Below are 72,089 nucleotides of genomic sequence, written 5' to 3' on the forward strand. Positions count from 1 at the left end.
CTAGTAACTAATGGCTGCAGTTAGAAGCTAGCTTGACTCTGCTTGACTATGTCGTTTTCATTAGAGGCCAGCAGCATTTTCTGGTTGCTTGTGCGTGCTCTTGTGGATAAACCTCTTGTCGGTTTAGCAAAAGAGCAGCTTGTCCTGATTCTGCTTTCACTGTTCTGAGATCAGCTACAGTTTGCATGTGAGAGACTGCACATTGCATGTGTGTGAAAACAGAGCAGCTAAAAAGTAACCAAGCAAACTTATTCTGTGATTAATCATCTAAATAAATACGTTTTCTGTAATGACCTTGCCCGAAATGTAGAGAGGAATTTTATTACGTTTAGCACAGTTGTTTTGCAAATACACCACCATCAGTTTTCTTTAATATTTTTAATCCCACTGCAGATATTGACAGTTAATGTGTCATTCTGTAGATTTAAAATGTTATTGATATGTTTTAATAATCAATTTGTAGGTTTGTTTATCTGAATTCATTAATTCACCACTTTTATACATAATACAGGTCACCCATACCACAAAAATAACATTTTATAGAATTGAATTCATACTGTAGATAAAACAAATTATATAAAACATTTAAAATAAGACCATCCTTACACATTTGCAACAGTAATATTAACCCGTGTAAGACTAATGGGAAACATTTTTCTGCAGAATAAGTACTTTTACCTTTAATGCTTTAAGTTACATGTGCTGGGGTACATGCTGAGGACTTTACATAGACTTGCAACGCTACTTTTACTAAAGGAAAAAAATTAAATCCACCAACACTCTTCATTGACTAATGAAATAATAATAGTGAAGATTTTAATAACAACTATAGAAATAAGAATATTTTACAATTCTTCAGGCGAAGGAGTCTATGCAGAGTGCATAAAATATTGAGAGATAGCGCAAAGTCATTAAATATTGTGTTTTAATAAGGTATTTAAACAGTAGCAAACATGCATTTTTCTTCTTTTAAAGGAGGTGGTGATCGTTACCTCTGCTTCTTGCCTTTCTGTAAAATCACAACACACCAACAACACATACCAAGTTCACTTTTAGCAGCGCTAAACACATGTGCTGTGTGCATAAACTGTATACATACAGTTTCCCCTAAAGACGTTCAGCAACATTATCTTGGATCAATCAATAAAAACTTTTCCTGCAGACAAAAAAATCTTCAGAATTCATCATCTCTTATTTAAATGAGCTAACCTCCTTAATAGTGTTGTCTCTTATATATGTTATGCAGCATCTGCTACACATGAACACATAACCTCACAACCACGCATGCCATAATCATCTGCTGTGAACTGCTCCCAACTGCTTTGTTTATTGATTAGTGATTGAAAAATGATTGGCTGTGGAAAGTAAACACAGGAGCACTCAGACAGTCACCATGGAAACACACATCTCATTAAATTTACAGCCAGCATAATACACACACACACAAAGTCAGAGCTGTAAGTGACTCTTCGGAGTTGGAGCAGTTTATTATATAGCTGATAGTCTTCAGTAAGTGAGGGCATTAATATAACAAAGGCTGCTTTGATGTATAGTGAAAACACTGAAGTTTTTATTGAAAGTAAACAGTGACCTCTACAGGTTACAGTGTGTCAGAACAGGTATCAGACTTAAAGCAGTTCATCTTTCGCCACTGCTGTTTGATACATTTGGAGATACATAACGAGAATAATCCTCCAGCTTTTAAGGGAATGGCTGTAACATAAGGATGGAAATTGCAGGCGTCCACTTATCTCTGAGATCATCTGCCTAGAGATACAAGCATTGTAAAAATGTACACAAACCCGCATGGATTGCCTTCATCTTATCTTATCTTCCCAATTGTTATACCTATATATATTTGAAGATGAATTTTAAAGGATTACGTGTTGTGAACTATTAATTTTTCATTTAATTTTACTTAGTTTTACTTTATTTACACATTTTATGAACACGAAGTTGTAATTTTCTCTCTCTCCCTCTCTCTGTGTAAAAAGTCATATTTTGCTACTAAAAAACATGACTTTGTTATTGTGGTGTAAATGGGTAGTCCAAGTACAAACATGTTAAAACAAGTCGATACTTTATTTGCGATAACTGTTTGTTGTTTTTTTGTTTTGTTTTTTTTAGCGGAACCAATATGTAAACCGTTCTCTCCGCCGGAGTATTATAGATGTGGGACGGGAACGATGGAAAGATGGCGGCCGCAATGGTGCAAATGTCATGTTTGTACCGGGGGATGTTAGCGGTCAGGGCCACTGGCATCAGGACGCTGATCCCCGGGCTGGTCCCGGTCCAGTTCCGAGCCTTCTCGGTGCGGAAGGAGCCCGAGCTAGAGGAGAATCCGTACTACAGCAAGTACCAGGACAAGATCCAGAAACTGCGCAGGTCAGCCACCAGCCACACACCACCACAACCCCCTTACAAACGATAGGTTTCCCGTCGTTTACAGTTTCACATTAACGCTGAGGTATACGGAGTATCTCTTCAAAGATTTCACCCACAGTGAAGTTGTCTAATATTATTTATTGATATGTTTTTAATATGAATATCTATTGTTAAACTATAATGGGTCGGCGTGTGAAAATGCAGGAGAAATCCAGCATGTAGTATGTATGAAATATATATAAATATTAAAAATATCCATTGAATTCATTTCATAAATGTAATGTGAATCTTTTATCATTTGTTTACTTTGAGAGTTGTTGGAATAGTACCCAGTGGAAGATAGTGAATGAATTTCTGCTTTTAACAGTTTACTTGTTTCATTATGTTATCATTATAAAGCCACGAAAATGGATTATAGTATAACTACAACCACTCTCCACTGTTACCGTTGACTTATTGGTTGTTTTAATGTTTTCATCAAAAGTTCCTGAAGATAATAATAACTGTGATCAGATGATAATGATGTGTACAGTTGCAGTCATGATAGAATAGTGATATTAAACACAGATAGTTAGTTAGTTAATTTGTTTTTACACTGACTTTGTCTGAATCCTCTGTAGTGCCAAACCGCAGGAGTACAAGACCCGACTGGAGAAAAGGCATGAAGCCAATAAGGAAGTGCTGGGACACTCGAAGCAGGCAGAGTTTGTCCGATTTATGGAGCAGGAGGTGGAGTATCAGCGGGGCTCACAACTGAACAACATGATGAGACAATGGACTAGTTAGAAACTGTTTCGTTTCTAACAACCACTTGTTAACAATTGTGTTGTTGCGTAGACAATTTTATTCAGATGTGTGTAACTGGTTTGCATTAGGATGGTCTGGTTGTAGTCAGTGAATTTCCTTTTTGCTGTGGAAATCTTTGCAGCTGGAAAAAAGGGACAAGATGGCAGCTGGTGACGCAACATCAGGAGGTTTTACAAAGAATAAGGTGAGCTAAAGATAGAAGAGGTTTAGGCCTCAGTTGGCAGCAGTGGATCTTGAATAGGACACAAATGGAATACTGAGACAGTTCGCCTTCAATTTAAGAGTTATGTCTAACTGCTACAAGCAAAGCATTTTAAAAGCTGCAGCTTTTATTTTGAAGGTGAATTGTCTCTGTTTCTGGTTTACATCGCACTTTCCACTGTTTTACATCACTTGGCATGTAGCGCACAAGTGTCTGCAGGCACATTAGCATCTTCCTTGCAAGCTGTGAGTGACTGCAGTAGCTGGTTAGCAACTTAAGTGATTACAGTGAGGTTCTCAAGTCACTTTCCCCTTCTGCTGTTGTCTCAGACTGTGATGTGTTTTCTTTAGACTTTGGGCTCCATCCTCAACTTGGAGATGATCAAGGACAAGACAGGCGAGGAGATTGCAGAGGTGATTGTGTGGGATTGGCCTGTGCACATCAGCCTCAGACTCTCTGTACAGAAACCTTTTGAAACTGTTTTCACCTTTCCTGTTTTTCTCTCAGCTTTGGATGACGTATTATTCTACCAAGGATACAGTCAGCGCCATCATCCCAGTGAGCTTTATGTTTTTATCTCCTTTATTTTTTGCTTGGATTTAAATGTGAAAATAATATTCATATTTGGTGGCTTTCTGATTGTTTGTTTTTGTCTATTAGTCTTTAGAGTAAATCTGATGGTTCAATGAGCTTTGATGAAAAGATGTGCTTTTAAACACCGGATGTGACAGAGAAATCAAGTGACACAACATGCTCATTGGCTAAACAGTTGTGATTAACTAATTGGCCAATGAACGTAGCGTAATTTTTCTGTCTTTCTGATTCTAATAATGAGCTCAATTTCCAAAATGAACTTTGTGCTTTATTTAGCATAACTTGTAAATAGGAGCTGAGACCACAGACTGACCAAAAAAGTGTTTACTTACAGTGGGGCAAAAAAGTATTTAGTCAGCCACCGATTGTGCAAGTTCCCCCACCTAAAATGATGACAGAGGTCAGTAATTTGCACCAGAGGTACACTTCAACTGTGAGAGACAGAATGTGAAAAAAAAATCCATGAATCCACATGGTAGGATTTGTAAAGAATTTATTCGTAAATTAGGGTGGAAAATAAGTATTTGGTCAATAACAAAAATACAACTCAATACTTTGTAACATAACCTTTGTTGGCAATAACAGAGGTCAAACGTTTACTATAGGTCTTTACCAGGTTTGCACACACAGTAGCTGGTATTTTGGCTCATTCCTCCATGCAGATCTTCTCGAGAGCAGTGATGTTTTGGGGCTGTCGCCGAGCAACACGGACTTTCAACTCCCGCCACAGATTTTCTATGGGGTTGAGGTCTGGAGACTGGCTAGGCCACTCCAGGACTTTCAAATGCTTCTTACGGAGCCACTCCTTTGTTGCCCGGGCAGTGTGTTTTGGATCATTGTCATGTTGGAAGACCCAGCCTCATTTCATCTTCAAAGTTCTCACTGATGGAAGGAGGTTTTGGCTCAAAATCTCACGATACATGGCCCCATTCATTCTGTCCTTAACACGGATCAGTCGTCCTGTCCCCTTGGCAGAAAAACAGCCCCATAGCATGATGTTTCCACCCCCATGCTTCACAGTAGGTATGGTGTTCTTGGGATGCAACTCAGTATTCTTCTTCCTCCAAACACGACGAGTTGAGTTTATACCAAAAAGTTCTACTTTGGTTTCATCTGACCACATGACATTCTCCCAATCCTCTGCTGTATCATCCATGTGCTCTCTGGCAAACTTCAGACGGGCCTGGACATGCACTGGCTTCAGCAGCGGAACACGTCTGGCACTGTGGGATTTGATTCCCTGCCGTTGTAGTGTGTTACTGATGGTGACCTTTGTTACTTTGGTCCCAGCTCTCTGCAGGTCATTCACCAGGTCCCCCCGTGTGGTTCTGGGATCTTTGCTCACCGTTCTCATGATCATTTTGACCCCACGGGATGAGATCTTGCGTGGAGCCCCAGATCGAGGGAGATTATCAGTGGTCTTGTATGTCTTCCATTTTCTGATGATTGCTCCCACAGTTGATTTTTTCACACCAAGCTGCTTGCCTATTGTAGATTCACTCTTCCCAGTCTGGTGCAGGTCTACAATACTTTTCCTGGTGTCCTTCGAAAGCTCTTTGGTCTTGGCCATGGCGGAGTTTGGAGTCTGACTGTTTGAGGCTGTGGACAGGTGTCTTTTATACAGATGATGAGTTCAAACAGGTGCCATTCATACAGGTAACGAGTGGGGGACAGAAAAGCTTCTTACAGAAGACGTTACAGGTCTGTGAGAGCCAGAGATTTTCCTTGTTTGAGGTGACCAAATACTTATTTTCCACCCTAATTTACGAATAAATTCTTTACAAATCCTACCATGTGGATTCATGGATTTTTTTTTCACATTCTGTCTCTCACAGTTGAAGTGTACCTCTGGTGCAAATTACTGACCTCTGTCATCATTTTAAGTGGGGGAACTTGCACAATCGGTGGCTGACTAAATACTTTTTTGCCCCACTGTAGGTCACAGAGTGACAAAGCTGAGGGCCATGTTCTTCCTCACAACCAAACCAAGTAGGAGGAATCACCCCCTGCTGTCCATGCAAGAGAATGCAGGTTTTTGTAAATTTAGCATCGGGTTTAATTTTTATGATGTGATATTTTATACAAATACTTAAAAAAAATAATAATAATTCGATGGTACTGCATGAGGTGGTCAGCAGTGATAGAGAAGTATGTGAGTTGTGGTGCAGGACTGGGTGGAGACGAGCGCCAGGGGTGATTTGTGACAGAAGGACATGAGCAAGGGAAGGTTTACAAGATGGGAGTGAGACCAGCTGTGATGGTCGAACTAAAGACAGGAGGCAGAGATTCACTTGGAGTGACCAGGATGGACAAGATTGGAAACAAGTGCATAAGAGGCACAGATCATGTTTGGAAACAAAGCTGAGATGGTTTGGACGTGTGCAGAGCAGGAAGAAAAGAGAGAAGAGTCATGGATGTAATGAAGGATGTTTGGTGAGATGGAGGAAGATGATCTGCTGTCTGACAGGGCAAGATGATATTTTATATACAGTCTGTGGTCTCATTGCTATTTAGGTAATGCTAACTCATATATGATGTACAAGCAAAAGGACAAGCTGTGCAGTGATGCAGAGAGTTCCTTTGACATGGTGTCAGTAATAACACAGGAAAAAAATAAAGTGCTTGCTTTCATAGAATGTTTGTTTTTGACTCATCTACACATTTAAATTGCAGATTTTTTTTTTCTTTGGGGCTTTTCTGTGCAGTTTGGTATTGACTGATAATAACACCCTAACACTGCAACGATGCCATTAAGATAATATTTATAGTTGCAGATTAAATTGTGATAAGCACTGTTCATAATGATCTAATATTCTCTCCTCTCTTGTATTTGCAGACACAGATCTATGAGATGATTTTCAGCAGATCACAGTCCTGCCCAATGGTAAGATCAATGCAGCAAGCTATGGAAGCTAAGCCAACGTTATTTCTGAACACTTTAATAACAGCAACACTGACCAAAGTTCGGAGCGAAGGAATAAAAATACTGAAGATAAGAAAAAAAAAAAGCTGCAGAAAGTGATTGATGGGTATTTCAAAAGCAGCAACAAAGTTTGGCTGAATAGCTGCAAAGTACTAAACTTTAAATTGTCATACCTGTGATTATTCATTAACCATCTGATCATCAAGACTTTCATGATGCTGTTATTGTTTTCAGGCAGCCCAATTTTTTTCCCTCTTTTTCTAAGTCGTCACCTCGGTGACTTTTCTCTGTTTCTCCTTCATCTCAGTTCCTTTACGCTTTGCCTCAGAAAGAGGGTTACGAGTTCTTTGTGGGTCAGTGGTCCCGACACGAGCTCCACTTCACCTCCCTCATCAACGTCCAGGTAAAGTGCTTCAGACTTACAACACCTTGACATGCTTCTGGGAAAGGTCATTACTCTCTGGATTCCGGAGCTTGTGAAACTAGGCTTTACAGAGTCATTCCTTCTGGCACCTTTCCTTTGGTATTTTTAACCATAAAAGATGGAAAGAGAGTCTTTATTTTGTTTTTTTACATTTTTGAAATTAGCAATTACGTTTTTTGGAAATGAGTTGATCTGTTCATGCTTGGCTATTTACAGTAACAGCAACTTTGCCCAAACTCTCGTAATTCCACTTTGAGTTTATCACGGTAAATTACCTGATGGTGTCTGTGTGCAGACGCTGGGTGAGAATGCTCCCAGTCAGCTGATCCTATACCACTACCCAGACCTGAAGGAGGAGAAGGGCATCGTGCTCATGACAGCAGAGATGGATCCCAAGTTCATAGTAAGTCCACATACGAGCCTATATGAATAGACTTCAGAGGTTTTATGTTCTTGAGAGATTCACAAATACAGCGATGCAGCGGATGTAGTGTGTCACACCTGATGTGTATTTAAGGCCTCAACATCTGTCCCTCATCTCCACAGACCGTCCAGCAGGCTCAGTGTTTGGCTAACCAGGTTCAGCTCTTCTACGGCACCCAGAGACAGGAGACTTACCGATTGGTGGAGATGTTTAACCACCACCCTGCAGAATTCAAGCACATGTCAGTCATAGCAGAGCTGGAGCAGAGCGGTTTGGGGCCTGCAAACCCTTCCACGGGTTCCTGAGATGGACTGAAGTTGCCACCAGACAGCCTGCTGAGGAACTGTTGGTCTCCGTGTACAGTCGCAAAGATATCCAAGCTTCTTTGCTCAGCACGCTCCAGTGGGATATAGCTGCTTCTTGCTCTGTGTGTGCAGTCTCCAGCAGCAGCTGTGAATTACAGAAAAAAGAACTTAAAGAAGCACAAACAGCTTCTCTCAATATTTACTACACATCTTGTGTGTTGTCAGTTTGCCTCAATGGGAAAATAATGTTGAAGTGAGCACTTCTATAATAAATAGTTCTCACTTTGTCTTGTTTTTCATATCAGACTGTGATGTAAGCAGAAGAACATTGTTCATAGGAATCCAATTAAGTAATAAATCATCTTCAAAACTGTAACCTGTTTATATAGTCAGCGTTCTAACCAGAAGAAAAACTTTAAACACAATACTGAGGCAAACAGGAAAGTCTTCACAGCCTGGATTGTGACTGACCACTTATTAATGATCAGTGTGGTATCATTCCATACAACTGTTACTGTACGTTAGAGTTCACATTAACCAAATATTTATGACAGATTTTATTTATTTTTTTAACAGTGATGGAAACATTTCACGTGTGTCCTTCCTTTTGACACATAACACTGATGGATTTATCAGAAACTTCCATAATAACACCCTTAACAACAGTGCAGCAGAGGTGGGCAGTCTCTGCATAAAATGACATAAACATATATTCTGGGCCTAAAGTGGAACTTTGCAAGTGAGGCACCAAAGGCTCTTATGCAGAATTTAGAAATAACTGAAAGTAGAAACGAGTCATGTACAAAATTGTTTTAGCTTTACTAGATTTACTTTCTTTACATGTAAGCTGTGGGCAGGTAACCTGTGCTGCTGCTTCTGAGGTTTGGTATGCTTTGTGGATGTACCCAACTTTACCCTGTAGTATAAGAGCAGATATTACATAAGCCTTTGTGGCTGGTTTCAAACCCTCCAGCCAGAATACAGCTGTGTAAAGGTGGAGTTTGATAAGTGATACTAAAGAGAATACTCAGCAGACTGCGCTACACTGCATAGGAGCACTTTGTATTTGCTGATATTTATTGAGTTGTATGAAACAATGCAATTGAATGTACAGATTAATTTTAATCGATACAGCTTCAATTCACAACAGTAACTTTAAGGTGCTTTATATTTTAAGGGAAAGACCACCAATCACATGACCCCCTATGAGACTGAAAACAGCTGAATTCAAAGATTAAAAGCTGTGGCTCAATGCATCATGGTTCTATGATGCGTGCTACTGCATGTGTTACAGTAAATGCAACAGTAAGAATGGCAGCAGGTCATTATTCACTTTTATTGTATTTATTTAAGGAAAAAAGTACTGTGCAAATCCCCAAATGCAGTATTAGGGATGGTCACATATTCAGGCAAAAACACAAATTCATTTCTCTTAAAAACAGTCAATTCCAAGCATTTACTCAAATGTACACACACACACACACACGGAAAGCCAGAGAGGACATAACAAAAAAAAGTATTTGGGTCTAATCACAATAAAAAGATTTAAAAAGTATTTTCAAAGAGTTCAAATCTATTTTTCTAATGCCATAAACAAAGTTTTTGTAGTGATAGAAACACATAGTCAACAGACATAAATCTATGTCATTGCAAAATAATGCAGTGCATCTGCAGGTTGCAACACCTTAAATTTAAGCTGGGAGCTGTAAATACAATTATAAAGCCAATTTAAGACTTACTTAATAATCACACAAAAAAGTACAGACAAGGAAAAAAATGAATTTCTATTAACTTAATCTCAACTTTTACTAACTCCAAACGAAACAAGTTAGGCCAGCGTCTCTTCAACAGTCAGCAGTGGCTTCTGGCCCTGGCAGATCCCCAAAGAAAGCAGAATGGATTTGCACGGGGTGGCTGTGATTGTATACCGACTAAATGCTAATGACGTGTTAGGATCGGGGATCGGAAGTTAAATGTAGACAGTGAGAGAAATGAATCTAATGTTGAAGGCTTGTAATGAGTAGTGACACTTTGATGGTACACATTTTAATTCACATAATAGGGAGTGACTGAAAATTCAGAAAAGCAGGTTTGGGATGAAATGAACCAAATTTCTAAATCTAGTCATGTTAAGTCAAAGACAGCAGTTGCTTCTGTCTAAGATGGTTATGTCAAACAAGGTTGGGTTGTCTACGTGAATGAAAATGGATCTCTTGATGATTTATGCCTGTGGAAAAGAGCCACTATTACTACCGAACAAATTTGAAAACAGCTGATGTTGGCTAGAAGAAACTTTTCTGACTGAACTTGGGTTGTTTGGTGTAGAACCGCATTCTGCCATAAAACTGGCTGGATTGGTATTTGTGCAGTGCTAAGTGTTTTGCTGAAAGTGCAGCTGGCCCTAAAAACTGCCATTGAAGCTGGCAAAGGGTGTCAACGTAATTGTGCTGTTGGGCAACTGTGGAGATGTGTGTGGTCATGTTTCTCAGTGGTTTCTGTCTGAAATGGCTTGATCCCTAAGAAACAGGGTGTTATGGATTTGAAAGCATCAGAAGTTTAACTTATCAACATTGGGTGCAAGTAAACCAAAGCCGTGCAGCAGCAGTTCATCAACAATAGGTAGACTGCTTGAGGAGCAATCTGCATTTCCTGCATATAAATGTGTAATCTGAAGGAAAGGAACAAGATCTCATACTGCAGAAAATCCCATCTGGTTTCCATTTGTAGTCACAAATGGAAACCACTACTGATCAAACACATCTGACCACATAACTGCATGCAACAATGCTTGCAGAGAACAGAAATGCAATGATAAGACCACTGAGTAATACTTTCTGACAAAGATTTAGCTTTCGAGTGAAGGAAGATGGAAGAAAATCATGGCCTAGATGTACACTGGCCTTACTTAAGCTGTGAAAACAGAGAGCTGAAATCAGGTGCTGGATTGTAGCAACGTTCTTTCATTTGAACCAGTTTCCTACAGCACCTGAACTGATAAGGGGTGTGAGTATATTTCCCATCCATCCATCCATCCATCCATCCATTCACTTCCGCTTATCCTTTTCAGGGTCACGGGGGGGGTGCTGGAGCCTATCCCAGCTGTCATAGGGCGAGAGGCGGGGTACACCCTGGACAGGTCGCCAGTCTGTCGCAGGGCCAACACACAGGGACAGACAACCATTCGCACTCACATTCACTCGCACATTCACACCTAGTGGCAATTTGGATTATCCAATTAACCTATCCCCACAAGCTGCATGTCTCAGAAGACAGACATGCTATATTTCATAACATGTAATTGCTAAATTTTATTGGGGCTAAACACAGTACAGGAGAATGCTCAACAAATACAAATTAAGCAGACAAATATAACAAGTAGAATAGGGAAAGTGTATCTGGAAACCTGCTGACAATGTGAACTGAAATGTAATGGAAAAAATAGGATGTAGAGAAGCATATTTGGTAACTCAGTGTCTCAACAGGGAATTAAAAAATGTTTCAAAAGCAGGATGGAGGAAAGATTATCTGGCAGCCTCGGGTCAAAAACGGGTTATCAAGAATGTTCAAACACAGGATGGAGAAAATGAAACTGTTATCTCAGTTCCAGAAACTGGAGTAGTTGATGTTAGTGAACAGAGGAAAGAAATTAGCATCTCTGTGCTAACACAAGTGGAGAAAAGTAAATGTTAAATGGACTGGTTGTTATATAGTGCTTTTCTACTATAGCTGAGCAATCAAAGTGCTTTATACAACGTACCTCGTTCATGTCTATTCATACAAGCAATTTTTTCTATGCTTAAGTGTTTTTCTTTCTATCTAACATTCATACTCTGGTGGATGCACGAATCATGGTATCGCATCTCGAATAGTCTTCTTACTGTCAAAAGTGGCACAAAAGTTGCTAATTTCCAAAGGAATGTGAATATCATCATTGTGAAAGAAGTTGTCAGACCTTTTAAAACTATATTTAAGATTTTCTAGACGAAACAAGACTCAGATAAACACTAATTTTTGCTCTTGTCCCCTCATGCTTTCCACACTCATGACTATGGACCGTCATGTCACAGTGAACACGACAAACTCAAATAACATTCATTTTAAGCTGGAACAAAATGCTACTTCAAGTTGTATCAAAATTTTACAAAAAGTTCAAACAGCATTGATTTAAAGAAAGAAACATTTTCTCAATACAGCTCTTACAACTACAGATGCAACATTGGCTGTTTCTAACATACAGTACAGTGGCTGGACATTGTTAAACACAGTGGACTTTGATGTAATCACACCTCATGTCATGCTTTTCCTACATGATCGCTCTCTATCACATTTGACATCCAAACACACATCCTCTCAATGTGAGTACATCATAGGCATTATTGTAAAACCTGAAACTACATTTACAAAATATTTGTCACAGTGCATTCAAAATACTAAAACTACATTAGAAAACAGAGCAAAGTTCAAGTGCTTTAGTCACCTAGAAATGATAAAACTAAACATAAAAAAATGATCTAAGGATTAATTCCAACATGACACTTTTAGTAATAAATCCAGGTTGAACTGACTGTCTGAATTAATCCTAATCTATTAAAAACTGAATGTGCTTTCTGTCAGAAGTGAACAGATTAACCGTTGGAGGCCTTCAGTGGTTAATCACAGGTGACTGCTGGTCTATTCGGTCCCATCAAGAATACAGTACAAGAAATTTTGTGCTTCCTTGCTAATTCTGCTCTATCTTCTTCAACGATTATTAACATTTAGAGAAGCTACTTTCAGCTGTATTTACAAGGGATCATCACAGTGGGTAGCACCACATTGGCAGGTTTTTACACCAGATATCTCTTCTGACGCAACCCCAAAGTAATTTGTGTAAACCACTACACTCTGACAGAAGCTGTTTTTTTTTTCTTTATTCTTACCAAATAACTTTGCCAGCTGTATCAGGCAGAATTGTACAGTGCTTGAACACTTAAAGTGTGTCCATAAAGAAGGGTACTGTACAGCTGTCAGCTTCAACACAGCAAGCATGTATGTTTGTAAAGCCTTGAAATTAATTAAGAAGAAGCCTCAGTTCTGTTATTTTGCTCCCTTTATACTTTTGTGCTTTTATTTTTGTAGCTACTGCACTTATATGACATAAAGCTCATTGAAATTCTACAAATGTAACTTTGCTAGGCCCTGTGGAAAATTTGCATCTATTTACTCACACACTTACTGACTTTATATACATTGCCACCACATTCTTCCTAAACATGCAATTTAAATTCAAAGTCAGGTTACCCCAGTGTAGGAACTGGGGACACTGTTCAAGGCCTGTACAATGTAGACAGTCCCAAAAAGTGAAGCCATGGTATCTTGGATGTGGGCAGTGCCATATTGTGCTGCTCATTTGCAAACAGATCCTTCATAGTAGTGACTTCAGGTGAGAAATTACAGACATATTTCCACTATCGACTTCCCTACTGCGCAGTCTCTGTTAGAAAGATGCCAGGACACAATTCTGTGATACTTCAAATTCACTTTTGTACAATGGGTAAAAGTAATAAACATCACATTTCAATGATTAACTGACGAAGATGTCAGATATGCTGGAGTGTGCAAGAAGAACCTGGCACAGCAGGTGTTCCTTGACTATACATGTTTTTTCTTTTCCTTTGTCCCAGCTTTGCATCATCACCTACCTCCTCAACTCAGGAGAGGCTGTTTCTTTGTGTCTGCTGTACTTGTACCGTGTGCTCCGCTGCTATTCCCTGAGTGATTCTTCTGAAGTCGTCTCTTAGTACATGGCCTCAGTGTCTCGGATGCTTCCGAATGACAAACTGAAAGCGCTTCCAAGTCTTTTTGTGATCGTGCTGCCTTCCCTCTTTTTCTTCCTGTTCCAGTTCAGCAAAGAGGCGGAGCTCTGGCCTTTAGCCCCAGACAGCAGACGATGCCGAGTGTTTTCTTTGTCGCTGCACAGCGACAGCATAACTGCCCTCCTCTCCACCTGCTAAGAAACAAAAAAGCATACACACAGGTACACAACCACTGAAACAGCAGACAAACCCCACAGATATTTCCACAATTTAAGGAATCAAAGAAGAGACTTTCAGTTTTGATTCAAAGGTTTAAAAATAAAGTATTGCATTGACCTGAGCCTTCAGGCTAATACTAGGTTAGTATAAAGATGGCTCAAATGTAATCAAATGACAAACACTCATATTCCCTTGTTTCAGCATTTTACAGGTGAGGGGTAAAAAGCATCCATCAGAGAGACAGAAGGGTAAATTCTGAAAAAAGGTCACTGAGCACGGCCTTTTCATGCTGCTTATGCTGGAAAAGGGCTAGACATCCATGGAAAACAACAAAAAATAAATGCCACCAAAAAGCTTTGCAACAATTTATTGTTCTCTACGTCTCTACGAAGGAAGTTTATCTGAAATCTACATGCTTATGAATACCCTACATAGCTCATACACATATTTACCTGTGTATCATGTGAGTGTAATGTGACCACACTGATCTCCACCCCTCTGTCACTGCAGCTCTTCAGCATGTGGACCACCTCACCATGTTTGGCCCACTTACAGTCCTTTCCATCTACTGCTACTATGTAGTCTCCTTCCCTCAGTCCAGCCTCCTGAACACATCATGTAACATCATTAGTTCATCTTAATTACATGTTTTGACCTCATTTTTTTCATGCAAGTATGCAGGCCCGCAATATATTCCCACAATGAAGAAGGAGACAAAAGAAGGAAGTGTATTGCATTTTGTCTCCTTCATGTCCATCACAACTCTTTTCTAAATAACAAATGAATGGCTCTTTTTTGCAGTTAACTACTTAATCAAGTTCAATTCAACTGTATTTATGCAGCGCCAAATCACAACAGTCACCTCAAGGCACTTTATATTGTAAGGTAGACCCCATAATAATACAATAAGTAGACAGGAAAGCAGGTCTTAAAATATTTAAATCTTAGAATCAAACTGCAAATCAATTCCTTTTGAGAGGATAAAAATAGAATAGAAATAAGACTACAAGAATACAAGAGAAGATCTTTTCTTCTCACAGAATCTTCTCTAGATGTGCAGGGTATATCTCACCTCTGCCCAGCCTCCAGGCACCACTCCAGCCACCAGGACAGGAGAGTCTCCTCTGAGCGTGAGCCCCAGTCCTCCTTCTCTCTTATTCAGGCAGATCACACGCATCGGGCCCCAGCGAGCCCTCGCACAGAACACTGACAGTGGACCCTAGAGCATAAGAACAGGAAACAATTTTAATGGTTACCTAACCTGGGTAGGTATCTGCCAAGTGTGTATTATTTCTTCCCTGTGGGACTTACCAGTCTTTGGAAGATATCAGTAACCTTGACTGTGGAGAAGTTGGGTGGAATGACGTCTGGTTTCTGGTGGGTATGAGCTGGTAAAGAAGCCAGTTAGTCACTATGATTTAATCAAACAGAAAATGTAATCACTGACTTTACGATTATACGTGACACTCACACTGTATCTCTGGGGCCTCTGCAATTTCATCAAAGTCGTCCTCTCGGTCGAGCTCTGAGTATTTGTCCAGGGAACGTTTGTGTGTGACAGAGAGCACATCCTGCAGGATATCCATCTTTCTCAGGATCTTGCACAGACTGTGGACACGCATGGCCTCCTCATGTCTGATTACAGCACGCCGCAGGTGGGCCTTACCTTCATGTAAGCAGAAGTTATTATTAAAAAAATAAAGGTTTCAAAGAATGGGAATATAACTATTCAAGTTATAACATGAGCATTTTGGTTCATTTTCAAGATGCTTGCACAACGCAGCTCATAGCAGCTACGTGATGAATACAAACTCACCAAGTTTTCGTCTTTTTTCAGGATCTTGAAGAACCTGGCTGAGTTGTGGCCCAGCAGGAACACTGGCATGGCACTGAAGGAAGGCCTTCTCAGCTTCCTCCTCCTCTTCCTCCCCTCCTGCCAACACTATGGAAAAATATATACAGCTAAGATCTGTTTAGAAATGCTAATTAGGTGAGCATTATCTCTGGAAAAGAATACAATAGTTAGGTTTATTGGGTAAATCACTAGAAATGTCAGTTTTCTTCTTCAAAACACAGTGCTTTTGATGCTGCATAGGTGATACACAGGACAGAGGTGTACTCCATAGGTGACAGAGGAAAACAGCTTTGTTGATGAATTTGCCTCATTAGGCATTAACAGACTGCTGACAAGATGACAAGCACAGACAAGATAACGTCGCACACTGCCCGCTGGATCAGTCTGACACCACTCTCACACCACCAAGAATGTCAGTCTTTGATAAAAAATATTACATTACAGTCTGTTTATAAATTAGCAGCAAAAAGTGTCTTACGTATGTAACAAGCTTCAACTTGATTTTAAGACTTTTTAAAGACACAAGTGTACTGCTTTAATTCAAAATTAAATATAGCCAAGGCAGAAGGTTATCTACAAAACAAGAAGTATGAACTCTCCCTAATGAACATGTGAGTAAATTTTGTACTTACACATGTGGTCGCAGAGTGCAACAGCAGCGTAGTAGTGGGAGAGAGCGCGGAAGTGTTCAGATTTTACCTGAACCATGGACACCCATGAAAATGGCACGTAGTCCTTCATCAAAGGCTGTGTCATAGTCTGCTGCACTAACAAGTAAACATCTGACACCTACAAAAAACACACATGCATACAGTTAAACATAGGGCATTATGGGTAATAACACAAACAAAGCACATATGTATTTACTCACCCGTGCAGCCTCCTGTGCCAGCCGGAGCTGGGAGGTAAAGTGCGTGTCCTGTGTGGTCAGGGTGATGCGCTCAAACACACACTCCTGTACCTGGGCAAGCATGAGCCGCACCAACATGCAGAGTGATGGACTACTCATGTCCAGACTTGGAGCGTTGGAAAAATTCTCTTTAAGATAATTAAATGCACCTACACATTAAAAAATAAATAAATTACCAATTAGCCATGTGAATTCAAACATCCTGATATCAATGTTTATTATATCAAAAGTATATAATAAAAACAACTGAACAAAAGCTTTAAATTTACAGGATTGGGTACCTCAAAATCATCAATAGCTGATTATAAACAACAACAAAATCTGTTATATTAATGGCAATCTTCTTGTTTTGGCTGCTCCTTTTAGGGATTGCCACAGTGAATCATCTGCCTCTATCTCGCCCTATCCCTAGCATTGTCTTCTGTCACAGCAACCCTCTGCACGTCCTCCTTTGCTCCTCTGAGGTCTTCTTCTTTTCCTTCTGCCTGGAAGCTTCATCTTCAACATCCTTTACACAATATTTCCACTATCCCCCCTCTTTACATGTTGCATTCTTCTCTGTCACTCCTGACTTACTCATGCCATATCAATATTTCCTATTCTTCGTAGCCTAACACATGCGTTCTCTAGATTCAAAAAGACAACAGTGAAGCTCTTTCTGACCTCCATCAATACTCTCAAAGCAAACATTGCATGTGTAGTTCTTGCCACGAAGCCAGACTGCTGCTCGCTGATCAAACCTCTTCTTAACCTAGCTTCCACAACTCTTTCCCTTAGCTTCATGTATCACGGACTTTCAACTCCCGCCACAGATTTTCTATGGGGTTGAGGTCTGGAGACTGGCTAGGCCACTCCAGGACTTTCAAATGCTTCTTACGGAGCCACTCCTTTGTTGCCCGGGCGGTGTGTTTTGGATCATTGTCATGTTGGAAGACCCAGCCTCGTTTCATCTTCAAAGTTCTCACTGATGGAAGGAGGTTTTGGCTCAAAATCTCACGATACATGGCCCCATTCATTCTGTCCTTAACATGGATCAGTCGTCCTGTCCCCTTGGCAGAAAAACAGCCCCATAGCATGATGTTTCCACCCCCATGCTTCACAGTAGGTATGGTGTTCTTGGGATGCAACTCAGTATTCTTCGTCCTCCAAACACGACGAGTTGAGTTTATACCAAAAAGTTCTACTTTGGTTTCATCTGACCACATGACATTCTCCCAATCCTCTGCTGTATCATCCATGTGCTCTCTGGCAAACTTCAGACGGGCCTGGACATGCACTGGCTTCAGCAGCGGAACACGTCTGGCACTGCGGGATTTGATTCCCTGCCGTTGTAGTGTGTTACTGATGGTGACCTTTGTTACTTTGGTCCCAGCTCTCTGCAGGTCATTCACCAGGTCCCCCCGTGTGGTTCTGGGATCTTTGCTCACCGTTCTCATGATCATTTTGACCCCACGGGATGAGATCTTGCGTGGAGCCCCAGATCGAGGGAGATTATCAGTGCTCTTGTATGTCTTCCATTTTCTGATGATTGCTCCCACAGTTGATTTTTTCACACCAAGCTGCTTGCCTATTGTAGATTCACTCTTCCCAGTCTGGTGCAGGTCTACAATACTTTTCCTGGTGTCCTTCGAGAGCTCTTTGGTCTTGGCCATGGCGGAGTTTGGAGTCTGACTGTTTGAGGCTGTGGACAGGTGTCTTTTATACAGATGATGAGTTCAAACAGGTGCCATTCATACAGGTAACGAGTGGGGGACAGAAAAGCTTCTTACAGAAGACGTTACAGGTCACTGTATGGCTCACCACCTTTATCCCTCTCTGCTCATGCTTAGCTACAATCTACAGAACACTGCCTTGCAGTCTCCTTTATCTTGCAGTTTGCACATGCGGCATAAGGGTTAGTATGCAGTCATTGTTAACCCAGACCCGGCAAATTCAGAATGAAAAATTCATTTTTTATGATCTGCATCTTTGATCTGGTCAAGATTTTACATCAGCTGCACTTCCTGATGCAACCCTCCCTATTTATCTGGACTTGGGACCAGCACTAGGACTATATTGCCTTGTGCTGTTTTGTGTAAAAAACAAGCCCCTCGTATTTGAAGGCTCACAAAACGAGAAATCAAGTATTTTGATGTATGATTTTGCCATTGTGCTACCTGCAGCACGCTGAAAAGCATCTATAGCTCGGTCTATGCCAGCTGTTGCAGAGCGGTCCTGTCGTGCGCCGATCTGCGTGTACAGGGCTCCGATGTTGAACAACACACTTCCCTTCTCGAAGGCCAGCGCACGCTGACACGATGGAACGCCAGTCAAAGAGTCATACCTGAATGACAAACGAAAAGGGAACCACCAATGAGCAAAGCCCCTCCAGAGTTTAAGCTGCTGGAACAAAAGTTTCTATTAAGCTTAAGTTTTTTTTTTTACAGTCATGGAATGAGACACTGCCATCCATGCTCTGCTTCATAATTAGCACCTTCAAGCTCAACTAAAATTTGTAGCCAACCACTTAGAAACATAAATGAGATTTTAATTCTGGAAAAATGGTTTTATAGTCACATTACATAAATCTGTCCCTGGAAAACAACTATTGAATGCTTCGATTTTCTCCTGAAAGAGAGAGCAGCAGTAAGGCACCAGGATGTAGTAACAACACGGCTAAAGTGCACATTTAAAAAACTGTTCCTTTGCCCATTTTTATTTTACTGCATATTGCACATACTGTAAAATGCATGTTAATGATTATGATAACCCTTCAGTATTTAAATTATGCTATCATATAATACCAGTGGAAATGAACACCCAGATTCTTCTGAGCAGAGAAGAAGCGTTGATCCAGGTAGTACAGCTGATTGTAGTACTCCATTAGCAGCTCCAGACCGGCCTGGTTTCGACTGGGTGTACGCATGGCCTGATTGAATAATCAATAAACTAAATGTTAACACTCATTTAATGTCAGCTACAGACAGCCTAAAAGAGACATCAACTTTAAATAAATCAATACTTTTCATTCCACTTGTTTTTCTACCCATGATGAGCAGAATGTTTACTCTGGATCAAACTGTATGGGTGAATTTATTAACCTGTCTAAGTTCCATAAGCTCTTTGATTTCCTTGTCATAGAGAAAGCTGTCCTCCCCGTAGTGCTCACATATGAAGTCCTGTGAAGGCAGACAGAGACACGGTGACAAAAGAATTATCTTCACGTGTCCACATGAAGATGATTTTGGTTATTCTTCCATACTATCTGGAAAAAGGAAAGCAAATAAGCACAAAAATATGATATTTCATCAAACTACCCATCTGTGTCAAATGTTTAGTAATGAACAAGTAATGAAAAGAAGTCAGGCCAACTAATGTAAATTAGCATAAAAATATAAACACTGCTTGTAAAATAAGCTTAAAAACATTGATTCAGTAACTTTTATTAGGATACATTTATTGCAATAATCTTTTACTCAAACACAAGTTTTTCTTGAAAAGAACAACAAACTGGATAAATAAAGAGAAGGAGGTAGATAGATGCTGACTTCACCTTGATAGCAACAGTGACATCCACCTCTTTGGTTTCTTTTAAGCCAAGTGGGATCATTGGAACATTGACAGCCTCACTACAAAAAGAAATTAACAGAGGTAGTGTAGGTTTCGGCAATGACTGCTGCTGCCATCTGCTTGTTTTCAAAACCAGCGAGCACTATTCTCAGTGCTTCATCCTGCTAATCAGAAAAGCTAAAGCCAAGCAGTAAGCCTGTCACCCCCCACAGTTACCTACTGCCATTCACAATAACAACAAATGTGCACACTGCCACCACAGGGTTATTGACTATACTCTAATCAGGGGATTTTTCCCTCACACGATACGGAGCCGTGGAGGCAAAAATCTTATGGCTGTGACAGAATGCATGACACACATGTGGATGCTTTTTTCCTTTAGTCTGTTTAAATAAATGTGACTGAAACCCAACTTTGACTTAAACCCCATCCTATTATTAAAAAACAAAGATAACATTTCTAAGGACTGGTCATCACAAATATCCAAGTACAAGGAGGTTATACACCCAGTGCCAGCGTCACTACAAAAATATAATGGATGCTTGTTTTCCCCAATTATAATGATCATTAGTCTAATAAGCACGGCCTGGAATTAATGGGACAAATACGCATGCATTTGTGCACCTGTCTGTCTGGTAGACGTCCATGCTGCTGTTAAGTTCCTCCAGCTCCTCTTTGAGCAGCTGCAGGTTGGAGTTGACAAAGCTGAGCTCTAGAGCCACCGTCTCCTTCACCTTGTTGTTGGTTGTCGCCCTGCAGAATAAAACACAAAGACGTCCAGGTGTTTTGTTTTGTTTTTCAGTTCTCAATACTTCTTTGTGGGCTTTCTAAAAACAGTACTTGGGCTGATTCCTAATCTGCTTTGTCGTAGAGCCCAGTATCACAATTAGAACAACACAGCTAAAAACTGACTTGCTACTTTCATTCAGTATTAGTGGATGCAGCAAACTTTTCTGAGAACATAAATTCAGGATGGGGTGAAGGCAAAAAAAAGCCTCTCTTTAATTTATGCAGCTCTCTCCACCTTCTCCTCCCTCTGTCAACCACTTTCTCCGGTTCACCCTCCAAAAACAATGAGAGGGTCGATGACTAATGCCAGCTCATACTTCTATGGGGTACACAATGTTCCCAGAAATCTGAAGCATCTCTAGTTTACAATGTTGTTGTTTAGAAAAGTGGTAGAGAATTCCTCCATTATTGGTCCTAAACAGTGCACAAAATTATTGGGACTTTGCAGTCATAAAGACATTCTATCCATGAAGGAGAGAAATGCATCAAAATGGGCACTGTGTCAAATTCACAGAAATGTAGAAGAAATGGTTGAGTTTAGATGAACTGAAAAAATAAAGGCCTGCAACATCAAATTTACTTACATTTCCTCTGGCCCATCTATCCACCCCATCTATTCTGTATCTTGTTTTAGCGGGAAATCTGGTGTCAGTTTTGGAGATGTTTCTACAAACTCCACGTCGCCTTGTTTTCAAGTTATCGATTTCACAAGACTTTCAGAAAACTTACTCTGACTTTGAGAGTGAGGTCACTGAGATTCGAACTCATCCAAGATTTTCAGTAGATGCACCTGTGGTATGAATATGAATACACTGTCGCATTCTGGAGTTATCATATTCAAAAAAAATTCAGAAAACTAAACCTCTGACCTCGACTTTGAGGATTCAAAATCCTCAGATATTTCTAGGAGATACATCGATGATATCAATTTGTAGCTCCTACGTCGCCTTGTTGTTGAGTTATCACATTCACAAGCTTTTCAGAAAACTACCCCTCACCTTTGACCTTTAGGTTGAGGTCACTAAGACTCAAACTCATCCGAGGTTTTTGGTAGATGCACCTATGGCATTTGAAAATCCTAGGTGACTTCCTTCTTGAGTTATCACAAACTTAGGTGTCCAGCCTGCCCAGCTGCCCATCTGGAGGGATGACTACAACACCCCATCAGCCTTTTATGGCTGAGCGGTAAAGAGCTAAAAAAAAAACATATGTTTGAGTGTTTATCTTGAAATAGCACTTCAGCTTCAGTTGCATATACCTGTTACCAGAACACTCACATCACTTTGAATTTGAAAAATTTGTGGCATTTTTTCCATGTTATCCTTTAACACATGACCAATCTCAGTTCAAACACACAACTGAAGCTCACTTTTGAGGACTTTTTAAATCAGGTTAAGCTTTCCAGTTAGACCACTTCAGCTTCACCTCTCTCCTCATCTGTCACTGCCTCTCCCAGTCTCACACACACAAACGCCGATATGTAGGATCAAGCCAGGGCCAATCTGATTAGTCAGCATTAAAAAGGCTGCCAAATATCCCCTTCACACACATCCACTTACACACACAACATGCTGCAGCTCCGGAAGGGTAACACAAGTATTTCTTGCTTATGAGATGAAGAATCAGAGAAGTTTAAATGTTAGAAGTTTTTTTTCCTGTCGCCATAACACATTTTAATTATTTTAAAAGCACTAACCAAAGCAGAAACAGAAAACAATGTTTTGATATCATTAAGAACAAACTGATCGACAAAGTCATTAAAAAACTGAGCAATAGTCCTTGTCACATGACCTGTAAATAGTGTCTCTGTATGTTTTTACTAACTTGTGTTTAACACCAACCTGCCAGAGGGTCTGCAGATGGAAATTAGCACAAGGCTATAATCTGGCATATTTACATTTGTTTAAATGTTCATTAATATCTATTGCCCCTCTTTCTAAATAAATAAATGAAATAAATTATATAAAGCACCTGTGAGATAAGAAAAATATCTCACATGCAGAGATATTTTGCAGACCTCTGGGGTCTGCATGGACCCCTGTCACTGGGATGATGTTTAAACAACATTACAGCCCCTCAGCTGAGCTCCTACATGCAGCACAAAACATGACGTCTTCATTAGCATCCCAAACCCCCCTACATACAAACACACACAAACATCGACTCCCACACACCAGCACTAATACCATGACACAGTTCCACAACAGTTTCACAACAAGTGAAGTGCAAGTGAAAGCTACATGTTTTTGTGTATGTGTGTGTTCATGTGTCTATGTGTTCCACTTGACTGGAAAAAGAAGGACAGAAAAAAAAAGGTCTGACAGCACCAGACAAATAAGTGGGGGATGAGCTTGCCAGAGCACCGCTGGGAATCTCTGCATGGGAACAGGACGGGGGCAGACACAAAGCTAGCTGATTACAGGCTGACGGGTTGTGTGGGGGTCTTTGTCTATGTGACCGGGCGTCCCAATAGAACGGGAGAGAGTGCTTGTTTTATATCCAGTAAACTGAGTCATCACCTTTCGGGATAAGAGCCTAAATAGGTCAAATGTGGAGCTAGGGAAACATTGAAAAGACAAATAAAAATAAATTAACACCCTGTTACACAGTAATTACTTTAAGGACTGTTTCATCATTTGAAACATTTAGAAAACAAAACAGCAACAGCCACTGCAGTCAGGCCACTCAAACTGGCTTGACTATGAAATAAGAATTTGCAAATAGAACGACAGATAGGGCATCAAAAGAGTAATTTATTAATCTCATACCAGCTGTGGTTTTCTACACTAACTAAACTTATGGGAGCATTTTGAAGCATCGTAATAATACAATAAAATAATACAGAGTACAGAGTAAATAAAAAAGAAAGAAGAAAGCTTTTTTTCAACTTTACCAGTTGTTGCAAAAACAAGTCCTGAGACAACAGTGTCTGTCTTAAATTAAAAACATGGTTATTTTGATTAGATTAGATTTTAATGCGGCACCACTGAGGAAGCAGAAAGGAGCTCTTTGCTTTAATTAAGTGGCTCCTCCTACTCCTCCTCCCGAATAGTCCTGGAGCAGCAGCATGTCCCATGTCTTTCCAGAGACTTTTGCACAGCGGTCTGCTCATACTTTAAACATTCTAAAACTGCCACGGCAGAGGTTTAGAGCAAATGTATCCACATACTTCATGCATATACTCTGAGGCTCTGTACTAATTTACCTCTGAGTGGGCAATAAACATGGACGTGTTGAGAATGAGTTGAGGAGACAGAATATAGAGGAGAGCCATGGAGAGACACTGGACAAAGATGATGCCAATGTCCTCGGAGACAAGACCTTGATGCTATGTGAACATTTCATTTTTAACTTCGTTCACTTTCCTCACCAGTAAAACTCTCTGGTTTGTGTGAATGACAACTGGCTGCTTCAAGACACAGGGCCAGCAGTTCAGAGAGTTGGGAGATTAGCTTCAGTGGTGCTCATGCTGCCAAAGTATGCAGTGTTCACTCACTGTTTTGTTTGAAAAAAGCATTAATACAAAAAAAGCAAATATTTGCACAACAGGGAGGAGATAAACCAGCACAAGCACATAAACAGCCATATTCACACACAGTGAACACAAACAGAGCTGTAAAACTGGGTGGTGCTGGTGTGTGTGTTTCTTTAGGATGGGAGTGATCTCTGACCTTTTCCCATCAACCGACTGAACCAAAAATGTGAGGCAACTAACAAAGACGACAACACAGATGGCACCTGAATGGCATTTCTCACAAAATCAAACAGAAAAAGTTGCTGTGTGATGAGTGAATATACATTATATTTAAAGCAACTGTGATACAGCTGACAAACACAAAGCTTCACTATTTTTTACCCATGGGATTGGAAAAGCAGCTCAACACTACAGCACTGCATCACTTATTTCCAAGAAGATTCGTGTCCATTTTTGCCTCTCCAAACTGTGAAACAGACACGCATGCAGATGTTGCATTACTAGAAGGAGGAAATAATCTATTTAAAGCCACGAATTCGGTAGTGAGAAAAATGTATGAAGTACATTCCAGGGTCCTTAATCATCAAAATTGATTAAGCTAGGCAGCTAATATGTATATACATATAACTGTTAATGTTAATAATGTCTGTTAAAATGCTTTTCCACGATTATGTTCATGTTGGCTTGAAATAAAATATCTTCCTCTGCCGTTACTGCAACTTCTGTGCGCATGTACGTGAAATGGACACCGTGGACTGCTGTGTCTATTTCAAGTTCTATTGTGATATCAGGTTGCAACCACCCTACCTATGGGAGTAAGCTAAAGTTCCTGGAGAGAACATGCAAACTCCACACACACGATAGATTCAAACTCAGGTCCTTCTTGCTGTGAGGCAGCAGTGCTAACCACTGCACCACCGTGCTGCCCTCGTGTAACATTACAACAGAAAAGTAATTAAAAATAAAATAAAAATTGTGCGTGCAATGTTCTGATCCGTCGCAATGTCTCACCTGAACAGGTTCTCCGCTCCAGTTCTCATACGCATCTCCTTGTTGATCTGCTGGTTGATGCGAGCCCGTCGATGCTGCAGCTTACTGCGCTGAGTCTGAGCCAAAGGATCACAGCCCTGCAGATGAAATAAAGAAATGGAGGAGGTAAAAGAATTACTGAATTACTGAATGACCAACTACAAAAGTTGCATTTCCCACAGAATTAGACTATCTTAATTAATCTACTCACCGGCAAGAAAGCAAACCCTTTTCCAAGCAATAGCGTAAATGATGCTGTATGTTATAAGGGTGTAAAGGTTATGGGGTTATCGTTTTTATCGGTAACTCGGTTTCCCTGGGTCTTTCAATTATGTTTTATGATTAAATCTTCTATTTTTTTGGTACCAGTACTGGTTTTATTTTTGTTATATTTATCCGCGACACCTTAAAGGCCGGTCCATGAAAATATTGTCGGACATAAACCGGTCCGTGGCGCAAAAAAGTTGGGGACTGCTGCTCTAAGAACAACACAGATACTTCCAGACACCAGTTTAAAACCATCCAGTTGACTACAGGATGAGAAACTCAAGCAGCTGACTAATATCAAAGATAGCAACAAAAGAAACTGGCAAGTGGACCAGACTGTAAAGAAACACGATGGTAAGGGCATGTGAACTTCCACTTATATCGTTATCAAGTCCCTGTATGAGAAACACTGGAGTCTGGAGAGGAAGCTGAATGATATCGAGCCTTAGAGAAACACAAAGTGGAAGGGTCAGGGCTGGTTGAGTTAATGAATTTGCAAAACCGGAGCAAACTGATGTAGTACCAGTAAATCCATCATGGAAGCTGCTGAAAAACCTAAAACTTAAAAAAAAGACAGCTACACTAGACTACCAAATATACTTGGTGGCTGTTAATATATTTTGGCAGTCTGCCCAAGAAAACACAGAACAGCTGTGCAAATGTGACAACATTACTTCATGCTGTATGATCTGAGTAAGAAGTACTGGAAGCAGCATGGCAGACTTACAACCAGCTAACTAATGTTTTCCCCGATGGAAATTATCCTGTCCAAAAAAAAAGAAACCGTAAGAGACACAGCCACAGTGGGGATAAGATTTGATATATCGAAAATAAATCTCAAACAGACTACGGCGCAGTGAGAAATTACTTTTTTTAAGCCTTCCTGTTTTCACATGACACTAACCCCAGTTTTACCATGGCACCATGGCATGTCATTACTGCCAGTGGAGAGCAGTCTGAAAGAATTACTTCGCACTACAAACCCAGTATAGCATAGAGATGATGGACGTGACAACACGTGAAGGTCATTGTGACTGCTTAACATGATAATACTGTGCCACAACAAAGCAGAGGACATACATTCTCTCAGAAGATAAAAAACTTTAACAGGATCTGTACATGTGTTTGAAGATTTAACAGCTTTTTAAAATCTTGCTTCAACAGAGGCAATTTGCTCACAATACTTTAAGAACTGCCTCACAGCTGGTAATTTGTGTGCTCACTAAAACCAGACATGTGTCATACAGTACAGCACACTTTCACACTCTGAGGTAAACAAATGTACAGTTACATGACAGATGGCAGAGCTGTACTGTAAACAAGCTGAATACTCCCTTTTTCTTATGCCCTACTGCTCCTTCCATCTTCTTCTCTATCCCTCTTCCAGGAATCTCAACAGTATATAGTTGTTATGTTTGTCTCTCTCTTTTTCTTCATATATCTCTTTACCTCCCAGTAAAGGAGTTTGTTTAACATGCGCACATCAAGTAACCCTCCAGTGAACTGAACTGATCTCCCACGACAGGGCAGGTTACAAAGACTGAAAATCGTACTTCTGATTGCTTTGGTCACTAACAGACTGGTGCACGGAAGATGCTGACTGTCTGTAAACACTTGCTGTTTACTCTCCAAGCGTTAGAGAAACTTGTGAAAATGTGAAAAACTGCCAACAGGAGGCAAAGAACATTCGCCTTCAACAGTGAAACTTCTGCCTGACTGCTGAAAGAAACACATTTTTAAAAATTGCAAATTTTTTGGAAGGCAAATGCTCACTCATTTTGCTTCTTGCTTTTCACAGACAACTTGGCAAGTAGTTTGGAATTGTTTGCAGACATGTCACAATCCTCCAGGTACACTACTTGCAACCGTGGCACCCAGCTAATGACTAAAGCAACCACCAAGAGGTTTTTGGTACAACACACTATTATATACATACAGTAAGCAAAGTAACTACACACTGCTGTTAATACAGCATGCATAGATTATATATCATCTATTTTTTTTTATTGGTAAAAGTGATAACTAACAGTTTGGTAAATGTATATTCTGTGATTTACTTATTTGTTACATTTTATTTAACAATGTCAGGAAAGCAATGTTTCAGGGGATCCTGATGTCACACAGTCTCATAAAAATAAATAAATTACAGACTAATAATTTAACAGTGGTATACGATCAGCACTCTGTGAACATCTACACGAAACCAAGGTATATGTAAATATAGAGCTAGATCAGTTCAGCCCTTCTCTGATGTATTGGGATGGTCACTATGTCAAAACTCAGAAAATGTGGTCAGCGAAAACATGTGCTCTTTTTCCCAATAATGTGGGTATTATCCCTGCTGCTAACTTTCTTTGTTCCCTAAGTTAAAGTTTACATTTGCCAATTTACATGATTATCGATGACATTCAGGTTTCATGTTCTTTAGTTTTAATTACAGGTCCAATAAGATCCCCATGTGAAGCCACACAGCATCATCTCGTGGACTGTATTCTAATTTTACTTATCCAGTATTTTTTTTTTTTTATTTGAAATGAATGTAAGAGTGTGGGTGTCTGACCTTGCGGATGCTCCCACTGTGGCTGCCATCTGTGGGTAAAGTCGACGGGAATTCGTCGTCGTCGTCAGAGGGACCGTCTGACAGGGACATCTCAAACTCTCTGCAAAGATTCATGTCAGCATTTTTATTACACTCAGGCACGTTTAGACGCACTTCTCATACACCACCGCACTCTTGGAACAAGACTCTTAGCTTAACTCGCCATTTTAAAACGTAAGTTTTATCCCAACGTAAACAAAACAAAAATATCCTCCCCAAAAAGCGTTAATTTGGCTAACATTAATCCTTGCCTTATCGCTGGCTCCTCCATCGTCAAGCTACAATACCGGCGATCAAAAAGTCTCTACATGTCTCCCAACTTTCCCACCACTTTGTGAATTTCCAAGTAAGCGTACTACTCCAAAAACAGTCAACCGCAGATTAACTTTTTTACTCCTGAAAACAACTAAGCTTTCGCTTTAATGTGCAACGTCGTCCGCACGACTCTTCCCGACGTGTGTGCAGCTGGGAGCGCTTACTCACAGAGGCGGGCCGCGAATGTAGAAGGTAGCCAATCATGTTGCAGCTTCTAAGACGGGCAATACATGAAACAAATCATAGGGGAGGTTGGGACGGAACAACGATCCGAGGTGACCAATTGCGAGTCGCTCGTGGCATCTCCCATACTCCGCGAGTCGTTTCTATGGTAACGGCAGGGCTTTGGCTTCTGTGTGTGGGCCTCGGAAAGATTACAGAAGCTCCGCCTCAACCTAGGACTGAAAACAATTTTCCACATTAGATCACTTATTCTGTTATTCATTGTCTCCGTGCTCTGTTCTGCTGTTGTCATATGGCAGCGTTTTTTGCCTTTTTAAAAACTTTTTAACTTAGAATGTATGTAAAGTTCATCAACAGGAAACACTAATAAACAGGTTACAACATAGGTTACAACAAGGTTACAAATAAAAAAAATATTGAATATGATGTAATAAGTTGGGTTTCATTCTGTAAATGGTGATAGAGTTTTTGTTTTATACGCTGAGTCTATATCTGAAGAAGCCACGGCAGAGAAGAAGTGGGTAAAAAGCTCAATACTTGCATGTAACAAAACATGCAGGAAGGAAGGTAAGCCAGTGCTAAGGTGGCTTAAACATGCATCCCTCCTAATAGTCAGCAGGGGGCAAATCCTCTCGATGGGTAGTAGTCTACGGGAAACCGAGGCTTTTCAGCACTTTCCTGATGGGTTTATGGCCTTGAGGGGTCTTTACCCTTCACAGATTTGCCGTAAGGCAAAATAAATTTTTCTTAAAACCATCGTCCAGCGGATGTCTTTTTAAAAGATTGTTACCAACCAAAGTGTATCAGTGAAATAGGCTTTTTAAATATAACTGTTCTGTCTGTTATTGGTTTATACAAAAATGAAAGAACAAACATAATTTTAATAATAATGCTTAATAATAATAATGGTAATAATAGTAATAGTAATAATCGTAATAATAATGCTTTTAATAAGCAGTAACACATGAAAGGCAATCTTGTTTGTTTATTAGTCACGAGAGGATGTCACATAAAAACAGATGAAAGGGGCAAAATTGTGTGCCATAGTCAGAGGTTAAAGTGGGCATGTTTTTATTTATTTGTTTTGTTTGTTTGTTTTGCTACTACATTGGAATGACTGTGGGTGTCCATAAGTTGTGGTACTTCAGCATCTAGCTAGCCATGCAGAAGAAGAGTGAGCATAAGTGTGTAATTTTTTTGTGTCAGGACATGTATTTCACAGGGAGAGAAAAGAAATAGAGTTAAATTTACTTAGACATGGAGCAAGGTAAGAAAGCCAGAACTAGAAAGGAAGAAGAGAGGTTAGACTTAAAGGTAAGGACTGCTCAGTGGTGTTTGATAAACTGGAAATGTAAAGCTTATATTTAAGTACTCATGTATTTAAATACTGGGTCTGTATATGTGCGATTGTGTTTTTCAAGTTGTGAAACATGCTGCAAAAAAACAAACAAAAACAGCATGGATTTAAACCAAAGAACAGTGTGTGACTAGCGCACAGTGGCTGTAGTCATGGTCAGAGTTTGTTACATAAAGGGTAGCAGAGATGAATTTGAAGTTAAGCTGATGATGTTCAAATTCATTCACTGAATTCCACATTCATACCAGCTGTATAGTGCACAAATGAAATGCAGAATCAGGGACAGTACCTACAACACAAAGGCAAAAACAAAACAAAAAAACAAAAACACACACACATAAGCAAAACAATGACATGCTAGATGCATTTTATTTATTTATTTTAGCTATAACACTGGTCAGCAGATAACTTTTTATATGAGTATATAAGACATTAAGACATTCTTCCTGAACCAAGAGAGCTCCAGCTCCAGTAACATTTACATCAACCTCCAGTGGTGCTGTAAAATCTGTAGCTGAGAGCATTGGGGCAACAGAATAGAGCTTTTACACAGTGTGAAAAGACTATGCACACTTTGCTTCTCAAATCCAACCCTCTGGCTTTTTGTGGGACAATGTGAAAGAGCTATAGTGGTTATATTGCCATTTACTGGATATACTTTACCCGAATCAAATTGTTTGCCTTGACAGGTGATGGTAGTCTCCATAGCTCATATTTAAAAGGCTCTTGTAAACAGTAGACAATATATGCACATGAGAATTCAAGAAAGTATAGAGAACTACCACTTCATCGATGGATATGATGCAGCTTTAAGAAACTTTTTAACAAAAAGGGGAAAATGATTGGTGTGAGGAAGAAGCTACGTATATACAACAAACTCCAATAAATAACCAAAAAAAACAACAGATTTTCCATTAATTGTGGTGAATTGTTATTACATGGAATGAAATAAAAACCTAAATAAATATAAATAAAAATAAATAATCTAAATCAAAAGCTCTAATACAATAGTTGGTTACTTTTTTAAAGTATTCCACTGTCTGTCTTTGATTTTTTTGATTGATCAGATTTTCCCTTCTCCTTGCTTTGTACCACTTTGGTCACTTGGGGGCAGTTTTTTCCCCTTTTAGCCAGTAAAATACTATCCTGCAAACACTTCTCTTTTCTGTGCGCTCTGTGATTATTTGTATGGAGGTATCTATGGTTCAAACTATGTACATTTTTACAGTTACTACACTGTGGTGGGGTTGGGGGCTGGTGATGTTGTTGCATTCAGTAAATCCAAATGCCAACACATAAAGGTAGTAATTTCTGTCCACCTGTGGATCCAGAACACAACCTGCCATCTGTAGATTTGACCTTTTATGCTCAGTTTGCACCTTTTTACTCTTTGAATAGCTGCCAATTCAAATTTAGAAATGCTTCAAACCACTGTGATGAAGCTCATTCATGTACACTGTTCTTTACAAAGTTTGTAGAAATAAAAATTTTTCTGCTCACAATGGCCAAGTAATATAGGAACGTCTGTGACATTTTCACACTGTCAATAATTTAGTGTTGTTCTCTCCTTCACAGCAAACAATGAGGAGGACCTGCTGTCGATGTGAAAAATGTCTTCGTCCTCACATGCAGGGGGGAAATGGACATTCTGTGCAGGCCGAAATGGATTAGGGCAGAACAACTGTCATTTCAGACACCACCTTGAGGTGGCTGTCGTTGTGAATAAGAGGTATATGAATAAAGCTAAATGGAATTGAGCTGAAAAGAAAATAAGGTACTGTGCAAATGTTCCACCAGACTTTTTGGACATTTTTAAGTGGTCTTGAGCAGTAGTTCAACAGGCTTCCTGAAGGTCTTTTTGTGGACTTTAGCTGCTTTTTCATTCACTATTAGTCGGGTCCTTGTACCTTATTATTTTTGTTTGTATGTTTGTTTGTTCTCTGCATCACTCAAGCATAAAAAGATACCTAACTTAAGTGATGGACCAGTGATGTGTCCACACATAACAGACAACTTAGAAAAGAACATTTTAAATTGTAGCTTTAAGCAATTTGTTAGCAGTGACCTGCTGCAAAAATAAACTTTTTGTTCTCATTTCTTTAGTTAAATGCCACCAATAACACAGACCGGCATAAAATAGTAATTTTGCACCAGCAACATGTTTCCAAAAGAGCTATGAACCAAAAACTTGGCATATATTTGGTTGGTGTGCAGGGTGTCACTGAGGAAACTGGAAAAGTGGAGGGCAAAAGAAAAAGCGGCAACCCTTAAAAATAATCTACAGCAGATGAACAGTATCAGAAGACATGTCCTTAAGCAATAGGGAAAAATCCAGAAAAGACCTGAGACAGGACCTGAGAAATGCTTTTGACAATTCAGCCAATCCATCTACAGTACTGTTCGTCAAAGCCTCACCAGAAGTGGTCTTAATGGAAGGATGGTTGAATATAAGAATCAGTCCATTATCTGTAAAAAAAAAAAAAAAAAAAAGAATGGTGGTGGCTCTGTCATTGTTTGGTGCTGCATTTTAGCCAGTGGTGTTGAGGAGCTTACAGTTGTGCTTGGTGCTTCCTCAGAACACATTTTTGCCGCAGTAGTGCTTTCCAGTGGCAAAACCTAGATGCTGAGGTCAGCTGATTATCCATACCTCAAAAGCAAGTATCCATGTCAATGAAACTGTCAGTGCCATCAAAATGAAAAGTCTTGACACCATCTTTATGAACAAGATAGTCAAATGGCATTGTCATGTTTCCACTATGACAGTTTATAATTTCAGTGTTTCCCATTGCAAAAACAATTGGTGACACCTGAAAATGCTGACGACAGCACTATGGCCTACCTGTACAGCCATCTGAAATGTGCAGTAAAGTCACTGTAGATGTTATGGGAGTCTTGGGAGTAACTGAGACACTGAATACGTACGTTTCACATTTCCATTGTGTAGAAGTGTTTGTAATCCTACAGAATTGTGCAAAAGAAAAATATGCTACAGTCACTTGTGCACTGTAGAATACATGTAAACATAAAATCATCCATTTGGTAGAGCTGTGCACTAATGTGAACAATAAACAGCACATGTAACAGTACAGTAAATCATTCTGGCACATCCAGACGTTCCTGTCTGTCTGGCCACATATTTTCATCTACATCACAACAGATGTTATCCCTCACAATGCAGCGAGGAAAGTATCTCCTGGAGTGGCGAATCCATCCTCTGCAGGACCCTGCTGTGATGTCGTCACATGCTGCATCCATGGCTGCTAGCAGGGCCATTTGCTCATGTGGATGCCGGTCATAAACTTTCCACCTCCAGGCAGAGAAAAACTCCTCTATTGGATTAAGGAATGGGGAATATGGAGGGAGATATTCAACCAGAATTCTGTCATGTGCTGCAAACCACTCTCTGACCTGATGGGAGTGGTGAAAACGGACATTATCCCAGACAACAACATACTTGCTGAGTTGGCCTCCACCTCTCTCATTCTCAGGGACTAGGTCCCTGTAAAGAGTGTCTAAAAATGTCAGGAGATGTTGGGTATTGTATGGACCAAGAAGGGGGATATGGGTGAGGACGCCGTTGTCTGAGATGGCACAGTACAGTACAGTGTATTACTGTTTGCATACCTGTTTTCCCTACGGAATGTTTGAATGATTGAACTGACAGTAGTTCTTCCAATATTGGGTTGCACCCTTCGACCAGCCTCCTCCATGGTGAGGCCGTGATTGACAACATGGTCCACAATTGTAGCCCTTATTTCATTAGGAATCCGCCTATATCTGCCTCTTCTCCCTCTTCCCCTTCCCCTTCCTCCCCGCATCCTCACCCCTCTTCCACGGTGCTGACCTTCCATTTTGTGTCACAGAAGTGTAGAAATGTTACACACTAGCTCCTGCGCAGTTTATATATGCTTGCCAATTGGGGATTCACAGGATTCATCCATAATTGACAGTGAACAACCTCATGAGTGACAGCTGTAATTCACCTGAGATCAATTGTTCAATTTCGGAGACATTTCCAGGAAAAATGATACAGAAAGGTATAGGATTTGCTTGACAGATGGCCAATATTTGGCATGTGATAACTAGTTCAACAATTTTGTGTGTGATGACTCAAGCAATGGATGTATGACTATTAGTTTTATTGGGAACGACTATTCAGCATCCATAGGTATGATTACTTTTGACTGACATGACATAAGCAAATGGAAATGTCAGAAAGCAGCAGGGAAATGTATGGAAGCAACTGATTCATGTCCAAAATCATTTGCAGTTTGTTCAGAGAGAGGAGAAATTGCTACTATGATGTGCACAAATGACTGAGTGTTGTGGAGGTTGAACTAATAGTTATGAGAATTTCAATTCTGATCTGAGAAACGCACCAAAGCGACTGAGAAAAACTGTAATGGAGTTACGAATGCAGAAAAGTACCATCAGATTAGGATCCACCATGTATTGCCAACTAGAAAGGCTTCCCTTTTCAGTGTGACAGTGATTCAAAACACAGTGCCAATGAGGTACAAAACATGCCTGGATGGAATAATATACACTGTGAGTTGTGGACTGCTCTCCCCACAGCCCTGGACATAAGCATTAGTGAAGCAGTGTGGGATCACCTTGACAAAGAACAGAACAAACAAGCAGCCAATATCCAAAGTAGAGCTGTGAATTTCATTCAAAAAGCCCAGAGCACTGTTCTTGATGATGCCTTAAAGAAATTACAAGAAAGCTTACCTGAAAGAGTTCCTGTTGTGTTGAAGTATAAAGGTGGTCATACCAGATATTGACTTTCTAGGCCATTAGAATCTGACAAACTCTGGTTTTGCCAGTTATACTGTATTTCCATTCTTCTTTGCACATAAATTACTGCACCTATTTACCATTTTTATGGCAAAATTTAAACCACTGAGGGGTGACTCTAGAATTGTACAAGGTACTGCATACAAACTTTAGTCTTCTCTAAGGAAAGGGACACTAAAGGTAGCACATTCAGGGGTGCTGGTTGTGAGGTTGAAAGCACTTCACTGGGAAGTGGTACTAATGAAGCAAGGTGACAGCTCTTAAGACAAAGCCACTGAGGTGACAGGAGGTCCCACAGAGCAAGCTAGGGGGCAGTTTTTTGTAACAGAAGGTTACCTGAGCGGGCAGGGTGCCTGACAGGCCTTGCTGCCCTTTCATTAGCTTGCGTGTCATCCAGTCTTTTAATGGGGGTGGCCCCTGACAACAGCTACACTCAGCAGCATTATGAGTACAAAGCTGGATTGTCCTCTGCACACATGAAGACTGTAATACTTCAAACTTAGAAGGTGCTTTGGGGTGATGAAAAATTCAGACCGGGGTAGTCTGTGATGTGTGAGCTGTCAAATCAGATCAAATAATTAGCTTCTTTTAGAAGAAGATTTTTTTTAATCTTGTCTAGCAATAAATGTGTGAATTTAAATAATACAATAAAGAGACACTGATTTTCTATCAGGTGTTTATTTATTTCAGGTATAACATGAGCAACAGAATATGTAGCAGCAATTAGCAGGCTGCTGATATAAGCAGCACGGTCAGCTGCTTATATAAACTCCACAAGCATGTATATGTATGTAGGTAGGTAGGTAGATAGATAGATAGATAGATAGATAGATAGATAGATAGATAGATAGATAGATAGATAGATAGATAGATAGATAGATAGATAGATAGATAGATAGATAGATAGATAGATAGATAGATAGATAGATAGATAGATAGATAGATAGATAGATAGATAGATAGATAGATAGATAGATAGATAGATCGATTGTGCAAGTTCCCCCACCTAAAATGATGACAGAGGTCAGTAATTTGCACCAGAGGTACACTTCAACTGTGAGAGACAGAATGTGAAAAAAAAATCCATGAATCCACATGGTAGGATTTGTAAAGAATTTATTCGTAAATCAGGGTGGAAAATAAGTATTTGGTCAATAACAAAAATACAACTCAATACTTTGTAACATAACCTTTGTTGGCAATAACAGAGGTCAAACGTTTACTATAGGTCTTTACCAGGTTTGCACACACAGTAGCTGGTATTTTGGCCCATTCCTCCATGCAGATCTTCTCGAGAGCAGTGATGTTTTGGGGCTGTTGCCGAGCAACACGGACTTTCAACTCCCGCCACAGATTTTCTATGGGGTTGAGGTCTGGAGACTGGCTAGGCCACTCCAGGACTTTCAAATGCTTCTTACGGAGCCACTCCTTTGTTGCCCGGGCGGTGTGTTTTGGATCATTGTCATGTTGGAAGACCCAGCCTCGTTTCATCTTCAAAGTTCTCACTGATGGAAGGAGGTTTTGGCTCAAAATCTCACGATACATGGCCCCATTCATTCTGTCCTTAACACGGATCAGTCGTCCTGTCCCCTTGGCAGAAAAACAGCCCCATAGCATGATGTTTCCACCCCCATGCTTCACAGTAGGTATGGTGTTCTTGGGATGCAACTCAGTATTCTTCTTCCTCCAAACACGACGAGTTGAGTTTATACCAAAAAGTTCTACTTTGGTTTCATCTGACCACATGACATTCTGCCAATCCTCTGCTGTATCATCCATGTGCTCTCTGGCAAACTTCAGACGGGCCTGGACATGCACTGGCTTCAGCAGCGGAACACGTCTGGCACTGCGGGATTTGATTCCCTGCCGTTGTAGTGTGTTACTGATGGTGACCTTTGTTACTTTGGTCCCAGCTGTCTGCAGGTCATTCACCAGGTCCCCCCGTGTGGTTCTGGGATCTTTGCTCACCGTTCTCATGATCATTTTGACCCCACGGGATGAGATCTTGCGTGGAGCCCCAGATCGAGGGAGATTATCAGTGGTCTTGTATGTCTTCCATTTTCTGATGATTGCTCCCACAGTTGATTTTTTCACACCAAGCTGCTTGCCTATTGTAGATTCACTCTTCCCAGTCTGGTGCAGGTCTACAATACTTTTCCTGGTGTCCTTCGAAAGCTCTTTGGTCTTGGCCATGGCGGAGTTTGGAGTCTGATTGTTTGAGGCTGTGGACAGGTGTCTTTTATACAGATGATGAGTTCAAACAGGTGCCATTCATACAGGTAATGAGTGGGGGACAGAAAAGCTTCTTACAGAAGACGTTACAGGTCTGTGAGAGCCAGAGATTTTCCTTGTTTGAGGTGACCAAATACTTATTTTCCACCCTAATTTACAAATAAATTCTTTACAAATCCTACCATGTGAATTCATGGATTTTTCTTTCACATTCTGTCTCTCACAGTTGAAGTGTACCTCTGGTGCAAATTACTGACCTCTGTCATCATTTTAAGTGGGGGAACTTGCACAATCGGTGGCTGACTAAATACTTTTTTGCCCCACTGTATGAGTGCATGTATATGGATGTTCACTCATAATATGATACTTGTCTTTGTTATATAACAAAAAGATTTTTTTATTATCTTAAATATTAAATATTAAAGAAGCACAAAACCCAAAACAAATACTTTTACCAATGAGTATTTATTCAATGATCCGAAAGGAATACAGCGATTAACAGCATGGTAAAAAATGAAAGAGCATGGGTTTTTATTTGTTTGTTTGCTTTATTGCCTTTTTTTTTGCAGACTGTTTTCCACTTTTACACTCACAGATCAGTGTGATTAACATATTTGAGGAACAAGACTCTTAAAAAAAAAGTCTTGCAGATTGGGGAAGGGACAAACTAAGATCTTGTTGATGTGAACCAGACGCCTGTTCCTCGAACCTTTTATTCAAACCTATTATAAATGAGAGAGAAAATTGGAGTTCTAACATCAGTACTTTCAGGTAGAACAGACCCTTCAAAGATACTGTTTATAGTAGATCCATGTGTGCAGAGGATAAGGACCACATGCAAAGGAGAAATAAGCCCCATTATTTGTGTCTGTGAGCAGTGTCATCAGCAGCAGTATGTAGCCCTTAACAGTGAGGTAATAAAGGTAAACAAAGGCTTTGACAAAAGCCATTCCATGTGACATGTAACCAATAATGACATTAAAAGCAATGCACATTTTTTGAGAGTTGACAGCAGGTATAATCAGAGCTCTTGAAGGTGACTTAGCACTTGTTTCCTCTTACATCAAGCTAATACCATGAAACTACCAAATGATTTTATTTAATCTTTAGGGATAGACTTGCCTTTGGTAATTACAGTATCATCATATAGAAAGAGATACAAATTTATATAGATTATGCAAAACCTAATCTCGCAGCCTCAGCGAAAATGACAAAAGTGTTAATCTAACTGTTCTCATGAGGGTGAAGTTTTTCACTTTGCTATCAGAAATGTTACAATAAGCACTGACCACCATGTGTTGTATATCTAGAGCGATTAAATATTGTTTGCATTGGTGTTTTCATTTTAAATGGATGAGGGGTAACTTAGAGAAATAAAAGGGTTGGCACGATGAGGACTAAGCATGAAAAAATAACAGTTGTCTCTCCGGCTGCTTGTCCAAACAAGCTGTAGCTGCCCTCATCTGTCATTTCAGCCAAAAAGAATCAAGTCACATACAAACATCAGCATCTCATGCCTCCAAGTACCTTCTGGCCCAACATTACACAGCCACCTGCAGGTGAAGAAACAGTGGATAAAGCTTCCATTTGTGTCAGACTTGTAAATCCACTTTAACACAAAAAGCAAGCAAAGATGCTGCTTGATTTCTCTCAGTGAAGATCAGAAGGTTGCAGTTAAGTCCCAGAGGGAGTGTTTGGAGGTTGCTGCTGTAGTGTCTCATCTATGGTGACCACTACCTCCTCCTGTCTGTTGGAGCTCAGATGGTTGGTGTGGTTCAGGGATATGTAGCTCATTTCCACCAGCGGGGGCCTCTCACTCATCTCATTCATGGTGTTGGTGATTGAGTTAACCTCGGTCTTGTTGCGGTTGGCAGCACGGCGAGAGCCAAACACCCAGTCTGAAATAGAGACAGTCATAGTGTTGCTTTGATAGGCATCAGTTCAAAGCAGATACCTGTACTACAAGGAAGGATTAGGGATCTTACTGATCTAACTTCAGGTAATATTTTCAGCATTTTTCAAATTGGCTCACTTGTACTTGTTAGTACGTCATACTGTCACTTAGGCTACTGACCTAACATTCCCCGAAGAAGATAATGTTCACATGCAAAACCACCGCCTACTGAACAATCCCTTCAATCACCACTATTCCTGGAAGATCCATGAATTAATTGAGCACACAGTAAGAGAATCTAAAAAATATACCCAGTTCCCGAATATAATCTCTTTGCAAGCCAAAAAAAAGCTCAGAATTGCAATTAACTAAATACAAATAAAAGATAAATACTCAGTTAAAAAATGTATACTAACCTTTCAATATAAACATATTCTCTGTTTTTTTCTTTGTTTGTTTTAATAAACCTCTTATGTCTGGCAGTTTTAGCAAGCAGAATCATGGTCTTAATGGCCTGCTGTGGCATACACATTTGCTTTGCCAAGAGGAGGTCTATAGGCTCTCTACAGGCTTCTCTTCTAAGTCTTTTCCCTTTTCTCTTTCTTTTATTATTCACATTAGTATCTGTGGCGTCATACAAGGTTGGAGCAAATGGGGAGAAGTGACAGGTTAGAAAAAGAAAGGGGAAACAAAAAAGAGAAGGAATAAGAGGAAAAGATAAAGAAAAGGGACAGAAAGAGGTGGGACCTCAAGAGAGTCGTGTAAAAACAAGCTCAACGAAGTGAAGCAACGCTGTGAAGAAGAGCAGACCAAAATTCCCCTACAATGATGTGAGAGATGGAAGTTAATATTGCTAAAGGTGGTTCTACAAGCCACAGATGCATCGGGTATACTTTATATCAATGGTTGTTTTTTACAGACCCTTACACAAACTTTCTTGGATGTAATTAGAATATATTAATCAACATAATATCATAATAATTTTCCTAAGCTAAGTGTTAAATAATTCCCACTCTTATGCCTAACCACCTACCATTCCTTAAGTCCTTTACCCTTCAAGGTGAGTTTATTCAATCTGACACTTCAATGTTAACAATAAAAACTCACAAGGTCTTTCATTTTCATTTTTTAGGTAGTTTATTTCCTCGACCCATCCCCAAATTCCAACCTCAAATTGCTATCCCCTCCCCACGGCTTGCTGTATGTCATCCCACTTAAATAATCCTGGAAATACAGCTGTGTTTATTATTGTAATTTCAAAACCCAATTTCAGGAATTTCACAGGAAGAGGTGTGAAACTTGAACTCTCCATGTAAGTGAAGCTAATAAGCACTTTTCATGCCATGGTTAGTTTATGATAAACCATCACAGATGATGCTTTGTGGAAGGGAAGCATAAACTGCAGACCCATACATTCTGCAACGGGGCAAAAACAAGCATGCTGAGCATTTATAATGTGCACTGAACAAGGCTGTAAACTTCATCTAACAAAAAGTCGTGATGGGTTCAGCCTCTGTAATTCCATTAGAGGCAAAGCACCATAAAATTGTTTCTGGGGGTAGATGTCTACTGCACAGCAGCCCCATCATGTGTGGTGGAGCCTTTTTGAATTGGAACCCATCAATCATTGTTCTGTCAGATTAGGATCTGAGATTATAGCTGACAGTCGTGAGTGTGAGGAACAGAAAGAAGGCAGGGCGGGATTCCTCAGACCCATAGATTCCCCTGTTAAATCATGCATTTCAGACTCTGCTGCAAAGTGACAGAGAAAAACTGAAAGTGAGCCAACAGCATGCTACACTAAAAATTCACATTTAGATTCATCTGATCTGATCATCAATAAATTCTAAGCCTATTTTTGAACTGATGCAGTTTAGGTGTTATTTGGAAGCCCTGCATTTTTAGCAGCCAGCAGGGTAGCTGTGGACCAGGTGGTAGAGTGGGTCATCTACCAATCAGGTCAGTGGATCTATCCCCAGCTCCTCCTATTCATATGTCAAAGAATTTGCACAAATGATACTGAAACCTCCATCCTGCATCCATCGCAATATGTGGTTAGATAAAAGTGTTTTAGCATGATATACATCATCACTTTAAATCCCAGCTGAGCAGAGATGTGGAACTGTAGAAAGGAGACTTCAGAGTGTCATGAACCTGAGAAGAGGAATACAGATACTGTAAAGTATGTTTCTTTGAGTCAAATCTCGACTGATGGAGCTCTAGAGACAAGTTTTATCACAGGAGAGGAAATATTTATTTCATATTTTTAAGACATTTCCCTCTCTTTATTGAGTTGTCGTGTTCAAGCTTGTGAATCAAGTTGTGTGAGACTTGTAGAAAAAAAAAAGACCTTTTGGCCTTGTAAATATTATCTTGATTATATATTGAAATTCAACAAGACCTTTACTATTTTGATGCATTTTCCATTAAAAAGTATTTTATTGGAAAACTTTTATTTAATGGGTTACTTTTGTTTGTAATTTGAAAATGCAAATTTAACCCATCATACTATGTACTATTAACTGCTGAAATGTCAGACAACTAAAACCTGACAAAGTAAGTGAAATGTATTTGAATTCTCAAAAGTGAACCAGAGACGGTATAAAATATGGACGTAACTTCCAGGTCAGAAAAATAAAGTCACAAGCAGGAGTGCTTTAAACCTTCATTTTATCCTAAAACCACCACATGGTGAATTTTGGGGCATTCTGAATAAAACATTAAATATGTTTTATAAATCTTGGTCATACCATGGAGAAATATCTGTAGCTCATTGACTAACCTGGTATCAATCACAAGTCACTAGTCAGTAAGAATGTGACTTCACAATCAAAATTTGTGTGCAGCATGTCTTTAAGCAAAGATTGAATAAAAACCCATAGTGTACACTACAGCTCATAGCATAACAGCAAATATTTGAACACTTCAGAAAAGAGTCTGTCAGCTTGACTAAGATTTTAGTGTAGTCATTAAACTAAGGATTAAATCTTTTTCATAGTGAGTAATCCAAACCCCACAGCATCTTAAATGTTCTCTTGATTAAATTCTAGTGTGTTTTTGTAGGCTTCTTAATGCTTATCTTATATGATGGTGTTTATCTCTGCTCATGACCCTCAATATGCACTTTTTTTGAGAGCAATTTAACGCTCATCCTAAATGTTCCCGTTAAATTTGAATTTTCAATTCAATTTTTCAATTCAATTCCTGAATTGTTTTTATGCTCTGTAGCTGTTTTTATGTTCTTTAGCTAGCCACCAGGTAGCACACATTTTATATTAGCTAGCCCAATATCACTAACCCACCATTTTTTATTTTTTTTGGTGCTGGTGTGCTTGCTAGCACCAAAAGATGTCATATTAAAAAAAGTAAGACTGATGCACAACGACGAGTTTTTAACAAGAGATTGACAGCTAAGTACTTATTTACTGAAGTCAGGGGTAAAGCCATGTGCTTAATGAAGAACACATTTAACAATTTACAATTTGAAACACCATTCTGAAACTAAATACGCAGAGTAATACATGAACTTTACCGATGGAGAGCAGGTATCACTGCCTCTGCTAGCTACAAAAGCATAAAAGACTCATCTTCTTTTTTTTTACCAAGCTGGACTCTACCATACTAATATGAAAAAGCATTTAAAATGTGCGCTTCTCCAGGCAAATTTGCAAATCTGGAGCTTTAGTTTAAAAAAAAAGAGAACAAATTTGACATTCCTCCTTGACTCTGGACAAGAGCTGTGCTGTCCGTGGAACAGGTAATTGCATGCTATGATGGGCTTGATGTGAAATGGGACAAATTTGAGAGCATCTGTGAGGCTTTGTAGTCTTTTTAACCTTCCTGTGGTGAGAAGGAAAATGTCTGCACAACACAGATTCTCCACATTTACACCTCAGCAAAATACCCAGGAGGCCAAACACTCTGTTTGTGTTAGTGCACGTGTGTCAGTTTGAATGTTCATGTGAAGGTGAACAGTTCAGGTGAGGTGAAGGAGACAGAGAGGAGGGGCAGCGTGTCTCTGTGGCAAATCTAAGTGCTGCAGCGTGTGACCCATGTGGACATTTTTTTTACCTGGTTCACTGGTGTCTGTACCGTCACCTTCCCCAACAATCGACCTGCCTCCACCTGCAAACAGTGAGCAACAGAACAAATGTGTAAGATTTGGCGCACACTACCTTCTGAGTGTTATGAAATGATAAAGACAGAAATCATATGAACACAACAGGTATAATAAAAGGTAATGAAAACACACCAACATGGCCACTGTGGTGCTGAAGACCAGTACAGTTCTGCTGTACTACTGAGTATAATTCGTGACACTTAAAATGCATACAAAGGATGCAAAGAAAAAAGTGATAAATGTTGAATAATACCTGTTTTATTTGTGATGGGAAATACTAGAACAAAAAGTACATAAAAATAGTAATATATGGTGATGCATGTTTTGTGTTGTGACAAAAGAAAGTGATAGCTATAGTGTATAGATATGAATTTAATATACATTTGCAAACTATTTTCCTTACAGCAAGACAAATTATCACAAGAAAAGAGTAGTTGTGCTCATTTTTCTAGAAGAAATATTACCATATTAATGAAAGAAATTAAGCATACACGCTTAACCCAAAAGTCAAAGGTTTTCGATACATATTATTGTTAATATTATAATTATGTTAGCATTCAGATTATGAAAGAAATAATATCCAGATTATATCATAAATAATTTTTATATGCTGTTTTTAAATTATGACTTCATTAGTTAATGGAAATAAAGCTACCCAAACTATCTGGCCCTAGGAACTGTACACAGACATTAAATCATGAATTAACTGTGATTATTCAGATTTCTTTGGAAGCTGAGTTCAGCTTCACTAGCCATACATACCCAGGCCAAATATATATATATATATATATATATATATATATATATATATATATATATCTTAGCAGTCCTGGGAACAGCTAAGATACTGCGCAGGACCCTCAAGCTCCCAGGCCTCTGGTAGAGGACCCGAGCTTGAAGGATAAACCGCCCGCAGAGGCGTGCTGGGTGTTTTTATATATATATATATATATATATATATATATATATATATATATATATATATATATATATATATATATACACACACACACTTGTGTGTGCGTGTGCGTGTGTGTGTGTTTTATACTCCCCTTAGGGCCCCCTATTGCTGCTTGATTAATATCCTCCTCTGTCCTGATCACTTAGTTACTAAGTGCATTTTTCTTTAAACAATTTAATGGAAGAAGCTGACTATCAGATCAAGACAGCACTGAGTGTCTGTGCCCTAAAAATAGACTCATTGTTTCATTGTTTCATATATTATGTATCAGTCACAGGAAGCTCCTCAAAAATAGAAAAAAAAAACAAAAACACAGCAGCTTTGAGTTGTCAGACAGTGGTTTGTCCTCCACAAGGTCAATGGCTAGGAGAGCAGAGCTACTGTACATCTGCATTACAATCATTTAGGATTTTTTGTTTTTGGGGGGTTGGGGTGTGTGTGTGTGTGTGTGTGTGTGTGTGTGTGTGTGTGTGTGTGTGTGTGTGTGTGTGTGTGTGTGTGTGTCGGGGGGTGCTCTCACTAAAGGTCCTGTAGATATTCCTTTAATAAACAATGTTGCTTTTGCTATTTCAGGTAGTCCCCAAGTCACTTCCTTCATGCATTCCTTAAGATATTTTGATTCTTCTGCGCTGCTGTGTCACTTTCAAGCAGCAGTTCTTCTAGAATAAGGAAAAGTGACTCTCAAAGGGGGCTCAAGGGACAGTCCTTTAAGGCTTCTAGTGGTCTTACTGACATTTAGAGATAATTTAGTCTCACTTATTTATTTATTTACTTATTTATTTTTACAAATTCATGTAGGGGAGACCGGGGATAGTTGTAATGTGGGTCAGTTGTAACACTTCCAATTTCTCCAATCAGGGCTAAGTTTCAAATGATGTGACTCATCCTGTGTATGCCCAACTCAGTTCTGCTATCACATGTGAAAAATCAGCACATTTCATCAAACACAGACAATTTAACACGAAAAAAAGTAATTTGTATGCCAAAAAGTAAGTTTTTCTACTTTATTTCAATTTCTAATAGCATTATCTGCTTTGCAGCTAAACTCATCAAACTCAAATTATGTTATTTGTATGTCTATGGGGATATATTCTGTGTAAGTCTTTAGTGCTAGTGTTTTAGCCGTTGGCTGTAATGTTAGCTAGTTCATGGCTATAGGAGTCTGGGTCAGTTGTAACAATAATGCAGATGTTACCACACTATTACTTTAACTTATATTAAACAAGTTGGGGCAACGACATCAGCAGAGAGAGGTTCACTGGTCGCATTTGTATATGTGGTTAATGCCATTGGCAACACAATTACTTCACTGTTTGTGTTCCCACACATACATTATGCAGACCTCTGTGTCAGAGATGGACCAGTAGGAAGTACTGGTAGTGGAAATAAATCAGGATGGGTGCAAGAAACAGATTCCCTCATCTTTCTGAAGCACTCTGCAAACCACACCAAGGTAAGCCATGATAAAAAGTAATGGGATTGCGATGCTGGTGAACAACTACATTTTTTCAGCTTCATTGTTATGTTCAAAATTGGTGCAAGAGTTGTAGGTTATAATGCCCACTGAGCCAATGAGGCCAAACTCGAGGAAGACCAACCAAAATTAATGAAATATTCAGTTTCAGAAAATTTTATAATTTGTCTTTTTTGGGGGGTTGGAATATGTTCAAAGTTAGATTTCTGCATTCTGTCACACACACACACACACACACACACACACACACACACACACACACACACACACACACACACACACACACACACACACACACACACACAGCTACATAAATGGATGTAAGTGCATTCATGTGTTGAATAAACAAAGATTACATGTTAATGTTTTGTTAGTACCCTTATTTCATTGTGTTACATTTCACCCCAGGATATGTTACAACTAACCCAGACTATGGGGTTAATTGTAACATTTCACTCTTTGTGTTTGAGGCCATACCAGGCAATGGGTAATTGTGCTGCAGAGAAAATAGCTGCACTATTTAATAGCAGAGACATGTAAATACTTTGCATTACATTTTGAATCCACTACCTTAAAAGAGCTCCAATTTACAGACAGAAATGTGAAAAATGTTACAACTATTCCTGGTCTCCCCTAATGATATTACACATGAACGTTTTTACCACCTTTCCATGCTTTACGCTCTTTATAGTAAACCCATTGGCACTGAATGTACACTCAACACACACATATAAGCACAGTAGGTGCCACATACCGACGAAGTCATTCACCACATCTTTGACCAGGTGTCCAACTATCGCATACGCCACTGCCACTACTACCAGCGCTGCCATGACCAGATAGAGCACCGCTTTGGGAAGAGGCATGGGATCTCTCTCCGGTGTCCGATAGTCCGTGTACAGCAGGTCACTCTCCGAGTACGAGTACTGAAAGACGTGCTCCATGCCCGAGGTATGGTTGGAGTCGATAGGGGGATTACTCGCGCTCATGGCGCCGTCCGGCTGCAAGGATGTCACCACAGTGGTCGTCACAGCCTCCGCCTTGTCGATGTTGACCATCGACAAAGCGGAGGCTGTAGTTTTATTCATCAAAGGCAATATCTGAGACAGAAAGTAGCTCCAGTCCTTTATGGCACTCGTATTGCATGAAAACATCGTTTCCACCGTCATACCACACCACAAGAGGGTCACCAAGGCGCAAAAAATCCACTGAACACGGACCGATCCAGTTTCCCTTTAAAGTAACGTTTGTATATATATTTTTTTAATTCCAACAGGTACCCTCAGATGCCAAAGTCTCACTCCGACAGTAGCTCATCGGTGCCTTTGAAAACTTGCCCCGCTCTCAATGATGAAAGGCAAAACGCGTCACCGTAGCCTTACCGCGCGGCTATTACGCACGAAAGAAGGAATTTAGTGCATCCGATCTTTGGTTTATTTGCTAAAGTAAAACAAAAAGAGTGCAGTAGCAGAGCGCACCAGCCTGCAGAGTCATCGTCAAGTAAAGGAACAGAGAGTGTCCGCAGTCAGCAATCCACGTCCCTGTGCCTCTCACGTGCGCAGATGGTGACAGTTACACACTAAAAGCCCGTCCTGCACCTGCGTTATGTACGGCAAGGACGACTGCACGGTGCCAGCAGGACACTTCTTCACCTCTCTCGGATCTGAAATAAACAGTAGCCCTACGGCTGGTGTCAGAGCACTTGTCCGTTCTTCCTCCAGACTCCGGATGGAGCGATTCTCTACAGAAGCCACAACTAGAAGTAAGTTCATACCAGTTTCCTTATTCTTCCTCAATCTGGCGTTTCAGATCTTTGTTCACTACTAGGTTTAACTCAGTATTCAACAAATCCAGTGATAACTGCTGATGTTAGTAAGATGTGAGAACTATTCCTTCATGTATTTCTTATTTCAGAAAGAAGAAAAGGGGCTTGTATAGCCCCTGGGCAAGTGGATGATTAACTATCATTGTACCGGTATTACCATTCACGGTAGATAGCAACCAGAAACAATAAACATGGTCTATCTTTGCTTTGAGGATGAAGGATTTGTTGTCAAATTAGTTTAAGTCATATTAATTTACATGAGATGGAAGTGGGAGACAGGAATTATGTTCACCATCTATATTTAGCTTGTTAGCATATTAATATTTACTGATTAAAGACAGGAGAGTTAGGGCAAATGAAAATATACTTGATCTGCTTATACCCTAAATGAAAGCATTTAACAATACTTCCGATTGATATGGGGTTGATTACAAGTCATTGTGATAGCAAAATGCAAATCTGGACTAAATTTGATTGCAGTCTATTCAAAAAAGTAGGAAACATTTCACACAAAATTAAAACATGGTGGCACAGGGAAAGTTAGGGTGTCATTAAAGCCTTTGTAAATCGTATTAAAGTTTATTTAGGACAGATAGCATGTAAGTCTATAACAATATACTGCCTATGACCAGTAGCAAATGTAGAGAAGTTCAAGAATGATAACACTCCAGTGATGCAGATACTGTCATTCCCATTCAGGAAGAGAGAAATACATTCCCAGAAATAATGCACTATTTTCAGAGTGAGTGGAGGATGCGCTATAATACAAACTAAAAAACATAATCATTCACTAGAGGAACTGAAGTAGATTCATTGAACATTACTGAAGTTACTAACTATTTCTTCACTTAGTATCCAAATTTAATCCAACTATGTGCCCCGCTGCTCCCCCAAATTGTGTCACATCAGTGCAACAGAAATTTACATGGTGGGACCTTCTCCTGTACCCCTGACAACTTGCTGGTTTATAAAGGCACTATGGCATCATAGCCTATATCACACCATGATTTGTTTGCTGCAAAGTTCTTCCTCACACAGAGACAGTGAAAAGTCAGCACTGGCACCCTGAGCTGGTATAATGCAAAAAATTTTTAAAAAAAAGGACACTAACTGCATCTGTAACTTGAACACTGTCTTCCGCTTTAAACACTATGGACTCTAGCACTGAAAACTCCTGTTCTCATGTTTGGCATTCACCAGTGTTCATTCTGGACATGAAGGCAGGGTTGACCTGACATACATAGAGGTTGATGTTTTGCTCTCTACTCATGTGTAAGGCCTGTGATGAAACTGTACATGTGGAAATTCTGTGAAGTGATCTAAAAAAAAAAAAAGCAGATGTGCTGAAAGCGGTCCAGGGGTGTACAGGAAAACTACTTTATTAAAAAGATCTGGCATATTTAAACCACGAAAGATTTTTCTATGAACAGAGTTGCAGAACCTTGTTATCATACCTCTGTATCTGTTCTAGACCAAGCTGATGACTTTGTGTACCTGTAATTATATAATATATTGTGTATCACAATAGTTACATACATACATACATACAGGTATCAAATACATCAGTTGTCATGCTACTGCAACATTTTAACAAATTGGATATAGTCAAACAACAGTGCTGTTGTTTGGAACCAGAAGGGAACAATGTAATACTGTGAGCATCAATTATCTCTGTGATGTTCCTTATACCTCTGAGGCCTGTGTATTTGTCCCTTCCTTCTCTTTTCCTGGGAAGATGTAACAGACTCAATTAAGATCACATCAGTTCTTCAGAGATCAGCTCAGATGAAATGTATTGGACTCACTGACCCTTAAATCAATCATGATGTCCAGTGAGGCACTGACGAAGCCACTGTGGCCTTCAAAGGTTCAGCTGTCACAAATGAGCGTGACATTTCCTTTAAGATTTTTAACATCAAGCATCATCAGTCTCAGAAAGTAGGTCATTTTCTTTTAACTTTGCCTGTAGTGAAGCTTTTAAATGTGATGTGTGCAATGTAGATAAAAATTTTTTATCTTAGATTCCTGCTGTTATTGGCCATCTCCAGGGCTCAATGAACAATGTGGAAGTGACAAAAACTGCATTTTCTCATCCACTTAAGAGTGTAACTGCTTTGACTAACAAGTGTCCCAACACAAGCAATCACTAGCTACTTTTAAGTGCAGTGCACACATTTTCAATGGGGTTTGAGTTGGGGCTTCGAGAAGGCCATTCCAGAGGTTTAGTGTTAGACTGCTTCATCCATTCCAAAACTAGCTATTTGTGTTTGGGATCATTTTCCTGGTGGAACACACAAATGTGTCCAGGTTTTAACTATTTAGCTGTTGATTTGAGGTGAAGTTGAACATTTCTTTCCTCATTAAATTCTATTCACAATCTCTCAGTATCATATCAGCAAGACAGCCACAGAGCATTAAAGTACCACCACCATACTTGATAGCTGACATTAACAAGATCTTTGCCAAATCAAACTTGCGGATAATTAAGAATGAGATTTCCAAACTGGACCCTATTGACCAACAGGATATGGTGGAAAGTGTGATACTGTTGACTGAAAGTGAAAGAAGAGGTAAGGGGGAAGGTGGTTTAGGAGGCAGCGAGAGAGAAGAAAAAGCAAGAATGTCAATGTAAGAGTAGGGACTGTACATAGGGACTATGACTGGTAAAGAGAGAGAGAGAGATATTGTGCACAGAGGAGTCCGGGTGGAAGGGAAACAAAGCCAACAGCAAATTGTTCTACCACTGGTACAGTGGTACACTGTCTTAGTAAAGTAAAACTCCCTGTGGACAGTGACACTGGGTTTCCAACAGTTTCCAATTCATGCCAGGCTCGAGCATTGATGGTTCCTGGGTGGTTCCGAGATGTCTTAACTAATTTACTCTCATCTGAGGGTGACAGTTTGGGTCTTCTTTCAGACCTTTTAAATGTACGCATCAGAATAACTTATATTTATGAACAGTTGTTTAAACTAATGACCTTTGAATCTGCTGTTGTTTTGCTACAAGAGAACTTCTCAACTTCTGTAAATCCAAGATGCTCACTGATGACAAATTAAAGTCATTGGTAAAAGATACTGTAGAACCAATTATTAAAATTACTTATTAAAAGATTTAAGTGCATGTATGTATTATTTTGACCCTGTACAGATTAGCAAAAATCCAAAAATAAATTCAGACTTGACCACCCAGTCTGTGCTTTTTAAAGTTAGTAAAGGTGTATGCTTTACAATGACTATCCTGAAATAAACAAAACAACAACAATTAAACAAAACAAAAAAAAAAAAGATTAAAAGTCCAAATTCTTTATGATATTCATGCCCTTGATCTGTGTATGCAACTTTTGATCATAACTGTATGCATCTCCGTGCATTCAGCTTATCTGCCAAATATGGTCACTAACTGGTTGCAAAATCTTGCATGGACATTAATTAACATCAAAATGAAAAGTTCAAATTTAGTGGGTTTGGTCACCCAATTTTTTTGTTTTCCCGTTTATAGGTGAAGCCTGAACTGATCAGCTTGGGTTTTTTTGGGACTAGGCAAAGTAATAATGGTTTCAAAATGTTACAATTTTTCATGGATGAAAGACTTTTTGGTATGGAGCTTTGTCAGGCATTGATTGATAAACATTACAGTCGAGATAAAATAAAGTGTCATTGTTGGGCTGACACTGAGTAGTCCACCTGTTTTAGGGCCTAACACAGTGTGTGTTGAGAGGTCTCACCCTCTCAACACACACACACACACACACACACACACACACACACACACACACACACACACACACACACACACACACACACACAAATCTATACCTATACCTATCTAGATAGATGTAATTATATATATTTATATATAAAATCTGAGTTATGGCTAACTTAGAGAAAAGAAATACATAAATAAAATCCCTGTTTATGTTGTGACTTGATCAGTAACATTTTACTGAGTCTTCAGCTTGGGAGAGTCAGAGTGCAGAGATGTAGCAAATATAATTCTCTGCAAAAATGAAGCAAATAGATTATGAAAATGAGAGCAGTATAGATGCAGAGACACAAATGCCCATTGCAAACCCTTAAAAATGGACAGAATAAAGAAAGCTTATATAAATACAAGTGAGGCAAGTGTTGACCAAGTAGCAATGTCTCAGGCAATGCCTCATTGCAGTTTCTGTAATGGCTAAGTGAAGCCATTTTGAAAAGCATGTCAAGCTCTATAGATTTTCTAATTAAAATGTCTACTTAAATGCATTAAAAAGCATGTTCACAGCCCCGGTGTGTCCTGGGTCTGCCCCGGGGCTTCCTCCCGGTGGGACATGCCCGGAAAACCTCGCCCAGGAGGCGCCCAAGAAGCATCCTTGTCAGATGCCTCAACTGGCTCCTTTTGATGTGGAGGAGCAGCGTCTCTACTCTGACCCTTCCCGAATGGCCGAACTTCTCACCCTATCTCTAAGGGAGAGGCCAGCCACACTTCGGAGGAAGCCCATTTCCACTGCTTGTATTCACGATCTCATTCTTTTGGTCACTACCCACAACTCGTGACCATAGGTGAGGGTAGGAGCGTAGATCGACCGGTAAATTGAAAGCTTCGCTTTTACACTCAGCTCTCTCTTCACCACAACAGACCGGTATGGCGTCTGCATCACTACAGCCGCTGCACCAATCCGTCTGTCGATCTCCCGCTCCCTTCTCCCATCACTTGTGAACAAACCCCCGAGATACTTAAACTCCTCCACTTGGGGGCAGGGTCTCATCCCTGATCCGGAGTGAGCACCCCACCCTTTTCTGGCCTCAGATTTGGAGGTGCTGATTCTCATTCCCACCGCTTCACACTCGGCTGCAAACCGTTCCTAGGCCATCACCTGATGAAGCCAACATCATCTGTAAAAAGCAGAGATGAGATCCTGAGACTACTGAAGTGAAGGCCATCCACCACTTGGCTACACCTAGAAATTCTGTCCATAAAAATTATGAACAGAATCGGTGACAAAGGGCAGCCCTGGTGAAGCCCATCACTCACCAGGAACAAGTCCAACTTATTGCTGGCTATGTGGACCAAACTCTTGCAATGGACTGGATCAATCACCCCATATTCCCGGCGCACCACCACAGGACCCCCCGAGGGTCACGGTCGAAAACCTTCTCCAAGTCCAGAAAACACATGTAGACTGGTTGGGAAAACTCTCATGTGCCCTCGAGTATCCTTGAGAGGATAAAGAGCTGGTCCAGTGTTCCACGACCATGACAAAAACCGCATTGTTCCTCCTGTATCCGAGGTTCGACTAACTAACTAACTCTCCTCTCCAGCACCGTGGCATAGACACTCCAGGAAATGCTGAGGAGTGTGAATCCCCTGTACAGTGGGGCAAAAAAGTATTTAGTCAGCCACCGATTGTGCAAGTTCCCCCACTTAAAATGATGACAGAGGTCAGTAATTTGCACCAGAGGTACACTTCAACTGTGAGAGACAGAATGTGAAAAAAAAAATCCATGAATTCACATGGTAGGATTTGTAAAGAATTTATTCGTAAATCAGGGTGGAAAATAAGTATTTGGTCACCTCAAACAAGGAAAATCTCTGGCTCTCACAGACCTGTAACGTCTTCTGTAAGAAGCTTTTCTGTCCTCCACTCGTTACCTGTATGAATGGCACCTGTTTGAACTCATCATCTGTATAAAAGACACCTGTCCACAGCCTCAAACAGTCAGACTCCAAACTCCGCCATGGCCAAGACCAAAGAGCTTTCGAAGGACACCAGGAAAAGTATTGTAGACCTGCACCAGACTGGGAAGAGTGAATCTACAATAGGCAAGCAGCTTGGTGTGAAAAAATCAACTGTGGGAGCAATCATCAGAAAATGGAAGACATACAAGACCACTGATAATCTCCCTCGATCTGGGGCTCCATGCAAGATCTCATCCCGTGGGGTCAAAATGATCATGAGAACGGTGAGCAAAGATCCCAGAACCACACGGGGGGACCTGGTGAATGACCTGCAGAGAGCTGGGACCAAAGTAACAAAGGTCACCATCAGTAACACACTACAACGGCAGGGAATCAAATCCCGCAGTGCCAGATGTGTTCCGCTGCTGAAGCCAGTGCATGTCCAGGCCCGTCTGAAGTTTGCCAGAGAGCACATGGATGATACAGCAGAGGATTGGGAGAATGTCAAGTGGTCAGATGAAACCAAAGTAGAACCTTTTGGTATAAACTCAACTCGTCGTGTTTGGAGGAAGAAGAATACTGAGTTGCATCCCAAGAACACCATACCTACTGTGAAGCATGGGGGTGGAAACATCATGCTATGGGGCTGTTTTTCTGCCAAGGGGACAGGACGACTGATCCATGTTAAGGACAGAATGAATGGGGCCATGTATCGTGAGATTTTGAGCCAAAACCTCCTTCCATCAGTGAGAACTTTGAAGATGAAACGAGGCTGGGTCTTCCAACATGACAATGATCCAAAACACACCGCCCGGGCAACAAAGGAGTGGCTCCGTAAGAAGCATTTGAAAGTCCTGGAGTGGCCTAGCCAGTCTCCAGACCTCAACCCCATAGTAAATCTGTGGCGGGAGTTGAAAGTCCGTGTTGCTCGGCAACAGCCCCAAAACATCACTGCTCTCGAGAAGATCTGCATGAAGGAATGGGCCAAAATACCAGCTACTGTGTGTGCAAACCTGGTAAAGACCTATAGTAAACGTTTGACCTCTGTTATTGCCAACAAAGGTTATGTTACAAAGTATTGAGTTGTATTTTTGTTATTGACCAAATACTTATTTTCCACCCTGATTTACGAATAAATTCTTTACAAATCCTACCATGTGGATTCATGGATTTTTTTTTCACATTCTGTCTCTCACAGTTGAAGTGTACCTCTGGTGCAAATTACTGACCTCTGTCATCATTTTAGGTGGGGGAACTTGCACAATCGGTGGCTGACTAAATACTTTTTTGCCCCACTGTAGATGCATTCATTACCATTAAACAAATGCTCAATATTGTTTCGTTTTACAATAGGGTAGAGCACTTCATGTTGCTAGGGACTATATTTGCACATCTATCTAGATACTGTGATCAGAATCTAAATAAATATATTATAAAAAGAAACTCAGTTTTTATGAAGGGCTTCCCATGACTTTCTTTTTTTACCACTCTGAATTTAATCATCCCCTCCGCGAATCGCTACCTTATCGTGGTGGAGGGGTTTGTGTGCCCAGGGATCCCAGGGGCTATGTTGTCTGGGGGCTTTTGCCTCCTGGTAGGGTCTCCCATGGCAAATTGGTCTTGGGTGAGGGACCAGACAAAGAGCAATTCAGGAGACCCCTATGACAAGACCATCGAGGGAACAGTTCACCCTGCCCGGGATAAGGTTACTGGGGCCCCGCCTGGAGCAAGCGTCTGGTGGCCGGGCCTTAGTCCATGGGGCCCGGCCGGGGACAGCCCAAAAAAGCGACATGGGCCCATCTTCCTCCAGGCCCACCACTCACAGGAGGCACCATAGGGGTCGGGAGCAATGTGAGTCAGGCGGCGGCCAGGAGTGGAGGTCCTGGCTGACTGATTCCCGGCTACCAAGACTGGAAATTGGGACATGGAATGTCACCTCTCTGGTAGGGAAGGAGCTTGAGCTAGTGCATGAGGTTGAGAAGTACCAACTAGATATAGTCGGGCTCACCTCAACGCATGGCCTGGGCTCTGGAACCAGTCTCCTGAAGAAGGGCTGCACTCTGTCCCAGTCTGGAGTTGCCCCTGGTGAGAGGCCCTCGGCTTGCTGCTGGCATGATTGGGTTTCTCACAGTGGACGAGAGGGTTTGTTCCCTTCGCCTTCGGGTCAGGGAATGGGTTCTGACTGTCATCTGTGCTTATGCGTTGAGTGGCAGTTCAGAGTACCCAGCCTTCTTGGAGCCCCTGGGTGGGGCACTGGAGGGTGATCCCCCTGGGGACTCTGTTGTCCTTCTGGGAGACTTTAATGCTCACGTAGGCAATGACAGTGAGACCTGGAAGGGCGTGATTGGGAGGAACGGCGTCCCGGATCTGAACCCGAGCGTTTTTTTGTTATTGGACTTCTGTGCAAACCACAGTTTGGCCATAACGAACACCATGTTTGAACATAAGAGTGTCCATAAGTGCACGTGGCATCAGGACACTCTAGGCCACAGGTCGATGATCACTTTTGTAATCGTATCACCAGACCTGAGGCCATATGTTTTGGACACTCGGATAAAGAAAGGGCTGAGCTGTCAACTGATCGCCATCTGGTGGTGAGTTGGATCAGGTGGCAAGGGAGGACACTGTACAGACCTGGCATGCCCAAATGTCCAGTGTGGGTGTGCTAGGAACTTCTAGCAGAGGTCCCGGTCCGCGAGATCTTCAACTCACACCTCCGGCAGAGCTTCAACAGCGTTCCGAGGGAGAGTGGGGACAGTGAGTACAAATGGATCATGTTCAGCACCTCCATTGCCGAAGCTGCTGCACTGAGCTGTGGCCGCAAGATAGTTGGTGCCTGTCGTGGTGGTAATCCCTGAACCAAATGGGGACTCCAGAGGTAAGGGGAGCCACCAAGCTCAAGAAGGAGTCATACCGGGCTTGGTTAGCTTGTGGGAGGCAGCTGATAGGTATGGACAGGCCAAGCCGAATGCAGCGTGGGCGGTTGAAGGCGGTGGAAGGAATACTTTGAGGATCTCCTCAATCCCACTGGCACATCTTCCGTGGCGGAGGCAGAGTCTGGGGACCAAGGGGATGACCCGCAAATCTCTGGGGGCGAGTTCACTGAGGCAGTTAAACAACTCCTTGGAGGCAGAGCCCCTGAGGTGGACAAGGTCCGCCCCGAGTTCCTGAATGGATGGACGTTGTAGGCTGTCTCGGTTGACACATCGCTGGAATGTTGCGTGGAGATCAGCGGCAGTACCCCTGGACTGGCAGACCCCCATCTTTAAGAAGGGGAACCGGAGGGCGTGTTCCAACTACAGTGGGGCAAAAAAGTATTTAGTCAGCCACCGATTGTGCAAGTTCCCCCACCTAAAATGATGACAGAGGTCAGTAATTTGCACCAGAGGTACACTTCAACTGTGAGAGACAGAATGTGAAAAAAAAATCCATGAATCCACATGGTAGGATTTGTAAAGAATTTATTCGTAAATCAGGGTGGAAAATAAGTATTTGGTCAATAACAAAAATACAACTCAATACTTTGTAACATAACCTTTGTTGGCAATAACAGAGGTCAAACGTTTACTATAGGTCTTTACCAGGTTTGCACACACAGTAGCTGGTATTTTGGCCCATTCCTCCATGCAGATCTTCTCGAGAGCAGTGATGTTTTGGGGCTGTCGCCGAGCAACACGGACTTTCAACTCCCGCCACAGATTTACTATGGGGTTGAGGTCTGGAGACTGGCTAGGCCACTCCAGGACTTTCAAATGCTTCTTACGGAGCCACTCCTTTGTTGCCCGGGCGGTGTGTTTTGGATCATTGTCATGTTGGAAGACCCAGCCTCGTTTCATCTTCAAAGTTCTCACTGATGGAAGGAGGTTTTGGCTCAAAATCTCACGATACATGGCCCCATTCATTCTGTCCTTAACACGGATCAGTCGTCCTGTCCCCTTGGCAGAAAAACAGCCCCATAGCATGATGTTTCCACCCCCATGCTTCACAGTAGGTATGGTGTTCTTGGGATGCAACTCAGTATTCTTCTTCCTCCAAACACGACGAGTTGAGTTTATACCAAAAGGTTCTACTTTGGTTTCATCTGACCACTTGACATTCTCCCAATCCTCTGCTGTATCATCCATGTGCTCTCTGGCAAACTTCAGACGGGCCTGGACATGCACTGGCTTCAGCAGCGGAACACGTCTGGCACTGCGGGATTTGATTCCCTGCCGTTGTAGTGTGTTACTGATGGTGACCTTTGTTACTTTGGTCCCAGCTCTCTGCAGGTCATTCACCAGGTCCCCCCGTGTGGTTCTGGGATCTTTGCTCACCGTTCTCATGATCATTTTGACCCCACGGGATGAGATCTTGCATGGAGCCCCAGATCGAGGGAGATTATCAGTGGTCTTGTATGTCTTCCATTTTCTGATGATTGCTCCCACAGTTGATTTTTTCACACCAAGCTGCTTGCCTATTGTAAATTCACTCTTCCCAGTCTGGTGCAGGTCTACAATACTTTTCCTGGTGTCCTTCGAAAGCTCTTTGGTCTTGGCCATGGCGGAGTTTGGAGTCTGACTGTTTGAGGCTGTGGACAGGTGTCTTTTATACAGATGATGAGTTCAAACAGGTGCCATTCATACAGGTAACGAGTGGGGGACAGAAAAGCTTCTTACAGAAGACGTTACAGGTCTGTGAGAGCCAGAGATTTTCCTTGTTTGAGGTGACCAAATACTTATTTTCCACCCTGATTTACGAATAAATTCTTTACAAATCCTACCATGTGAATTCATGGATTTTTTTTTCACATTCTGTCTCTCACAGTTGAAGTGTACCTCTGGTGCAAATTACTGACCTCTGTCATCATTTTAAGTGGGGGAACTTGCACAATCGGTGGCTGACTAAATACTTTTTTGCCCCACTGTATATACCCAACACAGATATTGACATTAATATTCTTAACATGCTTCACCAAGAGTTTGTAGCATTTGGACTTGTAGCAAAGAGATTCACAACCAGTCTACACGTGCTCTATTTGCCACTGTTACTGTTGGAAAACAAAAGCTGGTTATTTAAAGCTAAATAAGAGTAACTTGTAAAGTAAGAGAAGCTAGAGTTAGTATAATGCTTACCATCACAATATCACACCACAGATATTTTTAGCTTGGTTTTCTTGGGTTTGGTAAAAAAACAAAAACATAACTACATAAATTAGGGTTTGGGTTAAAAAGAGAACATTCATTATAATGCTTAGAATAATAAGCACTTGGTTACACAGTGGGGGAAAAAAACGAAAACTGGAAACTAAGAGTGGCACCGATGTCTAATGACAACCACGTTTTCAACTGAGACCAGTTCTGATGAGGCTTCAGAGAGCAGTGGAAGGACCAACTGAAGAGCAAGCTGCATCTGTCAGGTCCTGTTTCAGGCCTTTACTGTTGTTGTTTTTTTTTATTTCTTTTCAATTTCTTCAGGGCACGACATTACAGTACTATGTCACATCTACTGTAGTTTATCCAAAGGTCCCCAGGCCATGCCCCCCAATGCTACCCAAGCCTAGCTTGGATATGAGCAGCAGACATAATTTAAGCCATACATTATATTATCTGTGATCAATTCTTTTTTTATTGTTTTCCTCTATAAGATTTGTGAGTTTTAGCAATGGTGCCCATGTGCACGAAAATCTCAGGCTGATAGCTGTTACATACATTTCATCAATGAAAAATGAAACAGAGGTTATTATTTACTGGAATCAAGCCTACCTTTAGATTATATAAACATTCATCCATAACTGAGCCAAAATCACAGGCAACCATGTCAAATGTTTATGACACATAGATTATGGAATATGATTGCATGTTTAGCTTAATAAAAAATAAATAAAAATCACAGCTTCCTTTTTCAAACAAGTCAGTCACAACAATATGTGAACGAACTGCCTCGTTAAGTTGCTCAGGCATGGATCTATCTTGTTTGAATATTTACTTACAACACATTTGCTCCTGAAGATATTTTCAGTCTGACACTCCAGTGGGGCTATGAGGATGGATTATGTAAAATATAAATCTCCTAAATATATTGCTAATTCGCCCTAAGGGCTTGGTGGTAGGTTACCAGGTGCTCAGGTGAAATAAACACACTGCAGATAGATTTAAGGAACATAAATAGAGCTGAGCCTGTGTCTCTTGAAGGGTTGAAAACCATGATTAGTAGGTGATGATTTGTCACTAGATGCCTTTGAATTCAGAACATTTCTGCTAGGGTAATACCGACTAAGGTTTCCATTTGACGTTTTTCAAACTGAGTCATTCTTTGAACCACCTGACAAACATTTAGGTTCACTGTGAGGTCTTGCACGGGTAAGACACTCATTAGGTCACTGCATCACACTTTTGTTCAGACCATTTTACTTCAACAGCTGAGTCAGCAAACACACAGAGAGGAATGGCTACAGCCATGCTGCAGATGTGAGTCACTAGGGATGAAAAGCCACACCTGTGATTTCAGATGTGGAAATGCGTGCAACATTACGTACACCAACAGAAACACATCTAACTGCAATTTGTTTTTTAACCATTAAAAATGGAAAAACTTGCTTTGTGTATGCAAATCACAAAAACTTCCATGAGACTGTCTTGAATAAATGCATGACAAAAAACATTAATTTGAGGTGACCAAATAAATAAGACAATTAAGACGAGGACAGAGAAGATGATGTAGTGAGTTTTTACCAAAAAAACGTTTTTAAAAAATGTGTCAAAGAAAGAGAAATAACAGTGGAACACTCTTCCTACTCCTAACTAATCAGCCGGGACTGTGATAGCAATGGAGGACACATGCCTATGATTGAGTCTTGCTGAATAACAAAGAATCCGTGTCTTTGTGATTCTGACTTATCTGGCTGCCTGATGAAAATTACCCCTCATACTGGACTCATATTTTAATCAGATATAACCCGAGCCAGACAAATGTGTGATTCCACCTACCTTCTCATCCTTTCTCTTTATCCTCCATCCCCTCCATCCTGCAGACTGAATTAAGCTCTCTTGTGTCACTCAGCACCCTTCATCTTTACAGCCAGCCTGGATGAAAAGTCATTTGCTCTCCCTAAAACCATCAAGGTCACTCTCTCTTTCCCTGTCATGTCAGATCCTAATCCTCAGCAACTCTTAGGTGAGCCGAGTCTCAGAAAGTGGATTCACTTTCAGCTCGTGTTCTCCATGATCCTATCTGCCGCTCTTCACCCTTTTTCTTGACATTTCCCTTCAAATGAACATGTTAGAGTTCAACAGCTGTTTTATTTTTTTTTTAACATTTTTGCACTTAACAAATGTCATATGTTTCAGGGGAACACCTTAAGAGTGCTTAAAAAGCAGTTGTATAAAATAACTTAGGATTTATTGTCAATGAAGAGTCGCAGGATTTTTGGTGAATTGTGTTAGCCTTATGGCTTTAGATTAAAAGATCTTACAAAACCTTTAATTTGGTGTACCCTTACGACAAAAAACTGGATAACAGGTTTGATCAGTCTTGCCTTCATGAAACTGAATGATTACACAAAAGAAAGAAAGAATACCTCATCACATATTGTGTAAAAATTACTGCTCTGAAAATACATTCAAGAAACAAAAGTAAACAAACCTGGGCTCACCCATATGGAAAAGATATATATAAATCTTATAAAGTTTGTATCTGTCTTGTGCGAAACAAGTATGAAAAGCATACAAGAGTGAAAATAGATATAAGATCCATTGAAAAATTATATAATGAAACTTGTATGTTTTGGATACTTACTAAAACAATATATGAAAGTAATGAAAGTGGCCACTTTCATGAGTAAATCATATAAGTTTTTACTATTTCTTTTCCATATGGGCATGGGGAAAAAAGATATTTAGGAGGATTTTGAGATACAACGTGTCTTAGTCCTCATCACCACTCCAGGCTCTGGTTGTGTATCTAATCCTCTAAAGTAGTTACAAACCCATCATTTGTCAGTCAACAGACTCATTAATCAGAAATTACTCTCACATGCTTTGTCCTGTGGTCTCAAAAGACCACAGGACAAAGCATAACATTATCGAAGAATCCTGCTGTCTTTGTATCCATTCATTTTGCCTGTCACCACCGCATGTCACTGAATTTCATTAACATTCCTTGGTTCTTGATCATCGTGTGCAGTGAACTTATGATCTTGTTGCCTTTGAAATAATTGTTTCAAAGATGGGGATCAGGTCTGTAAACACTTGTAATGTATTGCCATCTATAAGGTAAATTTATATGTCAAGGTGACAATAAGAAAAATCAGATTCTTTTATGAATCTGTTGCTATCGAGACAGAAATTCACATTAAATAGAATTCCCATTCACTACTCTTGTAAAGTTCCTTCACAAACAGGGACATAGTTTCTGCAGGACAGCATAAAATGGCAACTTTGGCATCTCCTCTCATATAGGAAATACTATCAGAATGCAACCAGTTGAGTCAGTTCTGTATTGCAAAGATTGCAATTAGACTTTTCCCTTAAATCTCTTAATTTAAAAAAAAAAAAGAGGTCATATTGTCATAAAACTGAGCGGTTTGCCTGAAATGCAGACACACCAGGAAACTATTTATAGAGATTTTATTTAACTGAAATAATCAACTGGTTCTGGAGAGGGGATCCTAAGGGCTGGATCACAGAGGGGAGAGTGGCAACGAGGAACAGAGGAATGAGGAGGGGTCTGCAAGAAGATGGAGAAGCATTTTTTGTCATGAGGTAAGGAGCTGGTAACAGAAAGGAGTTTGCTGGTGAGTTTTTTCTTCATACTTGCAGGGCTCTGAGGAGGGGAGGTCTGTGGAAGTGTTCAGAGGTAGTTGAGCAGCCAGATTATCCGGGATGCAGTGGCAGGCAGGAGAGCAGGCAAGCAGGCAGGGAAGGCAGCCAGAGATTCCCAGAGCAGAGGAAAGGAAGTTCACTCCTGGCAAGTCCAAATTATGGAAGTGACACCCTCTGTACACAGGGAGAATAAGGTTACATGAGGAAAAGTCAACTACCACAGTTGTACAAGTGAGCTGTCCAGTTACTGCTGGAAGGCACATAACAAACTGGCAAGGAATGGCAGACTGCTCCGGGTTTAAAAAGCCCTCCTGCTGATTGCACGTAGACAAGGCCCAGGTGAGACGTGGGAAGCTCCACGCCAAAGGGGTGGACAGCCACAATTGGAAAAACCCCAAACAATCCAACTGACCATGAAACATATAAGGTAGTGAGGGTTAAACCGTGAATTATATCAGGACTGTCAAAATCTCAAGTTTGTCACATAGATCTTCTGGGATCTGAACACCAGATTACTCTTAGCACAATCACAAATATGTTCAAGTCCTTTAATTACAGACTAATTAATCAGCTACAAAAGTTAAAAAGTTGCTGCTTAATGCTGTTTCCCTGTGTTGCTCACATTAGAAGAGAATTTGAATTGAATGCGAATTTGTATGGAGTATCTGTATAAGTAACACAACCAGCGTTGTTGTCAAGGTCACAGATCCCTGAGACAAGTCTCACAAAGTGGATCCACTATCAGCACGTGTTCTCCGTGATCCTTATCTGCAACTCTTTGCCCTTTTCGTTGACATTTCCTGTGAAATGAACATCTTAAACCTCACTTGCAATAAAATTGTATGTATTTAAAGCACACTGAGAATACTTTCTATTTAACACAGACCACACTGGATTATCATTGCCTTCTAAGCCTACTATCATGTAGATGAAGGCACTTTCCGGACATAGATGTGAGACTGGTCACATTTAATTCTATTTAAATCCATTTAATCTAACATAAGGAACCCTATAATATCATCAACTACAAAAAAAACTTTCTTCCTTCCTGACACCACATGTCCTCATTACTGCATCTTATACATCTTTATATTCAAAATATTGTTTTTATACTTCGCAAAACAATGGTGACTTACAATATCAGGTCCAATTAATCCCAAATAGCAAAGAGAAATTAAAGATATCAAAAACAAAACAAGTTCAGGGCCCTATACTACAAAGCTTGTTCAGGATACCAGGATATCTTTCCATTATCTGGATTCCCTTACCCTAATTGTCAGTCAGGATAAATGAAACTGGTTGTTAACTGGCTATATAACCCAGGTATTCAATTGCGCATTTACACAAAAGCCGTGGCATTGGCAGCATTTGACCATTTCATTTCATGGATCTTATGACTCTTCCACTGAAAATTATCCCTGTGACATCTACAACAAAAACATAAAATGGTCATTAAAAGTCAATAAAGAACATAAACTATACTAATAAAATTCGACACTGTCAGAAGGACAAGACATGATCATTAATCTGGTGATTTAGCACACAGAGCCGTAAAATAAACATTTAAATTCTAGTTAAGTATTTTAATCACTGAGTGTGCTCTCTGTGCTGCTATTTATTTCTAAGGTGTTCTTTAAACATTAAAGCTTATTGCGTCAAATAAAAGAGACGTGGGAATCATTGCAGTTTGTCGCAGTTTAAAGTGAAAGTATTTTGATTGGTTGAGCAGATAGCCTTGGTGTCTTCTGTAGCTGCAATTCAAGAATCAAGCATGACATTTTAGTGCATATTAAAATTTTGCATTGCTGTGGTGTCAGATCCCAGGTAAATATGCATATGATATGATAAGAAACAGTTTTGCCAAATTTTCTTCAAGGTGACAAGGTGTAGGTTTTTCAAGGTGCAGCTTGGAAGAGGTTCATTGGTATTGTTTTCACGAGTCATGAAAATTGAACTGTGTTGTACAATTTAAGATTTGTTGGAGGTGTTATGTGATTGTGGTTGTCCTATGGGTGTTCAACCCTGTTGGGGAACCAAGGTTGCTGCATTTATTAAAGAAGCTGCCTGGTTCAAATGTATGTTGCATTGATGTGCTTAAGTTTTGTTGTGCCATAACTTACAGAACTGCAGTTACGAGTTTTTGGAACTAATTCAATAACCTCAGTGTTTATTGATCCCCTCTTGTCTGGTGAGCAAAGCAGACTTACTGTATTTCAAACTTCTCTCAAGTTTGTTTTATCCTGAGCACAAGGTTGTTTATTTTTGCTTCAAAGTTAAGTTCCCACTCTTCATTACAGGGTGGGCCATCTATATGGATACACCGTAATAAAATGGGAATGGTTGGCGATATTAAAGTCCTGTTTGTGGCACATTAGTACATGTGAGGGGGCAAACTCCTCAAGATGGGTGGTGACCATGGTGGCCATTTAGAAGTCGGCCATCTTGGATACAACTTTTGTTTTTTCAATAGGAAGAGGGTCATGTGACACATCAAACTTATTGGTAATGTAACAAGAAAAACAATGGTGTGCTTGGTTTCAACGAGAAAAATAATTGTATGTAGATACATTTCTGGAAGGCATTATTCCAGAGTTTAAACAGCAGTATATTTCTATAGTTTTATTTGTTGTTGTCAGTGGGTATAAATAATTTTAGGGGGGACATTGTTGCTCTTATTGATTTTACAGTGACCCACTTTATCTGTTTCTGAAGCTCAGAGAATTGCAGAGTCATCTATAACATGTATTGTTAGACCTTAGGTGACAATAAATAATTATTTACATTTTTCATTAATTTAACTATATGAATATGGAGAATGATACTGATTCATGTTCTGGGTAGCATGTACATAATGAAAGTGCTTATGTGTGTCTTTGTGACAGCACATGCCAGCTCTAAAAAGCTACAGGTGACGCAAAATCTGGATTTACCTACCATGATCATTATCCCTTGATATGTCAACCAGTCACTATTTCCACAGCATTAATCACATCAGAGAAATCCCTGTTCTCTAGGAGATTAATTTAAAAAATTGACTTTACTGTTTGCATTTTGCTCTTAATATTCCAAATGGAAAAAGAAAGGTGTACATGAATTCAGTGAGTGAATTGTGCATATTTTTATCTCTCAGGTCACGGCTATCAGTCTGAAAGCAGCAGTTTAAGGCGTTTCTACGTTCAGGACGAACATGTGCCTTTGTGTTTCTGATGGAAACTGCTTTTAGTGGTGCCAGCTGACATTTGGGACAGACTGACTCGCTGTTCACTTTTAATGTATCATTGCAACGGCTGCATGCTGAGGGATCACAAAGTTACAATAGAAGGATCATAACCAAAGCAGAGACTGTTTAAACTTAAATGCCTACTGTCTTATTACACTCAAAGGGTTGGGATTTCCTTAGCTGACTTACTGAGACACATTTTAGAAATATTATATATTTAAAATGCAGTCATAGATTTGGACCTTTTTGGATGTTTTTTGTTTTTGTTTATTTTTTGCCTGCTCCTCATGTGACTGTCTCTGTGATCACTGCCTGAATGAAAGGTTTGCATTATTTGGGACTTTGATTGTGCCTTATGTATCTTGTTGTCGGTTCACCTTCCTTGTGGACTATTATGTTCTTTTTAGTGTAATTACTGTGAGTCACACATGTATACATGTGTATATATGTATAAGTAATGGATCAAGACTCTATGCTGCGCTAGCTTCTGAAACTGCTGCTGGGTATTTATGGCTAGCCTAAGCAACATGCTAATTACCCTTTTAACTGCATCTGTGTTCTAAAAATAACATCCCAGTATATCTATATTACATTTTGAAGGTAATTCTTTTTCCAAGTTACATTTGTGTCTCAAATATTACAAGTTTCTCTACTATAGTTACTAGCTGTGTTTTTTTCAGCAACCAATAAACTGTAGTTTTCAACAGGACTTAGCTGTTCCCTTCTTTTGTTAGATAACAAATACATTTTTCCAGATTTTTGATTACCAAACAATAGTTCATTTTTATTGAACATCGGAAAAGGAGTTTAAGGTTAGTACTGGTTAGCTATAGCTACCTTTAAGTTACAGTAATTGATTTGTTAAATTCTGTGGTGGTTTAAAATTAAGCTATGCAGTATAAAAAAAAATTTTCTTTATAATTTTGGATTCACTGAAAAATTATCTCAAAATATGTGTCACCCAGACACATGTTAACTATTACATTTTGACATTGTTGGTAAAGGTAAACCTTTCTGTCCTTCCAGCTTTAATGCAAGCTACCAATTAGCAACATAACATAAGCCAAGTTGACAATTTGACATTGGTGCTGACATTATTTAATAAACAAGACAGTATGACAGAACCCAAATTATGTATGTATGATCTGACTTGAAATTGCATATAATGCTGCTAGATCCCACAGATACTTTAGTTCAGTATTATTCCAATTATAATCATGTGTTACATTAAATTGTTTATTACATTAGTATTATTTATAAAGTCGATTGTTCTCTGAACTTAGTGTTTTATTTTACTTCACAGGTTAACTCTGATATAGATAGGTATAGGAAGTATAAAAATCCAATGTATTTTGTTTCTAATTGAGCTATATGCAACTTCTGACCATATTTAAATGTAATCTGTTTGTTTTCCATCTAATTTGATAAAAAAAAAAAAAGTATTTTACATGTTATTCGTGTACCATTAAAATACTGTATAGTGCTTCCTAGGACATTTGATATTGGTGCACCTAATGGTTAATTTATGATCAACATTTAACATAACATTTATGATGGACTGTTGGAGGAGAACACCAATTGGAAAGACTGCAATTTCCAGCTGACCTGTTGCCAGATGAAATCCATATCAGTGACCACCACGTCCCACCCCCGACCACAGTCCACAGTATTCTGATGCTCACCTCAAAGGAGGTATGGGGCAGATTTTTACCGAGACAGTAATGGGGATTCATTCTGTATTCACAATAAAGTCCTAGAGGCATTTCTAGCTCAGCTTAGCTAATTACTCTTCTTAATGAGCAATAAAGTGAAGCTGTCACTGTTTAAGTTAATGTTCAGATGTGTCTGTCCCACAGCTGAACTCACAGGCACAGCACATCTGGCACAGGGAATTCCCCAGCAAGTGTAATGATCCAAACTGTTTTTGTTTAATAACGGATTTGTTGCTTTGTTTTCCTGCACTAAATGACTGATTAAGGGTTTATGGTGAGCCGCTGTGTCATTTCAGTTTGAAAGACTTACAGCGCAACCTTACAGCGCAGTTCATGTCAAACTGATTTCTTGAATATCATAAAAAGTTCAGTGTCCTTGAACAGCCTCATATTCACCAGATCTTCAGTTCAGTACAGGACTGTCGGAGTTTTGTGTCATAGATGTGTAGTATAGTTAACAGATCTGCAGCAACTGCTTAACACTATGATGTCAATATGGACTGAAATCTAGGAGGATTTTGTAGCCTTAAAGAATTAAGGTAGTTCTAAAAACAAAAAAGGGGTTGCAAAGTTTTCCCAACTGACACTCATCCAGAGTAGCCAGACTGCTACCAGTCTGGCATCTAGCTAGTGCTGTCATATTCTCCACAGCCTGTTTAGTTCACTGGCTCTATGTCAGGTTTCTGCCTGTATGCAAGTATCAAGTGAACCATGGAACGGTCTGAGAATCTGAATGCAGTGTGAGGAACACGGTGACGACAACTGGAGCAGACAGAAAAACTACACTAACAACAAAAGATGGAAAGCAAACATGGAGAGCCTGATTACCACCAATGAGATGAAGACAATCTTTCAGAGATACTGCCCATCCAGCCTTCAAATACTGCACGGCTGATGAGATGGAGAGGGTCCAGGAAGGACTGTCTGGCTGAATACTCTGCCCAAAGGCAGAGCACACCGCTGCACCTGGAACTTCAAGGCAAGTTAGTAGAAAAGGGAAAGAACAGTAAATCTAATAACAAATAACATGAAAGGGAGTTTGTGGCTGAAGTTTCAATTAATGTTTCTGTTGCCACTGTTCCAATATCTGGGATGGACAGGGAGCATCTAGAGTTGAGCCGAACAGCCAAATATGGATTACTCTTGACAGAACATAAATTCTGTTCTGACTAAAGTGTACCTTTTGAAAGTGCTGTGAGTTTACAGTCGATCATTTTAAAGATCAGCTCGTTTTTGGTGTTCTCTCAACAGCTGTCATTGTCCCTGTGGTTTACCACAATTTCACTGGAGGGTAGTTTCTATGAAGCAATTGAACACTGGGGGATCATTTATATTTGTCATTTGATAAACATAACATGCAAGTGATGTCTCTCAAGTACTACGATGTACTACACCTGACGTATTTTGGATTCATAGGAAATCCCGTTTTATTTTAACTTCCAAAACATATTGTTTATACAGTATACAGTATTTTTTTGTTCTTTATAATTATGCTAGTGAGTGGCAAAAAACAAAAACAAAAAAAGTGCCTAATGGCTTGACATTAAACTAATTATAATTTAAATTCTGATGTAGTTTTATTGGTGGACTTCTTTTTTTTTAATTTGCACTCATGCACATTTTCTCTCAGTGTGGGAGTTCTTCTCAGGGAGTGACTGCGACCTTTTTGTTTGCATCAGCTGATAGTAACGTGACTATGATCAATAGAAAATTAATGCATTCCCCTTGTGCTCTCTCCTTCCCATGCACTCCAAGGGTACCTGTCTGAATCCAATCAGCAAAATCACTCAGTTCCTCAGTCACCACCGCCATGAATCATTAAACAATCCCACTCTCTGCTGCTGCCATATTCTAAACATGTCAGAAGTTTACCTGGTATTATCAGTGATGGAGTGATTCCATTTTAAATTGATCACATAGAAATCAAAGTTTCAGTTCCATTTTTTTAAATTAAAAATGTTAATAAAGACAAACTGTTCCTTGATGTCAACAGATCTGCATCTCAAATGTATCCATAAGTACTACTAGCCAGCTAACCACAGATTAAAAAACAGACCGACTCTTTAAAAGTCAGCATTTTTGCAGACCACATTTATTACTTTAGATGAGATTCATTTTGTGATCTTCTCTCCCCTGCTGGTGTCCTCCATCACAGATGTGATAATGGAAATCTCCTGCAAATGGGATTGTTTTGAATAGCCTTTCAGGCTGTCTCTCCCCTGATGAAACACATTTGTTTCAGCTGCTTTTCCCCCCTCAGATGTCTTCGCTGGGAAAATGGTCTTTTCACAGCTTCCCTTGATGTGTCAGAAAGACAAAATCTGCTCTCTGAAAATTTCATTATCACAAATGGTGAGCTTGAGGAGCCAGGGCTTGCACAGACAGGGCCACCCTGTTCAGTTTCAGGAAATTCCCCCAACCTCAGCACATGCAGACATCATGCTGAACCTGTGCAGTACTATCTACTAACCGTATAAATGATGACACTGGACGCAGCGTGTTCGGGTGATGTGTTCCAACTTTACTCCTAACCCGGAAGCTCCCCCCACACACAGCCTTATGGGAACAGTAGTCTACCGCTACACCTCCTCCTTTTAGCTAAAGACATACTTCATAACGTCTCAAACAGCTCACTAGAACAGAAATGGGGAACATCATGAAACATGAAAATTATACACATCCCTCATTTGTTCACTTACATTTAAACAAAACACATTATTGTAAACATCTCTGACAGCTTAACCCAGCTTTGAATAGGGCATGAATGGATAACTTCAGAGAATTACACATCCAGTCTTTCAGGAGGTCTCACCACTCGACCAGATCTGGTAATAGTCCCTGTTGGTCTGAGGTGGCTCCTATTTCTCCTCAGAAAACCCCTGTCTGTCTCTACCACATAGGATCTGGGAGCACTGGCAGGTCCAACTACTGCTCCGGTAGTTCCTTCAGTGGTAATCCACACTTTCTGTCCTGACGATAGTTCCGGAAGTGGTCTGACTCTATGTCTGCGGTTGTAGTGTTTTGCCTGCTCACGCCTCCCCTCCTCATCTTTTTTTCGAAAAGCCTGTAGGTCAGGCCACTTTGGCACCAGCTTTGCCACAGCCTGTGGCAGCGTGGTCCGCAGGTGTCTCCCCATAAGCAACTGCGCCGGCGAGAGCCCATGTTCCAGTGGGGTGGCCCTGTACGCTAGCAGTGCTCTGGTGTAGTCACAGTCCTTTTTCCACAAGTCTTTAATGGTACGAACAGCGCGTTCTGCCTCCCCGTTGGCTTGGGAGTACCTAGGGCTGCTCGTTTCATGTGCGAACTGGTACTCTTTGGCAAAGTGCTTGAACTGTTCTGATGAAAATTGTGGCCCGTTATCCGATACCACAGTCTCGGCAACACCATGTCTTGCAAAGGCTTCTTTTACAGCATTAATAGTGACCTCTGCAGTTGTGTGTCTCAGTTCAGCTATCTCAATGTACCTTGAGAAAAAATCAATAATCAGCAGGAAGTGTTTCTTTGACCACTCGAACAGATCCATGCCGACTTTTTGCCATGGGCGGTCGGGAATAGGAGTTGCCAGCATTGGTTCACGGCACTGTAACCTATGTTTTTGACATGTTTCGCACCTGTCTACCATTTGACGTATTTGGGTTGAGATGCCCGGCCACCACACAGACTCTTTTGCTCTGGCCCTGCATTTTGAAACGCCCTGGTGGCCTTCATGCAAACGTGACAAAACCTCCGCTCTCATTTGAGGTGGTATCACAAGTCTCTCCCCTTTCATGAGAAGACCATGGACTAGATTGAAGTCCATTCTGTATTGCCAGTATCCCTTTAACTCTGGATCTAGTTTACCTTTTTCTGGCCAGCCTGTCCCACATTGATACACCACCTTTCTACACAGGTCATCCATTTCCTGCGCCAACTTAATCTCCTCCAGCCTTTTATCTGTTGCTGGGAGATGGGAAACTACACCGTCCACGAAAACCTCCACCTCTTTTTCCAGCTGAAGATCCCCAGCAGAAGGAGGCCCTGCCAGCGGTGCTCGTGAGAGAGCATCAGCAGTGACAAGGTTTTTCCCTGGAACATGGACAATGGTGAAAGTAAAGCGCAGCAGCCTGAGGCGGAATCTCAGGATGCGTGGAGGCAGGTCATCCAGGCCTCTTGTGCTCAGAAGAGGGACCAGGGGTTTGTGATCTGTGATTAGAGTGAACTGTAAGCCCATGAGGTAAGATGACAGTCGTTCACACGCCCACGTTACAGCTAGCGCCTCCTTTTCTATCTGCGCGTAGCGTTTCTCTGTGTCTGTGAGACCTCTTGAGATATATGTGACCGGTCGCCAGGAGTTGTCAGACTGTTTCTGAGTGAGAACAGCCCCGACACCGTATGGCGATGCATCTGCAGCGACTCGTGTATCTGCTGAGTTGGAGTACTGAGCGAGCACTTCTGGAGAGCTTAATATCCCTTTTAGTCTCCTAAATGCTGTTTCCTGTGGCTCCGCCCATATCCAGTCATTTCTGTCTTTTAGCAGTTCCTTTAATGGTGTGGTGATTGTGGCTAATTGTGGCATAAACTTGGCAAGATAGTTGGCCATGCCCATGAGACGGCGCACATCTTCCACACTCTGAGGCTGCGGCAGCTGCTGGATTGCTGTTATCTTGTTGGGATCAGCCTCAATGCCTGTTGCTGACACTTTGTGTCCCACAAAGATTATTTGACTTTTAGCAAACTCACACTTCTCATTCAGAGTGAGACCCTCCTTATGAAACATTTGGAGCACACAGTGCAACCTCTGGTCGTGCTCCTGCCTGTCTCTGCCGTATACAAGCGTGACAAATCACCCCTTCAAAATCTTTCAGCATCTGTGACATTCGCCTTTGGAAATGTTCCGGCGCCGATGCAATGCCAAAAGGAAGGCGGTTGAACTGAAACCTTCCAAAAGGCGTGATGAAGGTAGTGAGTGGCCTTGACTCTGGCGTGAGCGGAATTTGCCAGAATCCAGA

At 40.5% G+C, this 72,089-nt stretch overlaps 3 protein-coding genes across 4 annotated transcripts; 1 reads left to right on the forward strand and 2 right to left on the reverse strand.

Annotated features, from left to right (window-relative positions):
• The first annotated feature begins 2,148 nt into the window (after positions 1-2,148).
• On the forward strand, positions 2,149-8,440 carry atpaf1 (ATP synthase mitochondrial F1 complex assembly factor 1). The gene is made up of 9 exons (XM_026147037.1): positions 2,149-2,385; positions 3,006-3,114; positions 3,314-3,376; positions 3,745-3,807; positions 3,902-3,952; positions 6,825-6,872; positions 7,219-7,314; positions 7,631-7,738; positions 7,882-8,440. The coding sequence occupies exons 1-9, from the start codon at positions 2,171-2,173 to the stop codon at positions 8,062-8,064; spliced, it is 936 nt and encodes a 311-aa protein (XP_026002822.1). The 5' UTR covers positions 2,149-2,170; the 3' UTR covers positions 8,065-8,440.
• A 2,836-nt stretch (positions 8,441-11,276) lies between these two features.
• rhpn1 (rhophilin, Rho GTPase binding protein 1) lies at positions 11,277-29,133 on the reverse strand. Of its 2 annotated transcripts, none has more exons than XM_026147026.1 (16): positions 29,035-29,133; positions 28,513-28,612; positions 25,668-25,783; positions 21,017-21,145; positions 20,376-20,451; positions 19,924-20,001; positions 19,627-19,751; positions 19,000-19,166; positions 16,805-16,992; positions 16,566-16,722; positions 15,895-16,020; positions 15,550-15,744; positions 15,390-15,466; positions 15,151-15,297; positions 14,531-14,683; positions 11,277-14,053 (listed from the first exon to the last, which is right to left on the reverse strand). In XM_026147026.1, the coding sequence occupies exons 2-16, from the start codon at positions 28,600-28,602 to the stop codon at positions 13,841-13,843; spliced, it is 2,037 nt and encodes a 678-aa protein (XP_026002811.1). In that variant the 5' UTR covers positions 28,603-28,612; positions 29,035-29,133; the 3' UTR covers positions 11,277-13,840. The 2 variants fall into 2 exon arrangements, with proteins under 2 accessions (XP_026002811.1, XP_026002809.1); XM_026147024.1 differs by lacking the exon at positions 29,035-29,133 and adding an exon at positions 28,803-29,011.
• Positions 29,134-38,722: 9,589 nt separating this feature from the next.
• Positions 38,723-47,221, reverse strand: LOC113009015 (uncharacterized). Its single transcript, XM_026147040.1, has 3 exons — positions 46,639-47,221; positions 43,401-43,454; positions 38,723-39,333 (listed from the first exon to the last, which is right to left on the reverse strand). Exons 1-3 carry the CDS (start codon positions 47,051-47,053, stop codon positions 39,110-39,112), a joined length of 693 nt encoding a protein of 230 aa, XP_026002825.1. The 5' UTR covers positions 47,054-47,221; the 3' UTR covers positions 38,723-39,109.
• Positions 47,222-72,089: the final 24,868 nt, after the last annotated feature.

This window comes from Astatotilapia calliptera, chromosome 17, assembly GCF_900246225.1.
Source record: "Astatotilapia calliptera chromosome 17, fAstCal1.2, whole genome shotgun sequence".
NCBI classification, from domain to species: domain Eukaryota; kingdom Metazoa; phylum Chordata; class Actinopteri; order Cichliformes; family Cichlidae; genus Astatotilapia; species Astatotilapia calliptera.

Excerpts from the sequence above, each read along its gene's own strand:
- atpaf1 (XM_026147037.1), top strand. The coding sequence starts at position 2,171 with ATGTGGGACGGGAACGATGGAAAGATGGCGGCCGCAATGGTGCAAATG. Across the intron at positions 3,953-6,824 it reads CAGTCAGCGCCATCATCCCA|ACACAGATCTATGAGATGAT; the intron begins GTGAGCTTTATG and ends TTGTATTTGCAG. Across the intron at positions 7,739-7,881 it reads AGATGGATCCCAAGTTCATA|ACCGTCCAGCAGGCTCAGTG; the intron begins GTAAGTCCACAT and ends TCATCTCCACAG.
- rhpn1 (XM_026147024.1), bottom strand. The coding sequence starts at position 28,822 with ATGGAGGAGCCAGCGATAAG. Across the intron at positions 16,723-16,804 it reads TGGCACAGGAGGCTGCACGG|GTGTCAGATGTTTACTTGTT; the intron begins GTGAGTAAATAC and ends TGTTTTTTGTAG. Across the intron at positions 14,684-15,150 it reads TGCCTGGAGGCTGGGCAGAG|GAGGCTGGACTGAGGGAAGG; the intron begins GTGAGATATACC and ends TGATGTGTTCAG.
- LOC113009015 (XM_026147040.1), bottom strand. The coding sequence starts at position 47,053 with ATGACGGTGGAAACGATGTTTTCATGCAATACGAGTGCCATAAAGGAC. Across the intron at positions 43,455-46,638 it reads TGTGGTGAATGACTTCGTCG|GTGGAGGCAGGTCGATTGTT; the intron begins GTATGTGGCACC and ends CACTGTTTGCAG. Across the intron at positions 39,334-43,400 it reads TACAGACACCAGTGAACCAG|ACTGGGTGTTTGGCTCTCGC; the intron begins GTAAAAAAAATG and ends TCTCTATTTCAG.